Source organism: Malania oleifera, chromosome 8, assembly GCF_029873635.1.
Source record: "Malania oleifera isolate guangnan ecotype guangnan chromosome 8, ASM2987363v1, whole genome shotgun sequence".
Lineage (NCBI taxonomy): Eukaryota > Viridiplantae > Streptophyta > Magnoliopsida > Santalales > Ximeniaceae > Malania > Malania oleifera.
Genome location: NC_080424.1, coordinates 71259414 through 71331502, shown reverse-complemented (window position 1 = coordinate 71331502; position 72089 = coordinate 71259414).

Sequence of the window (72089 nt, the reverse complement as noted above, 5' to 3'; positions counted from 1 at the left end):
TTCCCTTCTAGGATGAAAAGTTGTCACAAGTGGCCCGCCAGCCTCTGGTGCTCAGCCTCTACCTGTTGCCACGTCAGACACTACTGCACAAACTCGGTAATTTCCCTCTTCGTGCCGCTCCACTAGTAAGACTCTCATAGATCCCTATACATTTTAGTACTACCTGGATGAACCGTGTACAAGGACCTCTACGCCTCCTCTAAGATCGTCTTCCTGATGTCCATATCTACAGATACGCACAACCTAGAATGGAACCTCAAGGCCTTGTCATTAGAAATACTGAATTCCTCTCCTTGTCCGTTTTGCACCTTAGCTATCAGCCCTGCTAATTCTGTGTCATCTTTTTTAGCAGTCTTAATCCTTTCTTGTAGGGTAGGCTGCACCACCAAGTTGGAAATAAATGTCTGGTGATAACTCTCCACTAATTCTATGCCGAGCCTCTCCAAGTCCATCATGGTCAGATGCTGAATTATTGTTGCTAATTGAGTTGCATCTCCCAATTTTTTACTCAATGCATCAGCCACCACATTAGCCTTACCTGAGTGGTAGCTGATGATGCAGTCATAGTCTTTGATGAGCTATAACCATCTTCTTTGCTGCATATTCAATTCCTTCTATGTAAAGAAAATACTTTAAACTTTTGTGGTCATAAAGTATTTTACATTTCTCTCCGTACAGATAATGCCTCCAAAATTTTAACGCATGTACCACTGCAGCTAATTCTAGATCGTGAGTGGGGTAGCTCTTTTTATACTCTTACAACTATCGGGAGGCATAAGCTACAACCTTACCATGCTGCATTAATACATAGTTGAGCCCTTTCAAAGACGCATCACTGTAAATTACATAACCATCTCCCCCTAACGAAATGATCAACACTGGTGCAATGACAAGCCCCTATTTCAGTTCCTAGAAGCTCTGCTCGCAATCCTCATCCCATTCAAACCTAACATTCTTCCTGGTCAGACGCATGAGAGGCCTTGATAAAGCTGAAAACCCCTGAACAAATCGACGGTAATAACCTACCAGTCCCAACAAACTCCTAATTTCCTGAACATTCTTCGACCTTACCCAATTCAATACTGCCTCAATCTTCTTGGGATCCACTAAGATACCATCCCCTGAAATAACATGACCTAGAAACGACACTTTCTCTAGTAAAAATTCACATTTACTAAACTTGGCATACAATTTCTTTTCCCTGAGCATTTGAAGTACTAGCCGTAAGTGCGTCTCATGCTCCCCAAAGCTCCTCGAGTAGACCAGTATGTCATCAATGAAAACTGCAATGAACTGGTCTAAATACTGATGAAAGATTCTATTCATCAAATCCATGAATACAACAAGAGCATTCGCCAGACCAAATGACATAATTTGAAATTCATAATGCCTATACCTGGTCCTAAAAGTTGTCTTCGAGACATCTTCTTCTTTTAATTTCACCTGATGATAACCTGACCTAAGATTGATCTTGGAATAGACCCGCGTGCCCTAAAACTGATCAAATAAGTCATCTATGCGAGGTAGAGGATAGCTGTTCTGAATGGTTACCTTGTTTATCTCCTGGAATCAATACACATCCTCATAGACCCGTCTTTCTTCTTTATGAATAACACTGGTGCTCCCCAGGGCAAAACGCTAGGTCTGATAAACCCTTTATTCAATAAATCCTGCAATTGATCCTTTAATTCTCCTAATTCCGCTAGAGCCATTCGATAAGGGACTTTAGAGATTGGTGCTATCCTAGAAAGTTGATCAATAGGGAAATCTACCTCTTGGTCGGGAGGCAACCCAAGTAGATCTTCTGGAAAAACATTTGAAAATTCCTTCACCACTAGTGTACTACCAAGTTTCAACACATTTCCTGACACCTCCTTTACAAAGGCCATAAACCCCTGACAACCGTCTAGGAGTAGTCTTCTCGCTTGCATAGCTGACACTAACTAAAGCAGGGAATTCACCTATGACCCTACAAATCTGAATTCTTGCTTCCCTGGTGGTCTGAAAATCACCTCTTTCATATGATAGTCAATATTAGCGTAGTTAGCTGCCAGCCAATCCATACCCAGTATTACATGGAATCCGTGCATATTAAGCTCAGTAAGGTCAGTTGGTAGTACTCTCCCCTGAATTTCTATCGAATAACCCTTGAGCACCCTACGACATTGCACCACTGACCTTAATGGTGTAGCTACTGATAATTCTACATCTAATAACTGAGTCTAGTTTCCAAACAATTTAATATAGGCCACAGACACAAAGGAGTGGGTGGCACCTGAATCAAATAAAACAATTACTTAATATGATAAAACATTAAAGGTACCTTTCGTGACATCGCTTGCTGTCTCAGCATCTCCAGGCGTCTAAGCATAGACCCTCATCAGAGCTACATTCCTCTGCTGGCCTCCACGGGGCGCTTGATAGCCTCTTCGGTATGATTTGGGAGCAGGAGTTGTACTAGGTGGTGTAGGGCAATATTGCACCAGATGTCCCTGCCTACCGCAGTGATAGCAGATGACTTTTCCCACTCAACACTCTCCTAAGTGTCTCTTTCCACAAGTCTGATAAACAGGGAAATTCTACACTGCCTGAAACTCACGGCCTCTAGTCTTCTGCCTCTATCCTTTGCCATAGTTTCCTCTCCTCCACTGACTCTGCCTAGATCCCTGCTAGAAGCCTGAAGGTGTAGATCCCTTCTTCTATCCCTGCTCTGCATCCATCCACTCACTAGCCTCAGCCAATGCTGCTCTATCGACCAACTCATAAAAATCCTATATCTTCAACACTACTACTTTCTTGTATATTCCACACCTTAATCCTCTTTCAAACTGTCTCGCCTTCTTTATTGGGAACAACATATGAGGTGAAGCGGGACAACTCTACGAACCTCGCTGCATACTGCTAGACTGACTGCTGTCCCTGCTTTAGATTTAGGAACTCTTCCACTTTGGCCTCTTTAATAGTGGCTGAAAAATATCTATCAAAGAATAATTCTTTAAATTGGTTCCATGACATAGCTATCGGCATTGTCCTTTGCTACTCTAGGAGTTTCACAGCAGTGCACCACCTCTCAGCCTCCCTTATCAGTTTCTAGATGGCGAAGAGGAGCCTTAGCTCCTTTGTACACTAAAATACTGCCAACACCTTTTCAATCTCCTGCATCCAACTTTTGGCGACTGTAGGATCAGCACCTCTTGAAAATGTTGGAGGATTCATCTTGGTGAATTTCTCTATCGTGCACCCATGGCCTACAGATGGGCCTCCTTGCTCTATGGAGCTCCTAGTGATCTTAGTCAGAACCCGCTGAGCTACACTGCATAATAGTGCGTCTAAATCAGTCCCGCCTGCACTCAAGGGCCCTACACTGTCACTACCACTTGCATGGGCACTACCTCCACCAGAGTCCATCCTGAAAAGACGATAAACATGACTCAGGGACCCTATTCTATAATTTACCCATCGAACCAAAATCCCCCTATTTGACATTCTTATTTTAATTCAAAATTCAGTCTTAAACTTTAGAAACACAACCCGACAATAGGTTACTATGGCTTTCCTGAAATCGTCACTTCAGAAAAGACATAGAAACCACCATGGAAGCCCTGCCTCCAAACTATAGAACAAAACCTCAAATCCTTTTCCTATACTTTGGTATTGTTTCCGCTGTACTCTAGAGTCTACAGAACCTAACAACCTAGGCTCTGATAACAAACTGTGACGACCTACCTATTTTACCAAATTTTTTTTTTCTAATAAAATTTAATATGATAATCTTGATATCTTATTCAAATGATAACAAAATCAACCTGGACCCATGGGTACCAGGGATATACCTGAAATATAACTTTGATACCTAAGCAATGGAAAACATAAAATCATATACATATCAAATCATTCAACTAACACAATACCAAAATTCTATGTAACCTTTCATTAACATACACACATCCCAAAAAGACCAAAAAGTGCCCAAAAGTCCATCAAACCCTGGCATAACGACTTACCCTTCCGACAGGGTAGAACAGTCAACCACTAATGCTACGGAGCTCTATCTGCTCTACTATCTGGGTTTCCTGAAATGTTTATATAGTTGGGGTGAGACACCTTTCAATAAGGGAAATAAACTAACATCGTGTGTGACAACATGAGTCTTTTCATGTTATACATGTAACAATTCATAAATCATATCTGGTAAAACTGTTTGTATCATATATGAATAAAAATAATTTATCATAACATGGTATAACATACTAAGTTTCTATACATGAAAATTATCTTATAATACTGTACATGAAATAACACCCTAGATGGATAGCTGGTTGGTGTCATGTCTTACCCCCGCAAGACTAAGTTGTGCGGCCTGAAGGCGAGACCTAGTAATGGCTCGCCGACCACACTAGATCAACATAAGTCTGTTAGTACAATGGGTTTGCCCTATTGGTCCAGACTACCAGAGGGACGCCTGCACTACCATAAAACCACATCGACTGTCGTTTTCCCGTAGTCTCTTACGACATGTGGTAGCACTAATATATATATGATCGTGAACATATAGCCATGGTACCGTGCTTTGTGACAGCTTAAACCAAGCCATCCGGGTTTTGATAACATATAGTAAGTTTCATATAATGATACATAGTTGTTTCATAATAATATCTATCATGATAATATTTTCATAAATTTTTGCATAACATTTCATGTAAATCACGGCCCTTATGTCGGTATATTATAACATGTAAAATCACGGCCCTTACGCTGACATAGTATAACTTGTAAAACCACGGGCCTTACGCCGACATAGTATATCATGTAAAACCACGGCCCTTATGCCAGTATAATATATCATATAAAACCACGGCCCTTACGCTAGCATATTTTAACATACATAGTTTTGAAATCCCTGTACTATTTCAATACCATACTTTAAACATAGTTCCCGTATTGTTTTCATGGTTTTCCTGGAAACTAAGAAACGTACTTAATCTGGGAAAATCACAATATTCAGATATAATACAATTTCATGAAAATTATACTCATGCCACACAAATATAAATTATGTTTTTAAGCATAAAACCTGATCTGAAATCATATTTCCTGATAAATAACATTAAATCCATTTTACTATTCAACTGCAGTATTCCCAAACACTGTGCTAATGCATACATAATTTCTAAAAATAAATGTTGTAATGTGGTAAATAATTTCATGAAAAATACTGACTTAGTTTATCCCCTTACATGGCCTTCTAAAAAGTTCACAAATTAACCTATTCTGCACCCGTCATGTTCCCAACTCAACACCCTGAAATTACATTTTCCCCCAACAAAACTTTAGTATCATCTTTCCTAACATATTCTCCTCAGTCCAAAAACACCAAAAACCTAATAAAACTTAAAATAATAAACTTACCCAAATTTTGGGATGGTGCCTAAGTTGGCCTAACTGATGATCTACTCCTGCAGATGTAAAGAGAAACTTCCCAGGAGTAGCGTGGCGGCTTCGGATCGTTGAATCGGCGAATAACGAAGCTAGAATCGAGGAGAGAAGGTGAAAGAGATGTAAGAGAGAGAGAGAGAGAGGGAGGGTTTTCTTGAAAATTTTAACGCTGAATATCCGAAGTAAGTATATTTATAGAATTTAGACTCGTCGACGAGACACGTCACCTCGTCAACAAGTCGCTGAAGATTGCTCGTCAACAAATACTTACTCCTCGTTGATGAGTCTCAAGCCCTGTAAATAGTCTCTTGGTAAGTTCTCATTGAAGAGACTCGCATCCCCATTGACGAGCCCAAGAGCCCTGCTCATCGATGAGCACTTCTACACCCGTCGACGAGACCCTGGTGAAACCCCTTTTTAAAATTCTTTTTTCTCTCCTTTCATTTATTATTTAATTACTATAATTCTTTGGGTCTCTACATGATATATGTCCAAGTCTTTAATGAACAAGTTGTATCTTAAGTAAAAATTGTATTGGCTTAAGATGGCTGAGGGTTTGGATTTGAACCAACACATCAATGTATTCAATCATATTATAAGTGATTTGATGCGGGTTGATATGAAGTTCAAGGAGGAATACAAGGCATTGATGCTATTGAATTTTCTACCTACGTCTCATACATATGAAAATCGAGTTATAACTCTGATGTGGGGAAAAGAAACCCTGAATTTCGAGAAGGTCATGAGCACTTTGTTAGGCTTTCATCAGAAGAAGAAAACTAGCAATGAGATTTCACAAAGGGAATGACTTATGGTAAAGGATAACCATGAACGTGGGAGAAGCAAGTTCCAAAGCATATCAAGTAATTATAAATCTCGGTCCTAGTCCAAGAAGAAGAAGGACATACGGTGTTTTAAGTGTGGCAAAAAGGGGCACATAAAATTGGAGTGTCTGGAAAGGAAGAAAGGGAATGCAAAAAATCAATAGGGTTCTTAAAAATTGGAAAATGTAGTGGAAGAAAGAGACTTAGAGAGCGGTGATGGTGATATTCTTTCTGTTTCATCAGATTTAGCTCGCCTTAAGGATTCTTGGATCGTAGATTCGGCATGCTCTTATCACATGACACCAAATAAATATTGGTTCAGCACCTACAGGTCAGTAAATTATGGTTATTGTTCTAAAGGAAAATGCTGCTGCATACAGAATTGTTGGAATAGGAAATATCATAATTAAAATGTTTAATGGTATTGTGAGAACATTATGTGATGTTAGGCACATACCGAATCTACGGAAGAATTTAATTTCATTGGAAACTTTAGATTGTATTGAGTTTAGTTAAAAGTTTGAAAGTGGGGTAATGATGGTGTGTAAAAGCATCTTAACGATGATGAGGAAACATAAATTAGTGGGAAATATCTATGCACTGCTGGGTACCACAGTTGTAGGTGGTTCTACAGCTACAAATTAAGAATCAGAAAATACTGTTTTGTGGCATATGCGATTAGGGCATATGGGTGAGCGTGGAATGATGAAGCTTCATAAAAGAAATCTTTTGAAGGATGTCAAAACATCCAAGCTGAATTTCTATAGGTATTGTGTTCTTGGGAAATAGAATAGGGTGCAATATAAGACAACCACATACAAAATGGAGGGTATCCTTGATTACATTCATTCAAATGTTTGGGGACCAGTGAGGGTAGCATTACAGGGTAGACATATGAACTGTAAAGACCCGAAAATTAAATAATTAGGAAATATAATGAATAAAGTGGATTAATGGGTAATAAGGGATAAAGGAAGAATTTTTAAGAAAATATCAGGCCTCGTCGACGAATGTCCTGTCCTCATCGATGAGTGTCCTTCTACGCTCGTCGATGAAGTCTATTTCTTGTCGACGAAGGAATCCTGAGAGAGTATATTTTGAAACTCTGAATTTCATCAATGAAGGTATCTTCTTGTCGACGAAGTCTCTATAGTGCCTCGTCGACGAATCCACGTGTCTCATCGACGAATCCCTGTCTATAAATAGGCTTTTTCTTCATTTTCAGCGTAAGAACTTGGGAATTCTCTTCTTCTCTCTCTAAAATACAGTTTTCCAACCTTCTCTCTTCTATTTTGAGCCGGATTTGACTCGGTTTGATGATCCGGAACAGCCACAGGGTTTGTAGGATCGTTCTCTACAAGGCTGTAGGAGCTGATTGTTGGGTTGTGAGGTTTGGGAAACATCTCAAAATTAGGGTAAGTGAGTTATTTTGGGAATTCCTTAATGAATATTGTTGTATGGAGCCTAAGAAGTAGTAAATAAGTATTTTTATTAAGATTTGAGTTAATTGGAATTTATTTAATTAAAATAGGATTTTTGGATTCAGGATCCAAGTGAACGCTGTGGGTATCAGTTCGGGAATCCTGCCAGCGTAGTTCAGGTAAGGGGGAAATTTATGTATTAAATCAGGTTTTTCATGAATTAAAAAGGATTATGTTTATATATATGTTTTTATGTGGGTTTAAAATGCCAATCATGAAATTTATGTTTTCTGAGCCTTAGATTGCTTATATAGCTATGTATATGTGAAATTAAACGAATGAAAGTGAAAGGTATTTTCTAAGGAAGTAAGGAATGAAATGTATTTTTAGCATATAAATGTTAAATGTTGGTTGGCTTATTTTGTAAGGAATGTATATGAATTTTACTGTTAAATTGTGTGGCATGAGATTCTGTGCAAATGTATGTTAAATGTATGAGATGCAGGCTAAGCAAGTAAAGTATTATGAATAAAATATGACATGGACAATGTTGCTTGTGTATGTTAAATGCAACCATGTAAATGTAAGGAAGCTGAAACACAACCATGTTAGCAGATTCTAGCGCATTTCTGTGTGGACTACCTATAGCAGATTCTAGCGCATTTTTATGTGGACTAACTGATGATGGCTAAAGACCACCTGTAGTACGAAGGAATGAAATGAAATGCTATGCAATAAAATGAAAATGGAATGACCATGAAATGAAATGAAAAATGTGAACGATGTAAATGGGAAAGAGTCACTTAAAGTGAAACGAAATGCAAAGTTAAGCTATGAACATGAATGAATATGTATGAATGTATAATGATAGAAATGAATGATGTATTATGATATTAGAAGTATGTATGTACGTAGAACATGTTACCATTGGGCGAGGTAAACTTTTCACTTGAGGGCTTGCTGAGAAAGGCCAGTGCACTAGTAGCTTTGGATGTGGCAGTAGCTGCATAACGTACTAGGGCAGAGGGAACCTATTTATATGGGCGGGTAGATTTCCCTATCCTTAGGGCCTTTGCCATAAACTATTGTTGAATGCACGAGAACGAGATCAAGTTAACACTGAAGGGCTTATTGAGTAAGGTGAGTGACCTGGTATGCTTTAGTCGTGACCTTAGGATTACCTAAGTATCAGAACAGAGGGATGCTACTTGTATGGGCAGGTAATCACCCCTATCCAATCTTGTGGGTTAAATATTTGCATGTAAATGTTTAGGTTCAAAACATGATTTTAGAGGTATGTTAATAATTTGCAAATGTAATTAAAATGATATCTATTTACCTCATGTTGGCCACACGTTGTTTTAATATGTATACTTCTTCCCTTACTGAGATGTGTCTTACCTGAATATGATTGTTTCTTTTTCAAACCATCCTCAAGGTCGGTCTTAGGGAGCTCGAGGGTACTTAGTTTTGAGGAATATTAAGAAATAGAGTATATGTTGATGACATTTTGGATGTAAATATTTATGTTTTATGTTTTATGTCATTATATTTTAAAGATGTTGAAGGATGAACGGTTGTAAAAATACTAAAATGTTTTGGAGATTTTTGTATGTATGGTAATGCCGATGTTGGATGGATATTGTGAAATTTAGATAGGGTTAGTAAACTCTGGTATTATGGAATGTTGGTATTATAGAACTATGTTTATGGACATTATGATTTATGTTTTCCGCTGCGTATGTTATGGATTATGATTTATTAGGATATTATCAGGTATAACGCATCGGACTCAGGTTTAAGGGTGGGTGTTATATTAAATTTGTGACTTTTATCGATGATTACTCACGAAAGGTTTGGGTGTATTTCATGTAACACAAGTTGAAGACGTTTGCCAAGTTTAAATTGTGGAAAGTTGAGGTGGAAAACCAGTCTGGGAGGAGAATTAAATGACTCAGGTCAAACAATAGAACTGAATAAACTGATTGTAGGATCATGGAGTTGTGCAAGCAGCATGACATAAGGAGACATTTTATAGTACACAAGACACCATAACAAAATGGTGTGGTTGAAAGGATGAACCAAACTCTACCTAAAAGGGCTCGATGTCTCAAGTTGAATGCAGGGCTTGTAAAGAACTTCTGAGCTAAGGCAATGAGTATGAAGTGTTTCTTGGTTAACCAATCATCAAGGGCATCACTAGACAAGAAATTTATAGAGGAGGTTTGGACAGGTAATGTGGTAGACTACTCCAATCTGAGAGTGTTTGGATGTCCAGCCTATGTGCACATTTCTAGATGTTGTAAGGTCTAGACGTTGTATTTTTTTGGGGTATCAGAAAGGTGTGAAAGGGTTTAAACTGTGGGATCCAATGGAAAACAAGGTGGTGATCAGTAAAGACATAGTTTTTGATGAGAAAGTCATGTTGTAATGTACCTAGGAGGAAAAGGAAGAGAAATAGGAGCTAGATAACTATAGCAAAAATGAGCATGTGGTGCAAGTGGAGTTAGAGACTTAGGGCATAAATGACAAAATTCAGAATGCAGAAAGTTCTAGCTCGAGAGACCAGCAAGATCACAATATAGCTTTAGGCAGACCCAAACACACTATTAAGCCAGTACTCAGGTATGGATTTGATGATTTGATGTTTTATGCACTCATTACCAGTTGCAAGGATATTACCACTTTTCAAGAGGCAGTGCACAACCAAGAGAAAAGTATATAAATGGGTGTTATGGTGGAGGAGATGGAGTTATTGCATAAGAACCAAATGTGGGAGTTGGTGGAGCCTCTAGTAGGGAAAAGGGCAATAGGATGCAAGTGGGTGTATAGAAAGAAATAAGCAGTATCAGAAAATGAAGGAGAGAAGTTCAAGGCTCGATTAGTAGCAAAGGGTTACTCATAGAGGGAAGGAATTGATTATAATTAGATTTTCTCCCCTATGGTGAGACACACTTCCATTAGGGAAGCATTGGGATTGGCGGCACATTTAGATATGCATTTTGAGCAAATGGGCATAAGGACAACATTTCTCCATAGTAATTTAGAGGAGCTAATTTACATAGTACAACCAAAAGGGTTTAGTCAACCTAGATAGCAGCACTTGATTTCTAAATTTAAGAAATCACTTTACAAGCTGAAGTAGTCTCCGAGGAATGGTACAAACGTTTTGACTCCTATATGATCCGGATTGGCTAAAGAGGGTGTGAGTATGATTGCTATGTTTATGTGAAGAGTCTTGAGGATGGTTCACTCATTTTTCTGTTACTTTATGTTGATGACATGCTGATTGTTGCAAAGGATATGACTGAGGTAAATCAGTTGAAAATTTTTCTGAATAAATAGTTTGGCATGAAAGATTTGGGTGTAGCTAAGAAGATTCTTTAGATGGAGATTCGTAAGGACAAAGCCGTAGGGAAATTGTGGTTATCTCAGGGCAATTATGTGGTGAATGTGTTGGAGAGGTTTAACATGGATAATGAAAAATTGGTAAGTACACCGTACACCATTGGTGAATCATTTTAAATTGTCTACCGCTCAGTGCCCAAGGACGGATGATGATATTCATGACATGTGAAAGGTCCCATGTGCTAGCGCAGTGGGGGTGTTTAATGTATGCTATGGTGATATGTTCCTAAAATGTATTATTTTAGGCCCTCATTTACGTATGTTTTGTTCTTATTTCCCTTATATTTATCCTTTCTTATCATAGTTCAGAGTTATGCGTGGTTTATTCATGTTTCAAGAAATTGGAGCTTAAACTGAGGAGTTAAGCAATGCAAGAAGCTAAGGAAGCAATTAGGAAGCGCAAGGCTCAACCAAGTGCTCGACCAAGTCTCCAAGGCCTCATTCCATCCAAAGCAACACAACCTTGTTCAACCATGTGGTGTGACCAGCAGACACAAGGGGTGACCAGCTAAAAAAATGAAGACTTCAAAGTGCTGACTGAAGCTAAATTACTCAAGCTCTTGACTAAGGACGTGACTAGGAATCTTGAAGGCACGACCAGGTCACCAGTTATTAAGCCCAGCAATCTTCTTTGCAAGATTTCTGCCAAAACTTTCCTGATTTGAAATCAATCAGTTGTAAACCCTTTTGGGTATAAAATTAAACTTTGAACATGCTGCTTAGGGTTCCCCTTTGGCTCCTCTTTGGTTAGTGATAGACCTAGAGTGTCATTGGGTGCCATAAAGATTAGGTTTACTACTTTCTTTCAATTTCATATCTGGTTCGTATTCGATTTCTTCAAAGGCCTATGACAATCTTCAAGTTCCAAGTGTTGTCGCGTAGATTAGATTGGTTCAAATTTGGTTCTTTGAGGGTATGTGACAACCCTGGAGCTCCGATTGGATCCGTAGTGTGAGGCCCCGATTTTTCGTACAAAGTTTTTTTTATAAACAATAATAAATATTCACTCGTCATCAACAATATTCACAAATTGGCCACGTCAACAACCATGTTACCACTCATATAACCCGACCTGCATTGGGTACTAGCTAAAAAGTTATTTCATTTATACAACCTAACAATAAAAGATAGTATATACTCAACAACCAGAATACAAAACTAGAGTATCAACATACATATATATACATTACCATCACATATCTAAAAAAAAACACAACTCTAGGGGAATTACACCCCCCTTAAGTCCGAGAACTCACCCTGTGTGTCAGGGTCTCAGCTCCCTATGGTCCTGGAGCTCTATCACCTGGCCTATCCTTATTCCTTGGAAAAATTTGGATAATCTGGGTGAGACACATCTCAGTAAGAAGGAATAAATTATTTACAGTGTGTGGCAATATGAGTTCAGTTATAACACAGTTTACTTTTCAAATCATCATTTTATCTGAGAAAAATACACTGATAAACATATTTTTATAATCATATAGATATACAACACAAGCTTTTGTAAGCTTTAAAACCATTTCTCAATTTTATCATTCTTTATTTCTCATTTTCCATTATTTCTTTCATTTCTCATTTTAGCCCATTTTATCATTCTTTTACTTTCCGTTTCCATTTCACTATCTGGCTCATGTGTATCCTTGATATCTAGTACCAACATCACATCTCTAACTCATGGCTACCCTAAGGATCTTTCTTTCCACACCATGCTTCCCCCCATGGTCAAGGTTGTGCGGCCTGAAGGTTGGATCTAACAGCGGTTGGTCGACCCGGTTATATCAAAATATCATATCATATATCTCGCATATGTAGTACGACTGGCTAGACTATAGCCTTGATCCGGACTCAAGGGGCACAACAACTCTACTAAACAGCTCAGTCGACTGTCACGCCACACGCTCCAAGAGTCCGTGTGAATGCACTACACCACTAGCAACGATACCGTGCTCAATATTACAACCCATCATTAGGGTTTCCAGATCCATCCATCAGGGTTATCATTACCACATACATGCAATCATTATGCGGTATTAGAATTTCATCAATCATATTTCAATGATCCCATTGCAACAGTCGCACTTTGTAATGTTCACATTTTCCTAGTATTCACAGTCAATATACCCAATTCAATAATCACATTTCAATTCCATATTGCAGTATTCATATTTCCCATTTTCACATTTCAGTATATATGTTTCAAAATTCACGTTCTCATTTTCACGTTTCAATATTTTCATATCAACGTACACCATTAATCTCATATCAATATATCTCAGTTCATCTCATAATAGTATATATCGTGTTTCACATATTTCAATATTTTTCAAAATACCCATATTGGTAATTTACACAATCTCATTTTCATAGAAATCATTTCTATTCACATATAAAAACCATATTTCTTTATTTTCCACTAACATATCAATAATTCTTGTTTCATTATTTTCTCATAAATTACTCATCATTGTATTTCATATTTTTCAATATGCGTTATATGCCACACATTTTTCATCTAATATTCAATATATATTAATTTCATAAGGAAAAATACCATAACTTTATTTTCCAAATATTCATTCAATCAATAATATAAAAACCCTGCTATAATTTATTCCCCTTTCCTAACTTACTGAGAGTCTCATTAAAACCTAGATCCTATGCCCTTGGTGCCTGAAACTTAAATCCTGCAATTCGCGTATTGCCTAGATTAATTAACTCATTTCCCAAAATAATACCCATATAACCTTCCCTAAGCTCCGTATACTCCAAATTAACATTTAAACTAATATTTATCACCCTTACTTGGTTTTTTGAACTATGCCTACAGGGTCCCGAAATTACACTCGCGGCACTCACCCGGGCCCTGAATTCCAAAAAGCCTACTTCAACCTCAGAATGCCCAATATTTTAGCATTTCTAAATCAAAATTAATTAAATAATAATTAGCCCCTTAATAACCCCCTTATCCCAAATTTTGGGGTTATGCCTACGACGACCCCACTTGAAATCCGCTCCACTAGACTTGTAGAGAATTATCCCTAAATTCTCATGGTGGTGTCTGATTGTCAATTGGGCTTAAAATTTACAAGAAATTGAGGTAAAAGTAGAAATTTAGCATACCCCATGAGATATGCCTACACCGCTCCTACAACCAATTTGCTTTGCTAGAAATGACAGCGGCTGAAAATAGAGTAGTTCAACAGTATTTTCTGATTTTCGATTGAGCGAGTATCCATCAAAAAAATGAAAGAGAGAGAGAGAGAGAGAGAGAGAGAGAGAGAGAGAGAGAGAGAGAGAGAGAGAGAGAGAGAGAATGAGGAGAGAGACGAGGGACTTTGGGGGGGCTTTGCGTAGCCTCCTCTTTGAATGTTCAAATCTCAAAAGAAGCTTCAGGTAAGTGATCTTATATATATATATATATATATATATATATATATATATATATAAATATAATATAATATAATATAAGATTTAATTAATAATAAATTATTTAATTAATAAAAATAAAAAAATTAATTATTTTTTAATTAATTAATTATTTTTATTATTTATTTATTTATTTATTTTTGAAATCATCTCACTAATCTCGTATAATCATTTTTTTTGGGGTTATTACACATGGAGTAGTTGGTTCTCAATTGTAATCCCGAATTGCTAGTGATAGACCTTCAAGCTTCAATTGATGCCATTTTCAATACTTGTCAATTTACAATGCTTTGATTTCAATTCTGAAATTTAAATACAATGTCTTTACTTTCTTGCACATTTAATTCTCTAATTGTGATGAAATCCTAGGGGATAGGAAAGCATAGATAAGGATTCAGTCACTTATATGTATTAGGGTACGGTTTCTATAGAGGTTTCCGTGTTCGTTGGATAGGGTATACCCTAGTTTCTGATTGTGCTTCGGACTATTGGCGCACATTTTCTATCGTATGCCACTCGAGTGGGTCACTTGACTATTGAACCTAGTACGGATAGCTAACTAGACATAGTTATTGCAAAAAATAGCCTCAGCTGGATTCATAACCAGAGATCTGCTTTCTAGAAGTAGTTTCAATACAATTTACTTGCTCTTGTAGTTGATAGAAACACCATTAAATCTATCTTTCCATTCTTGCTTCAGTGTGGTAAACTATATTAAAATTGGTGCACTGATGCACTAAAGTCCCTTAGATCGACACCCGACTCACTCCCTATTCTACTAAACTTGGGATTAGTTAGGTTATAAATATTATCTTTCATAGTTAAGGACTCGAGCCTTAGCGAGCCTACCAAATTTTGGCGCCGTTTCCGGGGACTCAGTTACGATAATGATCCAATTCTTAGTGTAGTTTACTACATAATTTTATTTTTCTTTGTTTTCTTTTGTTTTTCTTTTCTTTTGTTTGATACTCAAAGTCTTGATTGTGTGTTGAATTTGTATATACTGGGTTTGTGATCTTTGGATCCCGAGTTAGTGCCTATAGACCTTGAGAATAAGAGATCATGTCAACTAGGAAGTCTACTTCTAGTCTAGAGTTAACTGAGTCCTCCGAACCTAAAATCATGACCGAACCCCGATTGGTTCCCGCTTACCGAAATTCGGAACCTCTTGCTCCCCATCGACCTGTGGCGGAGGAGCAACCCCTTCGGCCCCTGAGCGACTATTTCACACCCAATGCATACATGTTGCCGTCTTACATCTAGTTCCTGAATATCGAGGCGGCGCAATTCGAAATCAAGACCTCCACCATCTCGATACTTCCAAACTTCTTTGGAAATTCGATTGAAAATCCATATAAGGATCTAGATAATTTTCTTGAAATTTTTTCTATCCTCCGTATACCTAACTTTGGTGATGATGCCCTCCATTTAAGGCTATTTCTGTTCTCTCTAAAGGACAAAGCCAAATATTGGCTGAATTCCTTAGGGCCGAACTCGATGACCAATTGGGCCACCATGCAATATGAGCTTTTGAAAAGGTACTTTCCCATTGGGAAGACTAACCAGCTAAGGAAGGATATCACCAATTTCTCCCAATTGGAAGTTAAACAATTTTTTGAGGCATGGAAGCGCTTTAGGAACCTTTTGCGCAAATGCCCACATCACCAAGTCCCTGGATGGCAATTAGTTCAACCCTTCTATGAAGGGTTAGCCGAGCGTGATAGAGCCATGGTAAATGCATCTTGTGGAGGTACTTTCCTTATGAAACGTGAGAATGAAGCTTGGACTCTCTTTGAGACCCTCACTGAGAAGTCTCAGCAGCATACTATTGGTGCTCGTAGACCATCCCAACCTTCTGCTTCCTATCCTAAGGGAGTCTATGAGTTAGCTGCTAGCCAAACCTTGCACCACACTGCACACTATTGTGAATAGACTAGAATAGTTCTTTTCCCTAGGACAACAACCTCATCCAGTGGCGTGTGCAAACGTCTATGACATCTGCTTTGATCCATCTCACACATGCTATAATTGCCCCCATGTGCCTCCCACACCTGAGTTTGTGCAAGAGGAAGTTAAGGCCACCCATAATTGGTATGACATTCTGATTAGTGATCCATATTCTAGCAAGTACAATCCTGGGTCGAGTAAACATCCAAACTTCTCCTAGAGGCCACAAGCTCCGAGTTTTCTAGCTCAAAGACCACAGCAATCACCCATTGCTCCACCATCTCGACCATGTCAAAATCCTCAAAATCCTCCCATGTCTGCTCCTCGATAATCAAATTATCAACAACCATCTCCTCCTTAGCCTCAATACGATAAATATTTTTAGGATACGGTGTTGACAGCCTTTAATGGTATCAAGGCTAATTGTCAAGTTAAACGAAAATTACTCCACTCCCACTCTCAGTCTATCGCCAAGCTAGAAGCCACTATAGGCCAGTTAGCAACATCCTTAAGTTGGAGAGATGAGGGTAAGTTGCCAAGTCAGCCTTTTCTTAACCCTAAAGGCCAATACAGGGTAGAGTGTGGGCGGCTGCTTGTCATACGACATATCATGAGCAAGCTCAGGTTATGACCACCCTTAGGAGTGGGAGGGAGATAGATAATAGGGTCGAGGAGAAGTTAGGCCAAGGTAAGGGTAATAAGAAGATGAGGGTAAAGCCTAGTGTTGAATCATGCATCCCCTCCTCTTTCAATCCGGTGAACAATCCCGAGATTCCCACCTCCTCTGGTGAAGGAGCATTGCCCCATTATATTTCTGTAGTGCCATTACCTACAGATCTTTAGGCATATTCTAAGCCTAAGAAGGAAGAAATTAAAGAGTCCATGATGGACACTTTTAGGCAAGTAAATATCAATCTTCCTCTCTTAGATGCCATCAAACAAGTGTTTGTTTATGCTAATTTACTCAAGGATCTGTGCACCCAAAAGTGCAAATATACGTGTGGACAAAAGAGTTAGATTGACCGAGCATATGAGCTCAATTCTTTTAGGTTCTATTCCTCCAAAACTTAAGGACCCCAGTGCTACCACCATTTCATGTGTAATCAGAAATTATACTCTCTATAGGGCCCTTTTAGATTTGAAGGCAAGTGTGAACCTACTTCCTTACTTGATCTATAAATAATTCAGCTTAGGAGAATTGAAGCTCACCCTAGTTACCTTGATTTTGGCTGACCGATATGTAAAAAAGCCCTAGGGTGTTGTCGAGGATGTCTTAGTGAAGTTCGATAGGTTCTTTTACCCCATTGATTTCATTGTCTTAGACATGGAACCTACCTACCCAACCAAAGATCCAATTCCTGTCCTTCTAGGTCAACCATTACTAGCTACGACTAATGCATGTATTCACTGTAACATTGGGATCATGGATATATCCCTATGCTACATGTAGCTTTAGCTGAATGTATTCCATGCCTCCCAACACCCCATCGTATGATGTCCAATATGTGGACATGGATATAATTAAATGTGTTAAGGAGGTTGTCCTATCGATTCTTTCTAAGTATCCCATTGAGGGTATGCTACAACTTGATCATCCCTCCTTCTTACATTTAGGGGATTCTTATGAGCATATCTTTTCTATCTATGACACAGCCTCTAATCTAGAGAGTAGGATTTAGGCATATAAAAAAGGGGATAGTAAGGGACTAGGGGAGGACCTTCCTATTAATGAACCCGAGTGAGTTCGATATGAGCTTTCATTGTGTCTCACTAAAGACGGTAAACTTAGCACCTTTTGGCGGGCCACCCAATTGTTTTTCTTGTTTTGCTTTTCGTTTGAGTCTTAAGGTTGTACATTGTAGGGATTTTTAGAGTTTTGGGTCCATAGAATATGTCATAAGTTAGGGTTTCAGTGAGGTATGACCAGGTACAACCAGCACTGTCACAGTGCGACCTTGTCAAAACTCTGAATGTTTGTGACTTCTAAATTCTATGGAAGCTCTCCTAGAGCGCGACCAGCACTACACAAGTGTGACCTAGTCAAGGTCTTAAATGTCTATGACTTTCTAAATTCTCGAGGAGCTCGACCAGGGCACGACCAGCTCTTCACTTTGGTGTGACTTAGCCAAGAACCTATTTTTCATCTTACGAGGGGGGTGCGACCAAGGCACAACTAGCATAAAGCTGACATGATCTAGTCGAACCTGTAAAAACTTATTTTAAATCCTCTCTTCCCGCAAAGCCCTAACTCACTTTTCTCCTTATCTCTTCGCACCCCCTCGTCAGACCCATGCTTGACCTGGTCACCCAAGCCTCCCAACCCTTCCAAGCCTCCGATGACCATCTCCGACACCTATCCTAGCTCTGACAACCCTTCTTGGTCCTTGTTCTCCCATTCCTTGCTCACAATTTCCTTTTGGCGTACGAAGGCTCTTCATCCCACCTTGTCGCACCTATGTCCCTTCTCATTCCTCTTCATCTAGAGCATTTGTTTCCCCTCCACCCGACATCCTTTGATGATGCCATGTTGTTCCGATTCTAGGGCTACAGTCATCATGTGCCACCGCCAAATGGAAGCAAGTCGAGGATAAGCTGCATGATGAATCTACATCTGAATCAGATCAAATTCCACCTACTTAGTTGATGACGAGGGTTTGGGCGGTCTAAAGAGAGCATGCACACCTTAACAAGAGACGGAGATTTCAGAGGATGACCCTTGAAGACTATAACTTCCTGCTGATGTATACATTCTGGCTAGATAAGACTCGAGCCCACCCATGGAGGAAATGCTGCATCAAGGTCCTCCAAGAGAGTAAGTTGGATCATTACATGACTCTGCCAATGATGATGATGTATCATCCACAGTTGGTGAGAGAGTTTTACACCAACATGTAGCATGAACCCTCCACCGGCACCTGGACCACTGAGGTTTACGGAATCTTATTTCCACTGAAGGCTGGTTTAATTGACAAAACATGGTCTCATGATGAGGCGAATGTCATCCTATGGCTAGCCATCGACTCAACCGACGTCCATCATATCATCCGCCACATGTTCCATGGTCTATACTATGATGTTAGCAATATGCAAAGGGGGACGTGCATAGTGCAAAATTGGTTTCCAGATTACTTGTTTCTCCTGGACCTCATTCTGCAGCACAACCTTTGCACCTTTGGCCATCACTCAAAGTGATAGTGCATCCATCTCTAGGTATTACATGCTAAACATCAAGGCATGGCAGTTGACATCCCAACATTGATTTTTGAGAAGATGATCACATTCTATAATAGGCACGTAAATAACACCCGTTTGAGGAAGCCACCGCCGAAGCCTATGAGAGGCTAGCCAGTTAGGGAGCCCAAGAGACCCCTTATTCCTTATGCCTAACTGATCATGGGAATTTTGATGAAGAATAAGATAAATTTAGGAGACCCTAACATGCATATCCAGATTGGCGAGGTCACCACTAAGAAGACATGGAGCCAGAGCTTGACACTTGAGCTTGGTGGCCACAACTTGCTGGAAAGTGAATAGGTGGGCTCTATTCAAAGGCGCCACAGGGCTTGAGTTCGAGGTGCCCCAATTTTGCCTCAAACCTAAGGAGCTAGCACATCTTCCCGTGCCTCCACCATGTAGAGCTCCGAAGAAGAAGAGGAGGACAGCTACTGAGCCCTCCACCTTGGCCACTGCACCTTTAGCGAAAACACCTCCTTTTCTTACATCCTCCACTGTGCCTTAGGTAGAGGACAATTTGAGCCATTTGCACCAGGAATTTTAAAACTTTAGGTACAAGGTGTAGCACAAGTTAGCCAAGACTAGAGATGAGGTACGACTAGGATTGAGGGTGATCTTTTAGGCCCTTCGCATCTGTTTCACGCATTCATTAGAGTCATTTGATTTTCCAGGATTTGCAACTTCAGGTGCTACCCCTAGGCCATCGGCATCTCTAGCTTCACCATCACGAGTTATAGCCACTTAGGGGGTTTCTTCTCCACTTGTCCATCTTTTTCTAGCTTCATGGTCTCACACTCCGACATCTCCTATGCAGTCTCGTGCGCTAGTGCCTCATATCAATATCCTGCTCCACACAGTACCCCACTGGCGAGCCTAGTGGTCATGATTGAGATCAAAACATCCAGTGAGATGGAGGCAGTGATTCTAATGGTGGAGGCCCCTGCACAGGCTATTGCTTCTGCAGGTGAGGCTCAGTCCCCTGCGAGTCCTCCTCCCCTTATGATTGTGCCACCCACTATAGTGCTACCCACTCCTGAGCATTCTATTGAGACAGCCATTGTTCTGTCATCCTTTGTTGCAGCCTCAGCGCCTCTAGTGGAGGAAAGTGTCCTTCCAGACCTCCCATTGACATTTTCTATGACGACCGCCATCATTTTGCTAGTAGATGGCTCGTTGCCTCTAGCGCCTCTTTCCATTGTTATACCTCCTACTCTTGGCCTGTAATGCGTGACGACACCTCTCTCGAGAACCATGGCCATTGGCATGGCAGCCTCATCATGTGCTCTCACCACTAAGACATCCTCTATTTGCTCCACTTGTAACTCCTACCTCCGCGCACCACCTCCTATATCCGCTCCACCACCACCTGCTCTTACTACTAGCATGCCACTTGCCACTCTAGCATCGTCAGAGTCAATAACTGTGTCTGGAAGTTTTTTAGAGGATGATATGACTGCTTCAAGCATGCCTTCTAATGTAGCTCGCAGGTCTGATATGAGCACCTCGTCCAATGATTTTGGAGATCTGGGGGCCGACGACTCCGATGATGACACGGGTAGATCTACTGAGGAGGAATACTAATTACTCCGTGGAGTTTTATGTTCACTTATGTTCTGAGCACTTCTTTGTATTTGTAATGTGCGTGAGCACATTGTAGTTTTTCTTCTTTTCTTTGTATTTGCTATTTATTGTGAATCACCATAACTGTTATTTAGTTGTACCATTGCTTATGTTGTATACATTTGTCGTATGTACTACCCAGTTGATTAATGCATATATTGTGATTTGCTTCTTGTCATTTGTGCCTGGTGTACTGATTTTTTTATTTCTAGTATTCTGGTTCTCTACTGGATGTGTACTTGTGCAGGTACACTTGTTTGACCTTTTGTCCCCGTGGGATGCTTCCTCTTTCCTACTCCCAGGTGTTTTCTATCTTTACTTCAATGGGGACACTGAAGTCTTAAGTTGGGGGTTGTAGGGGCTAGGAAAGCACTACCCGTTGCACTTAGGGGCACAAAAATGACATGATTTTTAATTTTTTAGTGAACATTGTATGTCGTATGCCATGATAACACCCTTTATTCCCTTGACATACTTTTATATAGCATTTGTGTTACAATTTCACATTGTATCGTGTAAATCACTTTATTATGCTCACTAATGATGAAGTGAGTTGCTTATGCATAGTTTCAAGAGGTATAGTCAATTTTATTATTTGACAACTCGATGAGAGTCAATTAGGAGTTCATTCATTTTAATTTTTTTGTATAAGATTTGGTATTCATGTGGTATATTAAAAGGCTTGGATGTACTTTCACATGATTTGTTTCACTTAGATTCCCTTGTGAGCACTAGGAGAACAATCGTGGCAAATATGACCCCTTGTGAGGTTTTGTTGAACTTTTCATTTTTTTTTTAGAGTCATTTACATGAACTCTGAGTTCACGAAACTCAACTTTTCTTCTCTAGATATTCTTTACAAGATAGTCTCCTTATTTACATTTGCTAGCTTAGAGGTGATGTCTAATGGGGAGATATAAACCTAATTTTTGTAGCCTGCTCAAGATATGAGTATTAAGCCACCCCTAGTGATAAGCACAATTCATGATTGTCCTAGATGATCATGAATGAAAAATATGTAAAGAAAAGAATGAGCAGAAAAGGAAGAAAAAGAGGAAAAAAAAAAAAATAGGTAGATGCCTACTCCAAATACAAAATGGCCAAGCTAGGGGCACAACATACCAAATTCCTGCATGTATAAAGCTTCTTCGGGTGCTCTAGTGCCTATGATAGATTCACACATTGGTTTATGAATTATCAATCTAGGGTGGTCTTGGTAGGATGTGGCGAGTAGGTGAGAAGGCGCTAGGGTGAAGTACCTAACACCTAGTTAATAGGCTAGATTCCATTCTTATGAGACTAGTTCACTCCATCTTCATCGTTGGTTCTTCGATGTATGTGAGATGTTTGATGATGATGTTTTTCCTCATATACAAGAGTGACCCCATCTTCATGAATATTTTTGAGAGTATACCGATGAGGCTGAGTCAAGACAACCATTATGTAGGTGTCCAAGGAGGGCCCGAGTGAGATAAATCATTCACTTTACACATGTTTGGTAGCTATGATTGTTTATACTTAGATTTATATGATGATATTAACTCTGAATATGAATTACTGATTGAATCTCTAAGGGTTATGATGTTTTTGATGACTATATCCTATTGAGACATGCATGAGTGATTTGCTTCGAAGTTGTCTTTATAATGGAATTATTTGTAGAAAAGCACGATTGTAATGATGTTATTTATTTGTATGTAAAATGGAATGATTTTGTTACTTGTTGATTCTAATTGAGGTTCAATGGAATAGGTGTTTGTGGTTAATGCCTTGGAAACCCTCACGAGACTATAACTCGTCCACTAGGCCTACCTGGTGGTTTAAATCCTTGTTGTATAAGTTAAGTGCAATCGTGTTTCCCACGAAAGAGGAGGTAGATAGGAATTTTTTAATCTTTTGTAGGTTTCTTAGTTTTTCTTTGCTCGAGGACTAGCAAAGTGTAAGTTGGGGATTGTGATGTGTTCCTAAAATGTATTATCTTAGGCCCCCATTTACCTATGTTTTGTTCTCATTTCCCTTGTATTTATCCTTTCTTATCATAGTTCAAAGTTATGCATGATTTGTTGATGTTTCAAGAATTTGGAGCTTAAACTGAGGAGTTAAGCAATGCAAGAAGCTAAGGAAGTAATTGGGAAGTGCAATGCTCAACCAAGTCTCCAAGGCTTCATTCCATCCAAAGCAACACAACCTTGTTATACCATGTGGTGCAACCAGTAGACACAAGAGGCGACCAGGTAATAAAATAAAGACTCCAAAGTGCTAATTGAAGCTAATTTACTGAGGCTCTCGACTAAAGGCATGACCAGGAACCATGAAGGTGCAACCAGGTTGAAAGAACACAAGCCTAATTGAAGATTTTTCCCGAGAGTCTCAACTAGGGTGCGACTAGGTCGCTAGTTATCGAGGCTAACAATCTTCTTCACGAGATTTCTACCAAAACTTTCCTAATTTGAAATCAATCGATTGTAAACCTTTTTGGGTATAAAATTGAACTTCAAACATATTGATTCGGGTTCCCATGTGGCCCCTATTTGGTTAGTGATAAACCTAAAGTGTCGTTGGGTGCCATTTAGATTAGATTTACCGTTTTCTTTCAATTTCATGTCTGGTTCGTCTTTGGTTTCTTCGAAGGCTCGTGATAACCTTCAGGTTATGAGTGCTGCCACATAGATTAGATTGGTTTCGATTTCATTCTTTGAGGGCTTGTGATACCCCTGGAGCTTTGATTGGATCTGTATAGTAGTTGATTCTCAATTGTAATCCTGAATTTCTAGTGACAGGCATTTGAGCTTTATTTGATGCCATTTTCAATACTTGTCAATTTACAATGCTTTGACTTCAATTCTGAAATTTAAATATCATGTCTTTACTTTCTTGTACATTTAGTTCTATGATTGTGATGAAACCCTAGGGGATAGGAAAGCATAGCTAGGGATTCAATCACTTATACGTAATAAGGTACGATTTCTATAGAGGGTTGCATGTTCACTGGATAGGTGATGGGGATTAGCATGCATTGCCCCTATCATTTTCAAATGTTATGACACATGGATGACTTCCAAATGTCCACATGTCCTTCACCGACATGTTAACACATGGACGACCTCTGGATGCCCCTTTTGTTCATAACTACTTCATAGGAATACATGGAGTATCTATAAGACGTTTCAGTGTGAGAAAGACATGAGTTAAGATGCCTAAGCAAATCCGAGATAAAGACCCATGTGGGTCCCCACATGATATTATGGGCCTCACACGGCTCCATTGGGCCCACACAGCTTGGGCCACCCTTTAACTTATATTTTTCTTTTGTATTATTGCAAGACAACCAAGCTTGAAAGTGTGTGCTTATTATTTATTGTGTCTAGAAAATAGGAGTCTTTAATGTGTTAGAAAGTTGTGAGTCATGTAAGTTGGAGTGTTGAGAAATGTGTTGTATTTATTTTGTCTCCCATGCTTGTATGAGAATTGTTAGTGTGTTTAGTCTTTGTCCCCCCATGCTAGCTTAGCTAGTTATTGTTGTGTCTTTCCCCTTCCCCTTGTTAAGTCTATAGGTATGTCATGTATCATTGTAAGAAGGAAAAAAAAACTAGAGAGAATATATTGATATTGAATTAAAAGATTTTGTCTTTTTTGAAGCTTGTTTAAGTTCTGTCCAGATCCTTATGGTTGAGTGGTGAGAGGCTACAATCGTTCTCCCTGGAGATTGGTGGTGTGAGACCACTAGTTATCCAACGACTCCATTCTTATCCAACTTTCACGACCTCCATCCATCATCCACAAGGCCACCACCAAGTTACTCCATACGGCCAATAATCCACCATTTCATTTGCTGCGTACATATCCATGAAAGTGTGCTCGAAGGATTTCAAATGAGTTCTAACTTGTGTAAAATATTGTCAAATCATCCATAATTGTGATTGTAAAAATCAGCATTCAGTTGGAATATTCATACCTATAGCAATTTGCTATCTCATTGTACTTCAGCTTGATTAAGGAATTCTATGGTGTGTTCTGAGTTTGTGTTGAATCAAACTAAGTCATCCAATGATTTACTTTGGTAAGATTGTTATTTTCTTAACCCTAAAACTGATTGTGAATTCTTACTTGAAGCCCATTAGCCTTGGATAAGAAATTGCTCTGAATCCTTGCATTTTATTTCAAATATGTACGGATCAGGTGACTGGCATTAATAGATCAGTCGGCTGACCTTCTACTTATAACAACCCAAAAATTACACCATTTTTTTTAATAGATCAGTCGATTGACCTTCTACTTATAAACAAATACTATAGTTTACTGATATTACTTCTGAATTTACTAGCATAACATATTTCCCTTACCTAACTGGTTAGGAGGCTCGCCTCCAACTTTATCCTTACGCTCACGGCATACTATCCCCAAAATCCTGAAATAATACATACATACATATTTCCAATAAATCAACTATATTTCTCTAAACCTACATACTCGTAATTTTCTGAATTATAATTTAGCTGGGCTCCTAGAAATATTCACTTGGGTCCTCAACCAATGTCTACAAAGGTCCCAAAAACACCCTAGTCCTGAAATCATAACATCCTAATTTATTCCACAAAACACCAATATATTTTCATATAACACAAAATCTAAACTTAGGTAATCCTGGTAATACTGAAAATACCCCAATAATCTACTTACCCTAGTTTTGGGATGGTGCCCAAGTTGGCCAAACCAACAATTTGTTCCGGCAAAATTGTAGAGAATCTCCCCAAGATCAATGTGGCGGCTTCTAATCATCAAAACAGGGAGAAACGGGGTGAGATTGTAGAAAGAAGGAGAGAAAACCGAGTTAGAGAGAGAAAGAAAAGAGAGAAATTAATTTCTCTGGCTAAAACCCGATTTTCTACTATTTATATACCTTTTGCCATATGGCCTCGTCGACGAGCCACGTTGCCTCGTCGATGAGTTCAAGAAGGAAGTTCGTTGACGAACACCTAACCCTCGTCAACGAGTTTTAGGCCCCCAAAAATAGCCCCTCGGTAAACTCTTATTGACGAGACTTGCGTCTACATCGACGAGACCAAGAAGACTGTTTGTCAACGAACGTGGAGCTTTCATTGACGAGGCCCCTGTTGCGTCCCCCTTTAAAATTATTTTTCCCTCTCTTTCTTTATTATTTAATTCCCATAATTATTCGGGTTACTACACCACTACTTTAATATTTTTCTCTAAATCTCAGACAATCGACTGAGGTCATTGGCTCAATCGACTGACAAGCTACTGTCCCTCTGGAAATCTATTGACTGACCCTTAACTCCAGTCGACTAAAGTCACCCTGAACAGCCATAACTCACCTTGTTTGAATTATTATTTGATTTTATGTCAACCTTTGATTGAGAATATGAACTTCTACATTTGACTAGCATATTGGAAGCCATAAGATTACAATATTGGAACTTGCTAGCTTTAAATCAATTTTGGTAATATTGTTGTGTTAATCATAGGACTTTATTCTTGAAATATTGAAGTAGCATCTTTCCACATTTTAACTTAATACCTTTGTGAACGAACTCGTGGGACTTATTTATGAACAACATCTTACACTTGTTCAAAATTCCATAACATGTGAAATGAAGCTTGATTTTCTGTGTTTATGTTGATTAATTAAATTCTTAATATAAAGTGTCTTGAGTGTATATGTTTGCTTGTGAGGGTTGAACCCTAGGACTACACCACCCTTACCTGTCATGTTGGCCTTACAAGGCTTAACATCTTGTTTTGATGCTAACAAACAAGTAGAACTTAACATGCTTTGTTTAAGTGATGTATTTTCAGGACTCAATGATGAATGCAAGGTTAAAGAATTCATAAAAGCTTGTACTTCAAAGAAGGATGATTATATCAAGCTTGAGGCACGGATTAAAACTTGAAGATGATGAGAGCATTGATATAAAAGCTTCAAGAATGGAAGCCCAAGTGATCAACATAGAAAGCTCAAAGAAAGATGAAGCAAGCATATAGACCTCAAGGAATTCAAGAATTGAAAATTTGAAAGAGTTTATAGGAAATGTCATGTAAGTACTTCAAAGAATTTCAATATGGATGCATGAAGCTCTTAGGTTAATTTCTTGGACCTAGATACCTTTGAAGATACTTGGAAAATATTTTTATAAGTTCAAAGTTTGTTTCAAAAAGATTAGAATCATTTTTGGAATGAAAAGCACAAAAAAGAGGATTTCTCAAATGTTGTCAATTTTTCTACATACGCATTAATGTACATTTTTATCTATTAAAAATGCTTTATTTTAAAATGTGTTCAACATTAAAGTTTCAGGATTTTCTCTTATATTTCTTTTGACACCAAGAATGTCAATTTTGGACTTACACAGAAAACGTTATGATCAAACAACTGAAGGGTGCTCGAAGTTGACAGTTTTACAGACGACTGTCAAGAACTGGACAACCGACTGCTAGTGCACTTTGAGGCATCTGTTTGTGTTTGGACAGCCGACTACCACCTTACTTTCCCTTTGGTTTAATTGGGCAGATGACTGCCAAAAAAGGATAGTCATTTGTCATGCGACCATTTCGATTTTTTTCATAACAGTCAAATTTTAAATGAGATTGCTTGGGGCTGAAAATTTGTGCAAACTTGGGGAATACTCCAAGTCACTAGGGGATCAAGTTACATAACTTTTAAAGTCTATAAATAGGCCTCAAATATCATTGAATCAATGGCATTGAGAATTCAATTCAGCAAAAATTCAAAATCTCTCTCAATTGCTCTCAAATTCTCAAGGCTCTCTCTTGCTCTCAACTCGCACGAATTCAACTTAGATTTTGTTTATCTTCTTCCACCGAAATTGTGCTACAAATTCTAAATCTTTCAATCATTGAAAGAATTAATCGGTGATATACTTCATTGAGCTTCAAGTTAATTTTCATATTATTATTTTCTTTGAAGTATATAGTTCTGAATTGTTGTACTAATAAGCTATTTGAGGAGCAAATTATTTGTACACAAATATTTGATTTATTTCTTGTAGATTGACGATTCCAATGATTGTTTGGATCATTGGCTAAGCAAGGGAATATTTCTTAGAGAGGCGGGCTCTAACTTAGTTAAGGAGTGACCAGACGAGGGGATATCGTTTGGAGAAGGAGGGCTCTAGCCTTAACCAAGGAATGTTGTAAAGGTATTGTTCCGCCCATTAAAGGAACATGTTTAGTGAATCCTTTGGTGGTTTGCCAATGGCAAGGCTGTAGGCTGGGTATAAGACGAATCTCGTAAAAATCCCCGTCTCACTCTTTCTTTCCTTACTCTTTATTTTCAGTACATATTTAAATTGCGTGGATGGTTTAAATTGAAAATCATATATACTACGTATATTTGGGAATCAAGTAAACTTAAAATTTAATTTTGATTTGGGTTGCGTAAACCAAAAGGGAGTACGTTGGTTAAACCATATCTTGCGGAAACCATACGGGAGTACGTTACTTGGTTAACATCCCAAAGATACATTAACTGAGAGTTTATTTGAATTCTAAATATTGGGAAGAGTGTGGATATTGTGTTGATTGGATTTTATATTACACATCATATTAAAGAAGCAAATCCATTACTACAGGGCTTGATTCAAATTTATAACCAGGGTTGGCAAGAAAAACTGAAAGTTGAATTTAATATATTGATATATTGTGGTTGAATGGTTTAAAGTTTGAATGTGTTTATATTCCAAAGAGTGTTGAATCTTGCATACTTTCATTAATCTAATAGTGTTGTAGTTAACTCAAACTTGGCAAATAAATTGGTTGTTTGGTTTGGAGATTGTGTTTAATTGATTGGTTGTTTAATTGTGTTGTTGATTGGATAAAGGAAACCAAGTTCTTGTGTGATTGACAAATTAAACAAACAAGTCAAGAATTGGTTAAAAGAAATAAAAGAAGTCTAAAGGATTCTTAAAAGGATTTAAAAGAAAATTTTAAAATCCAAATTACCCCCTCCTCTTGGGACTACACCTTGTTTTTCAATTGGTATCAGAGAGGGGTTATAGAAAATCTTGATTAGTAGCTATAAAAAGATCTAAATGGCTCAATTAGGCGTAGCTCCCTTTGGAGAGTGAATATCTTCAACTAGGCCACCAATCTTTTTTGCACAACTATACATTTTGGAAAAAGAGAATGCAAATATACCTTCAAACCATGGATTGGAAAGCTTGGGAGGTTGTCACGGATGGTGATCTAATTCCTACCACATTAGTAGATGGAAAAAAAATACCTACGGAAAAGAAAGACATGACTGAAAGATATTATAAAATGTTGCAAACAAACTCTAGTGCTATGAATGCTCTATATTGTGTTTTAGATGCCAATGAATTTAATAGAGTAATGGCTTGCAAATTAGCTAAAGAGATATGGGACAAGCTAGAAGTAACAAATGAAGGCACTATAGATGTTAGGGATAATAAGATCGATATGCTCACAAGTGAATATGAAGCTTTTAAGATGAACCCGGATGAATCCATAACTAATATATTTACTAGGTTCACTCACATAATAAATTCCCTAAATGCACTAGGAAAAACCTACACTACTTATGAAATGATAAGGAAAATTCTTTAAGGACTACCAAGCATATGGGAACCAAAAGCCACTGCTATAACGGAAGGAAGAAATCTGAAAACCACTTCCTTAGGTGAGCTTATAGGTTCTTTACTCACATATGAAATGGCAATGAATGAAAGGAGTAGAAAAACTGAAACTCAAGAATCAATAGCCTTTAAAGTCTTAAAAGAAAACTCAAGTAGTGAAGTGGATGAAGATGAAGAAGCCTTCATATCTAAAATGCTAGCAAGGATACTAAGAAGGAAAAACAAATTCAAAAGAAGAAACCATGATTCCGAATAAGAAGAAGAAGATATTAGCAAAAAGAATCAAAGAATAAAACTCCTACATGTTATAATTGCAACAAAGCTGGACATATAAAACCAGAATGTCCTCTACTTAACAAAGAGTTTAAGAAGAAAAGGAAAAAGGTCATGAAAGCCACTACTTGGGACATAATGAGTACAAGTAGTTCGGAATATGAATCAAGTGACCAAGAGGTTGCTTATACTTGCTTTATGGCTTGGGACAATGAGCAAAGCTCCTCATCTAAATCTTCAAATAATTCTAGTAGTAATGAATCCAATGATGAGTGTATGCCATCTTATGAAGAACTTCAAAATGACTTATTTAAAGTACATAAGATGCTGATCAAAGTAACCAAACTAAACTCATCATTGAAAAGCAAGAATGAAGGAATGATGAAAGAGTTAGAATCACTTAAAACTGCTGAAAGGGAAAAGGATTCAAGAATCAAGAAAATAGAAAGTAACATCTATGACAAATGAGCTAGAATCTAAAAATCTTACTGAAAATAAAAAAGACTTGAAAATTAAAGAATTAGAAAGTAAGAATGAAAAGATGATAGAAGACTTTCGATCCCTATCCTCTGTAGAATATAAGAAATATATATATATATATATATATATATATTTTCTGAATCAGAGGATAAAATCAGAAAATTATATCTAGAATTAGAGAAATCACAAAAGAAGGTTGATGACAAGAAAGATAAAGAGATAAATGATCTCAAGAAACAAATTGAAGATAAAGAAAGGATTATTTATAACTTTACAAAAAGAAAAAACAAACTTTGACAAAATGGTAGGCTCCCAAAGAATGTCTCTAAACAAAATAGGCATTAGATTTAATGGAATTAAAATAAAAAGAAAAGGAATCTTTACATGGGTTATTTCTCAAAAGCCTCCAAAGATAATGCAAGCACATCCTTTAATGCTTACACTAACACTATATGCTATCAATGTAAGAAAAAGGAGCATATAAAGTTTGAATGTCCATTTAAGAGAAAATGAGTGAAAACTAAACAAATATGGATAGTTAAAGAAACGTCCTTTATGAAACCAACCGGACCCAAGAAAGTATGGGTACCAAGATGAAAGACTAGTTCATAAATGAAAAACTCCATGGATTAAGTCATTCCCCTTTAAAAATTGAGAAAGTAACTTAATTCATGATCAAAAAATGAGTTTAAAAGCTTATCATAACAAATTAAAAAATGGCATTGTTGGCAAAATCATAGGATGATTTTTTTTTACAAAGCTTAACTTAAGAAAATATCAAATTGAGTTATTACATAAGTACTTCAAGTTGATTCAAGTATGATTTTTTATTTTGAAGCTCACTAGGCAAAGAGACTTAGAGACCTTAGTTTTAAGTCTTGGAACTTATTTTTCAAAGAAGAATAAACTGAGATTTTAAGTCTAAATAAACAAAGAAGAGATAAATAAAAAATTTCTTGAAAAGAGGAACAACTGGTTGACAAATGACTGCCTGTCATAGACAGTCAACTGACAAATTAAAGGACCTTAATTATGTAGATAGAAGCATGGCAGAAGACTGTCAAGTTGTTGACAGACGACTGTTAGTGACAATTGAGGCGATTGGGTAGGTTTTGCCAGACGTCTGTCACCCTTCTGTTCATTTTTAAAAACCTAGTTGTTTAGTGACAAACGACTGCCCCCTGTTGACAGGTGACTGTATAATTTTCTTTTAAAAGATATTTGAGAATGAAATGCTATATGCTACATTCTTACATGCCTATATGTTATGCTATATGCTACATGTGTATGACTTGACTTGACTTATATTGATAATTTATGGCTCACTATTTCAGCATAAGTTTATTGAGCAAAGCAAGAATTTTGACATGAGATTAATTCTTGACCATGCATGCTAATAATAAATCAAGTGGATAAATTTGTCTCATGCTGTTCTTTATATCTATGAGCTATGAAAGATATAATAAGTTATATTTGTATCCATAAGCTATACATAATGTGATAATGACTTTGATATCTATAAACTATGCATGAATCGAGAGTAACTTTGGTATCTATAAAGTATTTTTGGTATCACATTTTTAAAAATTTTTTTGGTATCAAAATTTAAAAGCTCACTTGGTATCAAAATCTAGAAGTTCAATTTGTCTTTTAGGTATGACAAGTATGATTATATCTATGAGCATAGTATGACATTGATGATATTAGCATGATATTGATATTTGATACATGATGTGAATTAATGTTTTGAAACATGGGATGATGAAGAAATAATTGGTAAAAAAAAATTAAATGTATTGAATTCAGGGGGAGTGTTATGACTTATTGCTTATATTATGATCGTTTCCCTATTAATCAATTGATATCATGAATTAAATTTTAAATTGGTATCACATATTTTTCAGTTGGTATCACATATTTTGTTAAATTGGTATCATAAAATCAAAAATTGGTATCTTGAATAATGTCAAAGGAAGAAAAAGCTATGAGTAAATATATGACTATTAAAACACACTACACATGCTATATTGAAAAATAATAAATTAAGTGTGTACATATGTTGATATGCATGTTTGATGATATGCTCAACATGTGATTTTACTTGAACTTAATCATTTCTTTTCCTTTTTGATGGATGTCAAAAAGGGGAGAATTTTTAAAGCAAAAATTGAGCATAATATTGCAAATTGCAAAAACTGAGCATGAAGATAACATATATCAAAAGGAGAAGCATTTGATAGTGATGAGCATGATTGTAAAAGAGGTTTTGAAATTGATATTGATCTTGAAAATATTGTTAAGATGATTCTTATTGAAAGGGGGAGTCATTTTAAGACTCACTCCAAGTTTTGAAATTGATATTGATCTTGCAAATATTGTTAAGATGTTACTTATTGAAAGGGGGAGTCTTTTTAAGACTCACTCCAATTTTTGCTTCTTGTTTGTCATCATAAAAAAGGGGGAGATTGTTGGCCTTACAAGACTTAACATCTTATTTTGATGCTAACAAACAAGTAGAACTTAACATGCTTTGTTTAAGTGATGTATTTTCAAGACTCAATGATGAATGCAAGGTTAAATAATTCATGAAAGCTTGTACTTCAAAGAAGGATGATTATATCAAGCTTGAGGCATGGATTAAAACTTGAAGATCATGAGAGCATCGATATAAAAGAAAAACCTTTAAGAATGAAAGCCCGAGTGAGTAACATGGAAAACTCAAAGAAATATGAAGCAAGCATAAAGACCTCAAGGAATTCAAGAATTGAAAATTTGAAAGAGTCTATAGGAAATGTCATGTAAGTACTTCAAAGAATTTCAATATGGATGCATGAAACTCTTAGGTTAATTTCTTAGACCTAGATATCTTTGAACATACTTGGAAAATATTTTTATAAGGTCAAAGATTGTTTCAAAAAGATTAGAATCATTTTTGGAATGAAAAGCACCAAAAAGAGGATTTCTCAAATGCTGTCAATTTTTCTACATCCGCATTGATGTATATTTCTATCCATTAAGAATTATTTATTTTAAAATGTTTTCAACATGAAGTTTTATAATTTTCTCTTATCTTTCTTTTGACACCAAGAATGTTAATTTTGGAGTTACACAAAAATTTATGATCAAACGATTGAAGGATGCTCGAAGCTGACAGCCTGACAGACGACTGTCAAGAACTGGAAAGCCGACTGCTAGTGCACTTTGAGGTGTCTATTCATGTTTCGACAACCAACTTCCACCTTACTGTCCCTTTGGCTTAACTGGACAGATGACTACCAAAAATGGATAGTCATCTGTCATACGGTTGTTTTGAATTTTTTCATAACGATCAAATTTTTAAATGAGGTTGCTTAGGGCTCAAAATTTTTGAAAACTTGGGGAATACTCCAAGTCACTTGGGAATCAAGTTACATACCTTTTAAATTCTAAAAATAGGCCTCAAATATCATTGAATCCATGGCACCAAGAATTCAATTCAGCAAAAATTCAAAATCTCTCTCAATTACTCTCAAATTCTTAAGGTTCTCTCTTGCTCTCAACTTGCACGAATTCAACTGAGTTTTTCCTTATCTTCTTCCACTGGAATTGTGTTACAAATTTTAAATCTTTCAATCATTGAAAGAATTAATCAATGATATACTTCATTGAGCTTCAAGTTAATTTCCATAGTGCTATTTACTTTGAAGTATATAGTTATGAATTGTATTACTAATCAGCTCTTTGAGGAGCAAATTATTTGTACACAAATATTTGATTTATATCTTGTAGATTGGCGATTCCAAGGATTATTTGGATCGTTGGCTAAGCAAGAGGATATTGCTTAGAGAGGCGGGCTCTAGCCTAGTTAAGGAGTGACCGGACAAGGAGATATCGTTTGGAGAAGGCAGGCTCTAGCCTTAACCAAGGAGTGTTGTTAAGGTATTGTTCCGCCCGTTAAAGAAATAGGTTTAGTGAATCCTTTGGTGGTTTTTCAAAGGCAAGGACGTAGGCTGGGTATAAGCTGAACCTCGTAAAAATCCTCGTCTCACTCTTTCTTTTCCTACTCTTTATTTTCAGTACATATTTAAATTGCATGGATGGTTTAAATTGAAAATCATATATACTACATATATTTGGGAATCAAGTAAACTTAAAGTTTAATTTTGATTTGGGTTTCAGAAACCGAAAGGGAGTACGTTGGTTAAACCATATCTTGCGGAAACCATATGAGAGTACGTTACTTGGTTAACATCTCGAAGATAAATTAACTGATAGTTTATTTAAATTCTAAATATTGGGAAGAGTGTGGATATTGTGTTGATTGGATTTTATATTACACATCATATGAAAGAAGCAAATCCATTACTACAGGGCTTGATTCAAATTGATTCAAATTTATAACCAGAGCTGACAACACATGCTGAAAGTTGAATTTAATATATTGATATATTGTGGTTGAATGGTTTAAAGTTTGAATGTGTTTATATTCCAAAGAGTATTGAATCTTGCATACTTTCATTAATCTAATAGTGCTACAGTTAACTCAAACTTGGCAAATAAAATGGTTGTTTGGTTTGGAGATTGTGTTTAATTGATTAGTTGTTTAATTGTGTTGTTGATTGGATAAAGGAAACTAAGTTCTTGTGTGATTGACAAATTAAACAAACAAGTCAAGAATTGGTTAAAAGATATAAAAGAAGTCTAAAGGATTCTTAAAATGAATTAAAATAAAATTTTAAAATCCAATTCACCCCCCTCTTAGGACTACACCTTGCTTTTCATGTCCTATATCAATAGGGTATATCCGAGTTCTCGATCATGCTTCAGGCGATCGGTGCACCTTTGCTACCCTATGCAAGTCGAGCGGTTCACTTGACCGTTGAACCTAGTAGGGATAGCTAACCGGAACGATGGCTTAAACTAGATTCATAACCAGAGACCCACTTTCTAGAAGAAGTTTCAATACAATTTACTTGCTTTTGTAGTTGATAGAAACACCATTAAATCTATCTTTCCACTCTTGCATCATTGTGGTAAACTATGCTGGCCTTAGTGGCTACATAATCATATTTAATGTGTTTTGATGATATTAACTTATTTACTGTTCCAAGTGTATCTTATCTTTGCAGATCAAGTTAGTACACGTAAAAGTGACAAATAAATGAATTACTGAATCAAAGGCAAAATCGAACTGAGTAGATATTCAAATAGGAAAGATTGAAAGGGCACTCACTTGGAAGAACTCAAGCACATCCAAGGAAGCTAATGTAGAATCATATGTAATGGGGAGTGTTTGAGGTAGTTTTCGTTGTAACTCTAGCAGTTTTGTTTCACGCATGATTTCTGAGCAAGAGTTAAGTAAAATGCACATGTATACTAGCACACAAGAGTATATAGGACTTCACTAAGTCACAAACTCAACACTCATGGTTTTCAAAGATAAAACAAAAAGTTTGACAAAACTCTCCTATACTCAAATAAGTTTTCATAAGGGACAAGTTTTTAATATATTAGTATTATGAACATTTATATACTTGATCTCGATTTAGTCAAAACTATTCTTATGCCCTAAAGATTCAAAGAAATCAAGTATATTTTCATAAGGACAAGTTTTAAATCATATTAGTGTTATAATCTTTTACAAACTTGGTCCTGGTTGGGTTTAAAACCTCAATTATGCACCTATCAAATTTCTTGACTACCCTTCTATATTTGGGGCATAACTTTTGCTAGAAAAGTCCAAAAATGACAATCATTGTATCTATGGAAGACTAAGAAAAAATCCCATAACTTTTATTGTTGGCCTTACAAGGCTTAAAATCTTGTTATCTTGTTTTGATGCTAACAAACAAGTGAAATCTAATGTATTTGTGTGAGTAATGATATTTTAGGGCTTATATATGAGAAAGCAAAGGTCAAAGTGTTCAAGAGGATCAAATGAAGCTTAAAAGAGTCCAAGCATGAATTTAAAGATGATATATTAAATCCTGAAGAATATGAAGACATGAATGAGTTGTTGAAAGCCAAGGAATACTAAAAGTTCCAAAGAAAGGCAAAGTGATAAAGCTCAAAGAATATGAAAGCTTGAAGAAAATATGGAAGCTTGAAGAAACAAAACATGAAGACTTAAGAATGAGAAAAGTTTTAGAAGTTTTCATGTAAGTACTTTAAATGTTTAAAATATCGTTTGCAATATTTTGAAGCTCTTAGGTTAACTTCTTGGACCTAAATACCTTTTAAAATATCTATAAAATAATTTTATAAAGTCAAAAATTATTTTAAAAGGGTTAGAATCATTTTTGGAATAAAAAGCACCAAAAAGGGTTTTTCTATTTGCTGTTAGTTTTTATACAGCCATATTTAGGTGTATTTTTCACTATCAAAAGTTCATTATTTTAAACAGTGATGAACATAAAAGTTTTAGGATTTTCTCTTATCTTTCTTTTGAAACCAAGAACACCTAATTTGTAGTTATACATAAAAATTTATGGCTAAAACACTAAAACAGGGTCACTACTGTCAGTCAGCTGAACACTGTTCACGGGAGGGACTTCAGATGACTGAACAATTGACTTCAGTCAACTGAAGAATAAGTTCAGTTGACTGAAGTATTTCTAGAACAGGCAGAAAGTTGCAGCAATGAGTTCAGTCGACTGTACTTGTGACATCAGTCAACTGAACCCTACTTCAGATGACTAACCCTGTATCCAGCTCTATTTTAAAGGGGTTTAAGGAACTTCAATTGACTGACCACGAACCTTCAGTCAACTGAACTCTGTTCAACGGGAAAATTTTTCAAATTCTAATATTTTAAAATATAGCCGTTTGAGCTCCAAACTTTCTATAATATTGGGAAACACTTAAAGGAAACTTTTGCAACATGGAAACAAGTTTGAAAGCCTATAAATACATGGTTTTGCAAATCAAAACTTATCCAAGAATTGAAAAATCTTCTTGTAAAGCTGAAAGCACTCTTGTTTTTCCAAAAGCTCTCTTGCTCACTCATTGCAAATCTATTTTGCTGAGAAATTCTGAAGTGCTAATTCTTCCTCCTTTGAATTTCTATTTCTAATCCTTATCTAAGAAGGATATTGGTGAATTCTACACTTGAGCTTCATTGTATTTCATATTGGTATTTTACATTCAAAGTATATAGTGCTGAAATTGTACTAACTTGCTCTTTGAGAGAGTATACTTGTACGCAGATTATATCTTGTTTCTTATTATTCTTTGACGTTCCAAGGGTTGTTTGGATCATTGGCTAAGCAAGGAAATATTGCTTAGAAAGGCGGGCACTAGCCTATGTAAGGAGTGACCGAACGAGAGAATATCATTTGGAGAAGGCGGGCTCTAGCCTTAACCAAGGAGTGTTGTAATCGGTATTGTTCCACCTGTCAACGGAACTGAACTAGTGAATCCTTTGGTGGGGCGAGGACATAGGCTGGGTATAAGCTGAACCTCGTAAAAATCTCCGTCTCATTCTCTTTTTCCCTTACTCTTTATTTTCAGCATATTTAAAATTGCGGGGATGGTTTAAATTTAAAAATCATATAAACTACATATATTTGGAAAGCAAACAAACTTAAGGTTAAATTTTGATTTGGGTTGCGGAAACCGGAAGGGAGTACATTGGTTCACCATATCTTGCGGAAACCTAATGGAGTACGTTACTTGGTTAACATCCTAAAGATAAATTTACCAAGAGTTTATTTAAGTTCTAAATATTTGGAAAGGGTGATTTGATTCATCTATACAGGGCTTTACATCAGCAAGCATAAATTCTCATTCAACTACAGGGCTTACAAATTCATAATCACGGGGCTTATATAAACAAACAAACTATCTCAAGATCTTATATTACCAAAGTGCTGAATACTTTAATTTGGTTGTTTGTTGTTTGACTTGTACTTGGAAAATAAATTGATTGTTTGGTTTGAAGATTGTGTTTAATTGATTGGTTGTTTGATTAAGTTGTTGTGTGATTGGTGAAATTAAACAAACAAGTTAAAGAATTGGTTAAAGAAATTAAAGAAGTTAAGGATTCTTAAAAGAAGTTAAAAGAAAGTTTTAAAAGCCAATTCACCCCACCCCCTCTTGGGAAGCTATTCCTAATTTCATTTATGTTGATGACTTTCTATAATTTGAGGTAATCGTTAATGATTTAGAGTAATTTGTTGATGATTTTGGGCAGAATGTGGCCCAGATAAAACAATCGATGGATTGGGTTAATTAGTCAACAAATTGGGTCAAGTAGTCGATGATTTGGGTCAAATAGTTGATGATTTGCATAGGGTTTTAGTCCCCAACGAATATAAATGGCTAGTTTTCAATTTAAACATATAATATATCATCCCAACAACCATAAAACGACTACTAGCCCATTTTACCTATAAATACAAGTCCAAAGACTTGTTTAAACATTGATTTTAGTCATTATACATCATTCCCAACCACAGTTCATTTAATTTCATTATCCTTATGCTCAATATCTCTCTTGCTCTTTATTTTAGTTGTGATTCATTACTTTAAGAGAGTTGTGAGACTTTTATTGTATCAAATATCATCTCATTCGAGGAGTATTTTTGTTATATTACATATTCATCTTATAAGGGTTCTTTGTGAACCAAGTGGTGAGGGATTGGTTCCCTTGGAAAGGCTCTTGGTGAGCATAAAGGGATTTATTCCTACGTGAAGGCTCTTAGTGAGCGATAGGGATTTTTTCCCGTTTGTAAAGGCTTCTCCACCGATGAAGGAGACTTATAGTGGATTGTGGAATCCTTGAGTGTGTCTCAAGGCATGGACATAGGCTAGGTGCCTGTTTGCGTTACACGGCTTAATCACATTTTGATGATAACAAATAAAGGGTGTACTTAACATGTTTGTTTAAGTATCTATCAGGACTTCAACAAGAGCTTATGAGATTGATTTCGTGTGTCTGAAGAAAATGAATGAAGTTTATACTCAAAGCAATAAAGCTATGATGGATGTTAAAGCATATTGAAGGAAGAAGTTCAAGTTGGACATAGCATGAAAGTTGAACCATGAAGACTTAGTGTTTAAGATAGTTTTATCATATACAAGTCTCATGTAAGTACTTCAATAATTCAATATTGATGCATGAAGCTCTTAGGCAATATCTTTGACTTAGAGACCTTATTTCAAAATCATGAAAAATGTTCTTAAAGTCTTACATACATTTTTCTAAGATCAAAGTTAAGAATTGAAATCAAATTTATGAAAATATAAAAAGCTGAAAGTAGGACAGACTAATGTAATATCATCAGGCACCTGACATTTTTATGTGTTTCTTTCAGAAGCAAACAGAACCGAGACAGGCGACTGACTCATTAAAGTACAGTCGATCGACCCAATACTGTGTTTCAAAATACGTTGAACTTATAAAGCTCAAGAGACTAACCCTTGTGTCACAGTCGACTAACGTTCGTGTTTTAACTTTTAAAGAACGTTTGAAAAGTTTCCAAATTTGATTTCTTGGGCTCCAAACTTTGAAAATACTTGGAAAATACTTGCAAGAAACTTTGGAAAAACGTCAAGTAACTTTACTACTTTATAAATACTTGTTAATTTCACAAAATTATACACAATAATCAAGTACATACAAATTACAAATTCAAAGTTCTCCTGCTGAAATATATTCTGAAGTAAAGTTGTGTGCTGGCCTTACAAGGCTTAAAAGCTTATTTTGATGATAACAAATCAAGGGAATTTAATATGCTTTTAAAGTGGTGATGTTTCAGGAATCAAATAATCACAAGAGTACATTGTGCACCTACAAACAAGTGATTCAAAGAAAGCTTAGATCAAAGTTTGACAAATCTTATGAAAGCTCAAAGTTTGACAAATCTTATGAAAGATCAAATTTTGACAAATATCATGGAAGCTCAAACAATGTTGAAGCTCAAGAAAAGATGGACTCTAAGCAAGGACATATATGAAGACTTCAAGAATTTAATTATTTAGGGTCTTAAGAAAGTCTTATGTAAGTACTTCAAGTAAAAGTCAATATAAATGCATTGAAGCTCCTTAGGGACAATCAAAGACCTAGAAACCATTTTTTAAAGACCTTGAAATATAATTTCCAAAGTTATAAATTATAAAGGTCCCAAGAGAAAAGAGTTTTAAAATAAAAATCTTGAAAAACAAGTGTTTTAAAATGATCAGGCGCCTAACCTAAAACCGACAAGCGACTGACCTTTTTATGCTTTTTAAGATTTGCAAACAGAATGGCGACAGGCGCCTCAACTTAGCCAGACAGGCGCTTGCCCTTGTCAACTGAGACAACTGACCTCATTTGGACAAGAGCCTGCCAATACACTGACTTTTAAAATTGAACTACAACATGCACTTGACCCCTTTAAGACAGGCGACTGCCACTCGAAAGCCTTTAAAAAAATACAATACGGGAAAGTTTCAAATTTTGGTTTCTTGGGCTCCAAATTTCGTGCAAACTTGAGAAACACTCCAAGTAAACTTGGGGAACAAGGAATTCACTTTTTAAAATCCATATATATATATATATATATATATATATATCCCTTAAGGCAAAGATTTTTATAACAAGAAATATTTTCAGCAATCGGCATACTCTCAAGTGCTCTCAATTCTCAAAGGCTATCTTGCTCACATCTTCTTCATCTTTCAACTGAGTTTTTGGTGAACTTCTCACACCGAAATTGAGCATCAAGTCTGAATCTTTCAATCATAGAAAGATTATACCGGTGATAGATTTACATTGAGCTTCAATTTCATTATATTGAGATTTACGTTAAAGTATATTTTGTGCTTACACTTGTACTAACTTGCTCTATTTGAGAGTGATTCTTGTACACAAACTCTTCTTCTTGTTTCTTGTTTCTTGACGGTTCAAGGCTATTGGATCATTGTAACGGAGCATAGGGTATCGCTTGGAGAAGGAGCTCCACCCTATTTGAAGGAGAGTTTGTAAAGGTGTGTTCCACCTGTAAAGGAACGTGTTAGTGGAATCCTTAGGTTGTTGCCTAAGGAGAGGACATAGGTTGGGTATAAGCCGAACCTTATAAAAAACTCGGTCTCACTCTCTTTCCCTTACTCTTTAATTTTATGCATACTTATTTACTGCGTGGTTGATTTAAATTTCTTGATCATAAATACTACGTAGATTGGACTTTAAATAAACTAAAGATTAATTTGTTTTTGGGACTTGTAGAAATTGAAAGGAAGTATGTTAGTTGATCAATATAAATTGCAGAAACCATAAAAGAGTATGTTGATTGGTTAACACCCAAAACCTATTAAATGAAGGTTTATTTTAAATCTGAATTTTGAAAAGAGTGTTGGATGTTATATTGCTTATCATCTTGAAAGACCAATTCCATTTATATAGAGCTTAATCTCTACAAGCATTCATATTCAAAATTTGCTATTTAATCACTAAATCTTTATAGTGCTGTAGTTCATACATTAACTTGTGTTTGGTAAATCAATTGATCAATTTTCATTAAGAATCATTACTTTGTGTTGATATGAAATCAATTCATTAATTGAGTGTGATTTGTGAGTGGCCTACACAAGCATTGAAAGAAAAATAAGTTGCTAAACATAAAATAAGTTGGGAATTTATAAAAGGAATTAAAAGAAAAATTTTATAAACCCAATTCACCCCCCTCTTGGGACTACACCTCAGTTTTTCAATTGGTATCAGAGCGAGGTTATAGAAAATATTAATTAGATGCTATATAAAGATTTAAATGGCACACCTAGTTGTAACTCCCTTTGCCTAGGGTCAATCCTCAACTAGGTCTCCTATCTTTTATGGATTCAACTATACTTTTTGGAAACAACGAATGAGGATATACCTGCAAACCATGGATTGGAAAGCTTGGAAAGTTGTCATGCATGGTGACCTTGTCCCTACCAAAAACATAGATAATAAAGAAATACCTAAATAGGAAAAAGAGATGACCGACAATGACCATAAGATGTTGCAAGTAAATTCAAGTGCTATGAATGCTTTATATTGTGCTCTTGATGTAAATGAATCAATAGGGTCATGACATGTAAATCAACTAAAGAAATATGGGATAAACTAGAGGTAACCTATGAAGGAACGATTGATGTTAAAGATAATAGAATCAACATGCTCACAAGCGAGTATAAGGCCCTTTAGGATGAAGCCGGATGAAACCATCACTAGTATGTCTACTAGGTTCACCCATATAATAAACTCCATTAATGTTGTAGGAAAGAATTACTCAAATTATGAAATGATCTGAAAAATCCTTAGAGGACTTTCACTGATTTGAGAACCTAAGGCCACTGCAATAACTGAAGGAAGAAATTTGAAAAACACCTCCTTAGATGAATTAATAGGTTCTTTACTCACTTATGAGATGACAATAAATGAAAGAAGTGGAAAATATAAAAACAAGGAATCCATTGCATTTAAAGCCTTAAGTGAAAGCTTTATCGATGAAGATGAAGAGGTAATGGATAATAACAATATTACCCTCATAACCAAGAGACTCGCAAAAATCCTTAGAAAGAAGAATAAAAGAAAATTCCGAGACTCAAAATTAGATGATAAAGAAACTAATAAGAAAGAAACAAAGAAAGAACCTCCTACATGTTATAATTGCAAGAAAGTTGGACACATAAAACTAAATTGTCCACAGCATAAGAGGAATTCTAAGAAGATAAAGAAAAAGGCAATGAAGGCAACTACATGGGACAATATAAGTTCCAATAGTTCAGAAAGTGAATCAAGTGACCAGGAAGTTGCTTATACTTGTTTTATGGCATGGGACGATGACGAAGAATAAAGTTCCTCATCCAAATCATTTAATGATTATAGTGATGAATCCAATGATGAGAGTATGACATCTTATGAAGAACTACAAAGTAAATTATTCAAAGCTTATAGGATTTTAGTTAAATTTACTAAACGATATACTTCATTGAAAAATAAGAATGAAGTTGTGATAAAAGAATTAGAATCTAAAAATCTTGATGAAAGAGAAAAGGATCTAAAAATCAAGAGATTAGAAGGCAAGAATGAAAAGGTGATAAAAGAATTAGAAGATCTAAGACCCCAAACTTCCATTGATAATGAGAAAGATCTATATATTTATGAATTAGAAAAAAAAAATTAGCAAGTTGTCTCAAGATCAAGTAAAGCTGCAAGAAAATGGTAAAAATATACAAAACTCTGAAATCTATGATCTTAAGAGAAAAATTGAGGATCAAACCAAAATCATCTACAACTTCACTAAAGGAAAAGAAAATCTTGATAAAATGATTGGCGCACAAAGAATATCTTTAAATAATGAAGGCATATGATTCAATGGAGTTGAGAATACAAGGAAAAAGAACCTCTATATGGGATACTTTGCAAAAGTTTCCAAAGATTATGTTAGCACCTCCTCAAATGCTTACACACATACCTCATGTTTTCTATGTAAGGAGAAAGGACACATTAAGTTTGAATGTCCATTAAAAAGAAAATGTTCAAAAATTAGACAAGTTTGGAGAATAAAAGAATCAACTCTTGGTAAACCATCCAGACCCAATAAAGTACAGATACGTAGATAAAGAGCCTAGTTCACAAACTAAGGACTCCAAAAGATATTAGGATTAGTCATTCTCTTTATAGAAATTAAGAAAGCTAAATCTATACTAAAATGAAAAGGGATGCCTCCATAGCCTACTAGATTCGAGATAGCCATTTCAAATATAAGAAGAAAATTTCTCCTTGTTCAATATATGGAAAGTTACTTAATCCAATTTAATACAAGGATATTGAACAAGTTGAAATGGAAAATTTTAAAGAAGAGTTTGTGAGATTATTGACAACTATAATATTGAAACAAATAAATACAATAATGGCATTGTTGGCCACAAATCAAGAAAGCTTGGATTATACAAGGCTTAACTTAGAAAGTATTAAGATTTGAAAAGTCATATAAATTTTGATATTCATATGCAAAAGAATTATGTTAAAATTGAAGAAAGAAAATCTGAAGCAAATTGAGCTTATTGCATAAGAATTTAAAATAAGGAATAAGGATAAGTGTTTAAAGAAAGCATGAGCATGAGCATACAAATCTAATGGTAATGCAAGATACATATATATTCTGTAAAATTAAACACTACGTTGGGTTGAAATATTATTTTGTTATGCTTACTTCTTTTATTTGTTTTTCTCTTGACCATCTTAAGTTCACATGCTGACATTGTGTTGACCTTATAGGTCACAACTGCTTTTGATTATGACAAATACTCATTATAGCTAATGGGTATTTGATGTTATGTGCAAGAATCTAAATTGTCAAGATCATAATACGCATGCACATGGAGCAAATGATGAATGAAGACCAACTTATATTCAGTGTTGTAATATATTTCATTTGTGAAAATTGGTCTGTAATAGTAATTAGGGCCCTAATTTGTAATAAGCTCACACACATCACATGCATGATTTATTATGTAAGCTCAAACCAAAATGCAACCTAAAATGACCTTAGAATGACCTAAGGTTCAGTCGATCGACACCGGATTTTCTCGGTGTCTTCAAAATTGGACCCAAAGTGACCTTAGGACACTCACCTTTGCACTTGCATGTATTAGGAACTTGAATAGGGTGAATGTGTATTGACACGGGACCGAAATGCACACTTTGTGCACTTTCGGTCAACCTGCCAAGGCAGTTCATTCTGCCCTGGTCGACGGAAACAAGCCTAGGTCAACAGTTGACCAAGGCCCTGGTTGACCAAACTAGTATAGTTCAAAAAACCTGGTCAACCGAAACCCCCTGAGGTCAACAAATTAACCATCTAGTCGATCGAGCCAAATTTGTATACCAACTACCTGGTCGATCGAGGGTCCTCAAGAGAAATCCTAACCGTATGATCGACCGAACCAGTCAGTTCAAAATGCCCCGGTCGATTGAACCTCGGAGAAATGGGAAACCGCCCACTTTCAGTCAACCGAGTCTTCAGTTCAAAAACCTTCTGGTCAACTGAACCATATGAACTCTGGTCAACCAAAACTGTTCTGGTCAACCAGACCTCTCAGGTTGTCCTGATTTTTACAGCGGTTAAACATTTTTTAAACAAGGTTAAAATATTTGAAATGTCATTAAACTTTCCTAATAATTCCTAATAGGTCCCCAACGGTCAAAAATCGTGGGGTGTCTATATATACCCTTTCATTTGGGAAAATTAGTAACTTGATTAGCAATTAAAATCCAAATATTTTCTCTCAAGCAAAACTCTCACTACTATTCTCAAAAACCACTCATACTTGCCCCTTTCTATTGCCTACATCATTTTGTAAGTTGATTGAGTGAATGCATTGATAGGTTTGCTCTCATTGTTTGAGTGTTTGAATCGATTTTTTCGAGAGCATTACCTAAGTGTTCTTAGGGGGCTTATCTCATAAGCCTACCCTAAGAAGACTTTGTTGAACTTCCAAGTGTTGCATTCTCATTGCAATAACTTAGGAAGTTTTGTATTTGTTTTTGGCTTGCAAAAATATTTTCAAACTTACTCAAATATCTTGTGGAATCTTTATTGGTGTATTTGTGAAAAAATATTTGTGTTTGTTACATTAATCTTTGTAGCAATATTTATTCAAGTCTATATCATTTGCTGAATATAAAGATTGCATAGCTTTTGCAAACCAAGCATATACACTATATTCGTGATTGAGACATACTATTGATTGACATACTTGAAACTTGCTTGATATTCTGTGTGAACACGTTTGACTGAATATTTTGTGATACACAGATTGTTATTGACACTCTCACGTACTCACTACACTGATAGAAAATACATTTGAGAGTTGAACTATTTAGACCACACTGAGCTTACATATTAAATCATTTGTGGTGTATGTGATTGAATGCATTTGGGTACAAATCTGCTTTACGTGAAAGCACGTTCATATTGTACCATTTGATTGTAATCTGAGTGATTCTAGGCGTGGCCTGAGGGGGCGGTAATCCAGCCCGGTAAGGATTGTTGTAAAGGTTGAGGTCAGCCCTGTGCTAATTGACCTAGTTTGTATAGGTGTCGCTCCACCCGGTTAAGTGAGCAAGTGATAGTGATAATCCTTGTGCTTGTTAGCCAAGGCAAGGACGTTGGCAATTGACCGAACCTCGATAACATATCTGCGTGTCACCCTCTCTTTACTGCTTTCTGGTGTATGTGTGGTTGATTAAATTGCTTTATTTACTTTCTAGTGTACATTTACTTTACTTGCACTAGATTGACCATAGGGTTGTGAATATACTAGTGTTAGCTGGAATACCTAGGGGTTAAATTTTAAAAATACCAATTCACCCCCCTTCTTGGGATCACGGTAAAGCTAACTCATTGGATTATGTTATATAATTTTTGGCATGATGAATAATGGATGACCATGTTGTGATTAAAATATATGCTGACTTATGGACCTTGTTATTGTGATCTCAATGCGGATTTTTTTTAGTCCTTAGTACTTTCGCATAATACTTCTTTCAGCTTATTTTTTTTATATAAAAATGGGAAGAAAATTTAGCAAAACTAAATGTAAGCAAACTGAGCATGAGAATGGTGTTTACATTGGTGTATTCCCAAGAAGGGGGGGGGCTGAATTGAAATTTTAAAAAACTTTTCCTAGCTTATGTTCAAATCCACAAGCAGTATACCGCAACATAGGGTTTTTCTAAACTTTCCCAATATCACAGAAAAACTACTGAGAAAATATTTAAATAGATAAACCAATCTCAGTATTTCCCAGCCATTCAAACCATGTATGTAAAATAATCAAGACAGTAAATCATAGCATACATGTACGAAATTGAAGTGCAAAAGTAAGGGAACACACGATATGATATCGGGGTTCGGCCAATACTGCCTACGTCCCCACCTCTAGCTCACAAGCAAGAGGATTCAACTATGTTGCTCACTTGCGGGTGGAGCAACACTGTTTACAACACCTTACCAGAATGGTACACCTAGTTCTCTTAACCGGGTCTGAACCAATCTGGTGCTCTCATAACCAGGTCTGAGCAAGTTAGGGAAATTTCACAGGACAAATCTCCCTCTTCCGATCATACGTCGGGAATACAACAAATATAAGAATTTGAGCACAATGAACATATACAAATAAGTGCTTCTAATACAAGCATATTTATACACTATGCACAATAAACTAATGCACTCACATATGATATGAAGTAAGCTCAAGCGAGATTTTCACAAAAAATAATTTTCTCAATCTTTGAGTGAGATGTATATGATAAGTACCTCAAAGATTTAAACCCTTAATAGCTATTTCTCCAAAAATGTTTTCCAACGAAAATATAGGAGAACTTAGGGTTCATGCTTTTCAAATGATCTTTCACAAACAATAATATGAGCGTTTGAAATCTATGTGCAAAAAGGTTTCCAAATCAAAAAGTGTTTCTCCAAAGATTATTTACCAAGGAAATATGTGGAGAAACTTATATACTGACTTTCGAAAAGGTTTTCAACAAATAAACACAAGTGAGAGTATAATGCTTTACAAAACTGAATGCCCAAAAATAAATGTTCCTATTCAACAACCTTCAAATGCAAAGAACTTGCAAGTGAAAGAAGTAAAGGAATGAATAAAACTCTCTCTGCAAAAAAATTTTCAAATAAAAGAGTATAAGAGAATATGTACAATAAAGCTTTTGAATATAAAAAATTTTGGGAGAATTTTCCTCGCTAATCTGATTGTTAAAAATGAGTAATGGAGGGCGTATATATGGACTCCTTAGAAAATATGAGTGTTAGGGATATATTAGGAATTTTTAGAAATATTTAATAAAAAAATTATCCTAATTATCGCGGTTAAAATAAGGCAACCCAAGAGATTCGGTTGCTCGGATCTTAGACTTGGTTGCCTGAACACTCACAACAGGAAAAGGCAATTTTGAAATTCGGGTGCCCGGTGAGAACTTCGGATGGCTGAACCAAGGCGATTTCCAAATTGCTCAAGGTTCGTTTGCTCAGTCCTAAGTTCAGTCTGCCAGAATTCAACATTCGATCGCTCAAGGTGAAAATGAACTACAAGTTCAGGCGCCGGGGAAAGATGTGAAAAGTTACTTTAGGAGTTCAATCTACTGAGAACGTTTAGTTCATTTCGATTCAGTCACCTGACCCAAGTCAACTTTTTTGACTTGTCAACCATTCAGTTGACTATGGCATTTTTGACACACAAGTTTGGTCGCCCGAAGCCCTTAAAATTTTAGCACTTAAGTCCTGTTTTTACCCCTGATTACATAAATGATAATGGGGACTTTCCTAAATGCTTGTGCAAGGACCTAGGGTTTTTTCTAAGGCCAAGGCTTTTTTAACTTAACCTTAAGAACCTGGCGTTTGTCTAAGGTCATTTGAGCTCATTCATATCATGCATGCAGATGCAAATATTACAGACCAAATAATGAAACAAAATGCATTATACAAAATAAACAATAAGTCTTCTTCTTCTTCTTTGTTCTTCTAAAGCTTCATAGAAAATGCCATGAAATATATGCGCTTAACGTCCATTCTGGCTTCCATTTACTTGCCTTATGTGTGTGTTTGAATTAGAGCCTTGTTCAAGTACTGAGTGCACACATGAGTATCTTGCAATTTGTCATTATCAAAACCAGGGATTGGACTCAAAAGGTCAACACATGGCATGATAAATTCAAAAGCATGATTGATAATCCGGACACCTTCATGAATACATAGTTTATACTTCATGAATGAAATTATAAATTTATTGAATATGAAATACATTTCATCTTGGGGGAGTTAGATTTGTTGTGTAATGATATCATGACTTAGGGAAATTATTGAAAAACCTAATATAAAATAGTTTGTATTTTATCATGTTAGTTTGGGGACTTATTGTCTATCCTTTTTTATGCATGATGAATGCAAAGTTTCTATTTTGTGTCTTCATTTGATATATACTTTTTGTTATGGTTGTTCTTTGGTTTAGCATTTATATGTTTTTCTTGATATTGACTCACTTGAAAAATGAGCAGCTCGGAAGTTATCCCAAGTATAGGAGTTTAGTCGTGTAATAATTAGCCTAAGGGCTAGATCGTCTCCTTAAGGAATATAGTTTAATTCCAAATTTTATGTAATTCCAATCAGAAAATAAGAAACAAAATGGTCACTAAACACAGTTCAGATTTGGGTTTTCCAATTTGTTGAGATTTTTTTTTTGACGAATCAAAAGAACACGCAATTTAAATTCTAAATCCTAACATGCATTAAATTCAACAACGAAAAAAGAAAATCCTACACATAATCAGGCAAGAATTGAAACACGCATTTGAATTTCGGAATAAAAACTAAAGACGATAACTTTCCTATTTGATTTAAGCACACAATTAAAATAAACGCATTCAAACACAAATTCAACAATAACCAAATTTCTAAATCATTTAAGAACTCAAACCAAAATTAGAACTTTAACAAATAAACAATAACTAAACACGGAAAAAAAAATCGGACTTTAATAAAACTAAACTTAAGCTAAATTGAACTCAACAAAATTTAAATTTTTAAGAAAACAACTAATCTAAACCCTAGAGAATATATATATATATATATATATATATATATATATATATATTGTATTTAGGAGATTAAAACAAACTTAAAAATAATATTCAACCAAACACTAACTAAATACAAAGAAAAGGAGAAGAAATTAAATTTATTAAAAATACCCAAAAGAAGATAAAAAGTTGAAACTTTAATTAAAATTCTACGAGAAAACAAAAATATAACAAGTATTCAATTATTTAAAAGTAAGAACAAAAAACCTAAAGGAAAAGAGAAGAAAGAAAAAGAGAGAGAGACAGAGAGAGAGGGAGAGAGAGAGAGAGAGAGAGAGAGAGAGAGAGAGATGGATCTGGCCGTAGGGATGAAGCCGCAGCAGGTAAGGAGGTCTCGGCAACAACTAGCAACACCAACAAGCAATTTGGGTTCGTCGGCACACAAGAGGGCCTTCGGGTCTTCAGCAGCCTCGGGTTGGGTAGCAGAGCAAGAGATAGCAAAGCTCAAGTTGCTGTAGTAGTAGCCAGGAGAGGCTCTCGGCTAGCAAGACAGCAGCAAGGGGCTCGGGTTCTCCTTCTTCAGCGGCAGCAACTATGGAGGCTAGAGGGAGACAACAACAGGGAGAGAGAAGAGGGGAGAGGGAAGAGAGAAAGGAGGAAGAAGAAGATGCAGAAGGAGGCTCGGGTGAGGAGAGTTTAGAGAGGAGAGAAGTGAGATCAAGAGAGTAAGGAGAAGAGAAGAGGGAAAGTGGAGAGTTCAGAGGGTGAGAAAGAGGGGCTATGAAGAGAGAGCGAGAGAAGGAAGAGGGGGGAGAGTCGGCTCTGCTGTGAAGAGAAAAAAAGTATATAAAGAGGGAAAGACCAAAAGCAAGACCTACCCAACGTAGAGTAAAGGGGACCCGGCTGCATGGTACGGTCAAATCAAGGTAGGTTGTATATATATATTCATTCTTTTTCTTGTTTCTTCTTTTCTTCTTTTTCTATTTCCCAAAGAGCAAACCCATTTTGACCCTCCGGGAGCCTATATCTCTTAAAGCTTGAAACATAAAAGTTGTAGATAATTTCCTTAGATTTCCATAACATTTTGAATCGTCTTCATTGGAGCTCGAATGAGAAAGTTACGCACATATTATGAAGTGGTACCAATTTTAGCTTCCTATAATTGCCCTGCAATAAAAAAATACCAAAAATTCATAAATTACTCAATGAAACCCAACTATTATAAATAGGATATAATGTTAAAGTATTGAGATTAATTAGGTATTTAATTAAAAATATATGTCCTAATGCATGAATTAAAACACCTAATTACACAATTTAAGCATGTGAATACACCCCTCCAACAAACATTTTGCTAGTGTCTAGTAAATAACATGAATGAATTCTAGGGCAATACCCACAAATACTAACTCCTACAAACATGAAATGAATGCACATGCGACCTAAGCATTCCAATTCACACACAGGAATATAACCAAATTTCACACAAGCTCATCATATACAATGCATGCAACTCCAAAGTAAGTCATTCATGCAAGTTTCATCGTTATATAGTCATTAAGAACAGTATACTCACATGAATTTAACTAGCGATACAATTTAGAGTTAATGTAGTTATATCAATTCGAGTATAAACAAGAGAAATCTCGAGGTATGTGTAATGTATATGACTCATTACACCCAGGATACCAGTGGACACCTATAGAACGGTCGTTTTGACTCAGCCTCACTGGTATACCCTTAAAAATACTCAAAAAAGATAAGTTCGCTCATCATATGTGAGGAGGAGTGTCGCGATCAAACATCCCACATATTGCAAGGAAAAAATACTAAATGTATGGAGTAGACTAGTTTGAAAAGGATCTAGCCTATTTGTGGGGTGTCGGGTCCTTCATCCTGACATCTTCTCACTTACTCGCCATATCCAACCAAGGCCACCCTAGATCAACTTATTCACAAACCAAGGGTGAATACATCTGAGGCATTAAGCAGTTGAAGAGTCTTCATAGGTGGAGAACATGTGTCGTGTCCATGACTTTTTATGCATTTCTATGGAGCAGGTATTAACCTCTCATTTCATGCACATTTCTATTTTCTTTATTATTTCTTCTGCTCATTCTTCAATTTCTATATTTTCATTGTCAATTAGGACAATCATTACACTTCTTTTATTGCATCTATACTACCAATGGGAATTAAGCTCGAACAGTAGTCCATGAACTAAGTCTATCTCTAGGGGTGGCTTAGCATTCACATCTTGAGTAGGCTACAAGACCTAGGTTTCTATCTTCCCAATAGATGCCATCTTTAGGCTAGCAAGTCAAAAACAGAGACTAGTGTACAAAGAATCATCCAGAAGAAAAGAGAACTGAGTTTCATGAACTCTAATTTGATGTTAACGCTCAAAAGGACGATAAATAGCTTAAGGATACCTCACAAAGTGTCATAGTCGCCACGAGTGTTCTCTCAGTGTTCACACGGAATCCTAAGTGCAATGAATCATGTGGATGTGTTTTTTCAACCTCATGAGATACCATGTAAATACCAGAGTTTATATAGCCAAATTAACATGAGTGTACTACTAATCAATTCTTCATGGAGTTACAAAGTCATATAAAGAGAAACAACATATAAATGACTCAAGCGTATAATTCTTAGGTTATATGCAAGTATGTTAAGGGTATAAGTCAGTGTTAATCATGGCATAATCGTCTATCCTCAATATTCTTTCTTTTTTTCTTCCTTTTTTTTTATTGACACAAAACTCAGCAAGTAGACGTGCACAATGTCACATGAAAATCCTCACCCTCCCCTCCCAACTAAAGTGGAACATTGTCCTTAATGTGAAAACATAGGAGAAATAGAAAAACTGTGCACTGGTGAAACAAGGTAATAGAAAAAAACATAGAAAATTACTACCAACTAATGCAACAGAAAAAGAAAAGAAAAATGAAAATAAAGAAACAAATAAAACAAAAATAAAAAGAAAAGTAGTAAGATAGAAGGGTCAGGAAAGTCCCTTAGGGTCTTGCAGAAGCAAGACCTCTTTATTTGAGTCGAATGGAGTCATGAAAGGTTTAAGTCATTATCCATTGACTGTGAAACTGTTGTCATGCTTTAGGTCCACAATCTCCATTACGCCATGATGATGAACATGTTTAACGATGTACGAGCCACCCCATCAGGACTTCAGCTTCCTAGGAACAGATGTAACTAGGAGTCGTAAAGGAGAACTTGCTAATTCAAGAAAAGGTGCTTGTCCTTTATTTTCTTATCATGCAGCAGCTTCATGCATTCCTTCGCTAAACGAACATTGTCGTCGGCTTCTCTCCTTTATTCTTTAAGCTCACAAACCTGCAACTTTCTCAAACCTTTGGCATCATCAAGGGAAGAGTTAATTTGTTTAATAGCCCATAATGCGTGATGTTGAATTTCAATGGGTAAATGGCGTGCCTTTCCGTAAACTAACCTGTAGGGAGACATCCTTAAATTCATCTTGAATGCAGTTCAATAGGCCCAGAGTGTATCAACCAGCTTTTCTAACCAATCTTTTCGATTAAGATGAACCGTTTTCTCAAGTATGATCTTGATTTCTTTGTTGGCTAGTTCGGCTTGACCATTAGTTTGAGGATGGTATGGAGCAGAGACCTTATAGGGAACTCCATAATTTTTGCATTAATTTTTCAAATGGTTTGCTACAAAAGTGCATCCCGCCATGACTAATGATTGCCTTGGGCATGCCAAAACGTACGAATAATTCCTTGAGAAATCGGATGACAACCCTGTGGTCATTTGTCCTACAAGGTATAGCTTCTACCCATTTTGAAACATGATCCACAACAACTAGAATATAAGAATTTCCAAAAGAGTTTGGGAAGGGTCCCATAAAGTCAACTCCCCAACAACCAAAGATTTCAAGAGTCAAAATAGGAGACATAGGCATTTTATATTTTTGATGTGATTTTCCCCAGTTTTTGACATGTCTCACAAGTTTTACAAAAATTCTCAATATATTTGAACATAGTAGGCCGGTAGAGTCCACTTTGAAAAATTTTTGAAACGGTTTTCTTTACAGCAAAGTGACCTCCACATGCACCACTATGACAAAAATGCAGCACAGAGGTGAATTGATCATCAGGCACACATCTACGAACCAACTGATTAGAGCAGCATTTAAATAGGTATGGATTGTCAAAATAGTAATGTCGTACCTCCGCAAGGAACTTACCCTTATCCTGAGTTAACCAATATTCTGGCATTCAGTCAATGACAAGGTAGTTCACAATATCCGCAAACCATAGAGTAGGTGACACTGCAAAAAGATGCTCATCGGGAAAATCATCATTTAAGGGAGAAGGAGACACAGACACATCAGGTAGCTACAAACGAGAGAGATGGTAAGCTACAACATTTTCCACACTCATTTTGTCTTGAATGGTGATGACGAATTCTTGAAGAAGTAGAATCCATCTGTTCAACCTAGGTTTAGCATCTTTCTTTGCTAACAAATATTTCAAAGTGGAGTGATCAGTAAAAATAATGACAAGCGATCCAATGACATAAGAACGAAATTTTTCTAAGGCAAATAGAACACTTAACAATTCCTTCTCAATAGTGATATAATTTTTTTCAGCATCATTGAAAGTTTGACTTGCATAATAAATGACAAATGACTTGTTATCAATTCTCTGGCCCTGAACGGCACCAAGGGCATAGTCACTAGCATCAATCATGATTTAAATGGCAAGTACCACCGAGGAGGTTGCATGATATGTGTAATAGTCAAATGTTTCTTTATTGTTTCAAAATCCTGTTGGCATTCATCAGTCCATAAGAATTCATTCTAATTCTACAATAAAGTATATAATGGTTTAGCAATATTACTAAAGCCCTGAATGAAACACCTATAAAAGCCGACATGACCAAGGAAAGAATGGATATCCCTAATTGTCCTAGGGACAGGTAACTGGGAAATCAGCTCTACCTTGGCCTTGTCAACCTTTATACCATGCTCAGAAACTAAATGAGCAATTACTAAACCACTACTTACCATAAATTGACATTTTTCCCAATTCAAAAGTAAATTCTTTTCCTCACATCTTTTCAAAATAGTAGTCAAAATTTTCAAACAAATATCAAAAGACTTACCAAACACAGAAAAATCATCTATGAAAATTTCACACATATCATCAAACATATAAGAGAAAACACTCATCATGCAGCACTGGAAAGTAGTAGGTGCATTACATAGACCGAATGGCATTCTGCGAAAGGCTAAAGTACCAAAGGGACAAGTGAAGGTAGTCTTCTCTTGATCCTCAGGTGCTACAGCAATTTGATAATAACCTAAAAATCCATCCAAGAAACAGTAAAAGGAATTACCAGCTACTTTTTCAAGTATCTGATCTAGGAAAGATAACAGGAAATGATCTTTTCGTCTAATTGAATACAATTTACAATAGTCAATGCACAATCTGCAACTCGTTACTTTCCTAGATGGGATCAACTCTCCATTAACATTTTCAATGACAGTCAAACCATATTTTTTTGGAACTACCTGTGTCAGGCTGACCCATTTGTTGTCGGAGATCGAATAGATGATATTAGCAGCTAATAATTTCAGCACTTCGTTCCTTACCACCTCCTTCATGGTTGGATTCAGCCTCCATTGCGCATCACAAACTGGTTTAGTGTCTCCTTCCAGGAAGATGTTATGAGTACAAATCAAAGGGTCGATACCCTTGATGTGTGTAATGGTTCATCCTATCGCTCCTAAATGCTTCCTTAGTACATGCAATAACTTAGTTTCTTGTTTAAGAGTAAGGTGAGAAGAAATTACCACAGGGAAGGTTCCTTCTGTTGGACCTAGGAAAACATACTTTAGCTCTTCAGGCAATGATTCAGCTTAAGTGTTAGAATTTCTTCTTCTGATGACTTCATAATTTTGGGCAAGTCAATAGCCTCAAATGTTGGCTTACACCAACTACTTGTGTAACTTACATCCACTAAGTGAGGGGAAGCATCTATCTTTGGAAACTGCCACTCTAATTCCAGAAATTTTTCATCAAATACCTCAACTTGTTCAGAAAAGTCATTTCCAAACGCGTCATCAACATCAAGTACTGACAATGGCTTTGAAATATCCAAATCATCTATTACATCATCTGCATGTGTTTTTGCATCATCGCACCCACTTGACATCTTGTGAGCATTGAATATGTTCATCTCCAATGTCATATTTCCAAACGTGAGCTTAAGTAAGCCATTTCGAAAATTAATCAAGGCATTAGAAGTAGCAAGGAATGGTCGCCCAAGAATACAGGGGCCTGATATATAGTGGAGACAGGCTGCTGCATGTCCAGAACAACGAAGTCCACTGGGTAGTAAAATTTATCAACTTGAACCAATACATCCTCAATAATGCCTCGTGGAGCTTTCACGGATCTTTCTGCCAACAATAGCATCATAGTAGTTTTCTTTAGCTCACCTAAACCCAACTGCTCATATATTGAATATGGGTGGAAGTTCACACCACTCCCCAAATCACGTAAAGCTGTTCTGATATGAGATTCACCAATCATGATAGAAATAGTAGAGGAACCAGGGTCTCTGAGTTTCTGAGGAGTCTGACTCAATATCAACACACTAACTTGTTCGGTTAAGAAAGCTTTCTTTTTCATGTTCAATTTCCTTTTTATTATGCACAGATCCTTTAGAAATTTTGCATATGCAGGAACTTACTCTATGGCATCCAGAAGTGGAATGTTGATCTTTACCTATTTGAATATTTCTTGAATCTTAGTGTGATACTTATTCTTTTTACCAGATGTTAATCTCTGAGGATACGGTACCACAAGTTGATACTCCTTAACAATCTCATCCTCCTTATTATCTGACTTCTTTGAATTTGAGCTCGCTTCATCTGATTTTTCTTTTCCCTTATCTATCTCAATTGCCACTTCAGATGTTAAAGCAACTGTTTGTTGATCAACAGGCATTTCAAAATGACAAACTTATTTTTCGCTCCTCAAAGTAATGATGGCCTTAGCTAACTCAAAAGCATCCTATGAAACATTGTGCACCAGTTGCTATTGCTGTCAATATACGTAGGGATTAGGCTGAGGCTGTGCAGGAAATTTTTTTTTTTCTAAGGTATTGAGCTATGTACGTATCTTATTCATGGTGTTTCTGAGTTCATTGATGGCTTGAGTATTCTGATTTTTGGTCGTGACATAAAGCTGCATGAATTATTGAAACATATTTGCCATCTGAGTCATGTTATCATCAAAAGATTTTTTTGATGGAATAGGAACTAAATTTGGTTGAAATCTCAGCGGTGCGTAGCTTTGAGAGATTTATTGCGGCCGATACTACAACTGCTGTGGAGGAGCTGCAGCTGGATGATATAGTGGTTGCGGAGGTGGTGCATAAGATTGAGGAACTTGCTAATACTATGAGGAAGATGGACCAGATTGATTGTTCCTCCATGATAGGTTTAGGTGATTTCTCCATCCAAGATTATAAGTGTTTAAGAATGGCTGATTTTGAGATTTGTTGACCCAATTCATTGATTGCATCCGATTAGATCTACTCTCCTGCCATACTAGTAGCAATAGACAATCCTGAATTCTATGGTCTGAGGTCTCACAAATAGAGCATTCCTCCACTGATTTCACAACGCAGCAACAAGACAATGTAGATTAGTTTCCTTTTTGACCTCGTATCTACCGCCACCACTGATCGCTTTGAGAGGTTGTGCTGCCATTGGTGCCCATTCATGTCATGTGTTCCATTGTTAGGCACTCTCAGCTAAATAATCAAAGAATCATAGAGCCTCATCTGGTTCCTTGCTGAAGAACTCCCTGTTGCACATAGTCTAGACAAACTGTTTACATTCAAGGGTAAGAGCAGTATAGAAATAATTGACAAGTGACACAAACTCTTCTTCTTGTTTCTTGACGGTTCAGGGCTATTAGAACGTTGTAACCGAGTGTGGGGTATCGCTTAGAGAAGGAGCTCCACCCTATTTGAAGGAAGGTTTATAATGGTGTATTCCGCCCGTAAAGGAACATATTAGTGGAATCCTTAGGTTGTTGCCTAAGGCGATGACATAGACTAGGTATAAGCTGAACCTTATAAAAAACTCGGTCTTACTCTCTTTCGCTTACTCTTTAATTTTCTACATACTTATTTACTGTGTGGTTGATTTAAATTTCTTAATCATAAACACTATGTAGATTGGACTTTAAATAAACTAAAGATTAATTTGCTTTTAGGACTTGCGAAAATCGAAAGGAAGTACATTGGTTGATCCATATAAATTGTGGAAACCATAAGGGAGTACGTTGATTGGTTAACACCCAAAACCTATTAACTGAAGGTTTATTTCAAATCTGAATTTTGGAAAGAGTGTTGGATCTTATATTGATTATCATCTTGAAAGATCAATTCCATTAATACAAGGCTTAATCTCTACAAGCATTCATATTCAAAATTTGCTATCTAATCACTAAATCTTGATAGTACTACTATTCATACATTAACTTGTGTTTGGTAAATCAATTGATTGATTTTCATTAAGAATTGTTACTTTGTGTTGATATTAAATCAATTCATTAATTGAGTGTGATTTGTAATTGGCCTATACAAGCATTGAATATCAAATTATTCTTGAGTGATTGCTAAATATAAAATAAGTTGGGAATTTATAAAAATAATGAAAAGAAAATTTTCATAAACCTAATTCACCCCCCTCTTGAGACTACACATTAATTTTTCACTGTGTTGTTGCTAAAATATCCCATGGTTTTCTTATCTTTTCTACTGAGTTTCACTCTTCTGTATTGTTTATTGCTGAAGTATATTGTTTATCAATTGTAAAAATCTGCTCTAACTAAGAGTTTTACTTGTATAAACAAAAGTTGCTCTTTGTTTCTTGTTTTCTTGGCGATTCATGATTGTTGGATTGTTGCCTAGTGAGAGGGGATTCTTGTTAGAGAGACGAACTCCACCTTTAAGGGAGAGAGGCTGTAACTTCACTTGGTAACGAAGTTGGGAAACACTACAAAAAAACTGGATTTTAGTGACGAATCTATTTGTGACGGATTCAATTTCGTCACTAATAGTAGGATATTAGTGACAGTTTTATAAACCGTTACTAATACGACACTATTAGTGATGAAATTAAATCCGTCACTAATAGTTCGTCACAAAAAACCCAAAAAAATCGCGCGAAAATATTTTGGTGCAAAATTTATCCTAGGAAAATATTAGTAACGATTTTTGTAGTATTAGTGACGAATTAAATCCGTCACTAAAAGGTAAACTTTAGTGACGGTTAAATAACCATGACTACTATTATTTTTATTTTTTTTTTAATTTACTTCAGAGTAGTAGTGATGAATTTATAAATTCGTTACTACTAGCCCATTATTAGTGACGGATTGTGTAACCGTCACTAATACTTCTACTTTGTTTTAAAAAAATAAAAAAATTTCACTTCACAGTATTAGTGACGAATGTTTAAATTCGTCACCATTCCCCTGTTATTAGTGACGAATTTCACAATCGTCACTAATACTTCAATTTTTTAAAAAAAATAAGAAATGTTTACTTTATAGTATTAGTGACGAATTTACATATTCGTCACTATTGGCCGGTTATTAGTGACGGATTTGGACCGTCACTAATGTTTTGTTATTTATATAAAAAAAAAACGAAGAGTAGTAGTGACGGTTTTGAAACCGTCACTAATGCCCAAAAACCCTTTTATGTCCGCGCGTGGGATCTTTTCCCTCCTCCTGCTTCTTCCCCTTCCCCGCCGCCTGCTCCCACTTGATCTCCCTCTGCTCTCCGCCACCAGCCACCGCGCCAGCTCCTTCTGCTTCTTCCCCTTCCCCCCCACTTGCTCCCACCTGATCTCCCTTTGCTCTCCGCCGCCAGCCACCGCGCCAGCTTCTCCTGCTTCTTCCCCTTCCCCGCTGCCTACTCCCACCTGATCTCCCTCTGCTGTCCACCACCAGCCAGCACACGAGCTCCTCCTCTCTCCTAGTCTCCCCTTGCTCTCGGTCGAAAGCCTAGGTATTTCTTTCCCTTTATCTTTTTAATTACTTTGAAGCATATACTGAATATTTAAAAAAAAATTTGAATTTACTGAATATTGAAAAAAAAGATAATAAACATATTAGGGGCTAATTTTTAAAACTGGAAGTTCTCCTAAAAAAAATTTCAAATAACCAAATTTTTATTAAAGGACTTCACAAGGACCCATAAATACCAATTAAACTATTTTGTATGATTTGACTCCAACACTCAATTGTAGCACATGCTCCATGGACTGAATTAAAGAATTAAGGGCTAAATTTAAACAAACTACCCCACACTTAGATCATGAATTGAACTCATTTGACTCGGGACTATCACTTGTTCAAAATGGAAGATTTGACCTCATGTATTTCAACGATTAGATAGATGAAAATTAGGATGTCTACAGTAATATCAGCAAAAAGAGCTCTACGCATTCAAATAGGACATGAGCTTTAGTATGGACTAGATGTTGTAGTTCTTGATGCATCAACATCAAACTCCTCTGCTGCCTCTAATGCAATTGACTTGTTGTTTTTATTTATGTTTTTTTTCTTTGCCTTGGATTTGTATAAACACCCATGATATATATGTGTTTTGATAGAATATTTGTAAACATTTCTAATGGTTTTGTGTCATCTTGACACAATATATTGTTTTTGGTGTATTTTTTGACTTAGTCTTATATTTGGCATGAAGTACTTGTTTATGGTTGTTTTTGGATTTTGGACTAAATGACATTATGATGATATTTTGGATGTCTGGAATTTGTGCTAAACATGGTGATTATGAAATTTACTAGATGATATCTTGTGCAAATGGATTATTATTTATGGTAGTGGATTCATGATGGTTGCTTGTCCTCGGACTAAATGGAGATATTGATATGGACTTATGGTTGTGTTTCGAAAATGAATTAAAGTTTTGCAAAAATGAATTCATGTTTGTGGAATATGATTTTGGACTTATTCTGTGTAGCTATTGATAATCATATTTTACCAAATAAATCTTAGCCCAAGTGAAGATATTAATATTTGATAAAAAAAATAAAAGAAAATAAATTTTCTAATTGGCAATCGACCAAACACTTATAGGTGGTTGACTGCTCCCTTTCTTCCTTGTTTTTTTTTTTTTTAATACATATGCAAATTACTTTTGGCGCCAACTATAGGTGGAATCCCCTAGGGCATTCAACTAACCTAATAGAAATTTAAAATTTGAATTTTTTTTTTCATTGGTTGATCATTTTGGAAGGGCCACGTAAGTGTTGCCATGTATTAGGTTGTGAATAAGGATGTCAGTAGGTGGTTGTTAGTCAGTTTGTTTGTTTGAATTATGAATTTTCAAAATTCAAAGATATTTCTCTCCATTTTGCATGATCTATTAAAGTCTCATTCATTTTTTAAATTTGACACATTAATATCGTTTGTCATAACCTCCCAAATAAAAGTATAGGGCAGATGAAGTTAGGAGTGTAGGGTTGGAACGCTTATTCTGATATAATAAACATGGGTATATGGAATTAAATCATATTTAATTTGAATAAATAAATTTTTATTTGTTTTCCTAGGTCAAAATTTGCAGTATAGACACATGGACCGAGGTTTGCAAAAGGTTGGTTGAATATTTGAGTGAGCCCAATTAGGAGAGAGTGGGCCTGAATAGTAGCATGGATAATACATAAGCTTCAAACTTGGGTTTTTGAAAGGAGACAAATTTACCTTTAGACAGTGGCATGATACATGCAAGTTGAATTCTTTTCTTCTTTATTTTTTTTTTATTTTATGCATTATTATTAACTATACAAACTAAGCTATGTTGCTTCCAATCATCTAAGGACAAAATAAAGATTATGCAAAAGAAAATAATTTATTCTTTGAAAATTTGAACTATAACTTCATTCTCATACTAAAATAAACACCACTTAAAGAAAGGAAAAACAAACATAAATTTAGGATCAAACACTTGTGTGAATAAATTACAAATTACACAAATATGCATTTAGATTGTTAGAAAATAGTGTGGATTATTTTATATAATAAATAAAGCATAAAACAGTCAAAAAAGGACAAAAATTGTTTAACTATTTCCAAATTTTACCACGGGAATACCTCATCTAGTTGGAATGATAAAGAATAAACAAATAACTATTAACTTTATTTCTAAATTTTTCATTGTATTCCATCTCATTTCTAAGAATTAACTAGTTTGCAAACCCAAAAATAACCTTAAAAGTCAGTCCTAGCCAAAAGACCAATAAGCCATCCATAAGCTTCGAAAGCAGAGATTTGCTAGCTCCACTCCACCTGTCTAGAATGTCATGTGAATATTTTCTCGTAATTTTTTTGTTACGTTTGCCCCTCTAGAAAAACAAATTGAACTTAAATCATAGGATTTCCTCTTTACTGGCTAATGCCTCCGTAAATGGAGCCTTAGGCAGCCTCAAAGCGGCAAAGGGTTCAGGACTCGCCAAGGGGAGAGTCTTCTTCCAAGGGTCGAGTTGTACTAAGTGAGCATGAAAGGATTTCAGATGAGGCGAGAGCACCAAGGGTGACTCTTGAGGATGTGCAGTTACCCCCGACAGTTCTACTACGGCACCCATTAAAGAGCAGTCCTCGAATGTTACCCCAGGGATTACAGAGGACATTCCCACTCATTCGATGTTGTTTCGTACGATTAGGCCGACCATGTTGTATGATTACGATAATCCACCTCCGGTGGACATTCTTGACCTATTACTGCCTCGGGCCCTCAGGCCATGCCCATATAAGGAACCACCACCCTCCCCTCGTACCCTTAAAATGCGTCGTCTTCTGGAGGAAATGGCACGAGACCGAGATGCTGCTAGAGCAGTAGCCTCATCTTGTTGCTCATGCTGTTCCGATTCTGATTTAGACTCTGATTAGGATAGACTAGATGCTTGGGATATTTTTATGCACTTTCTCTTTTTCTTATGTACCATGCAGCCTTGTGCTGTTATTTTATTTCTTCCTATGTTATTTGCTTTTTATTGAATTCTGTTTTGCCATGCTTTTGAATGGCTGTACGCATGCTTCGATGTGTCTATCTACATTGTATTGCCTCTAAAAGTAATGAAAATACATGGAGCTTTTGATTTCTACCTGTCTTTTGGGAGATACTAAAACTGTATTACTTCTGTTGTTAGGACTTGATTTATCTTTTCTGCAATTTCATAAATGCATAGACATTAAGGTAAGAACAATTATCTGAAGTGTACAGTGAAAGGTCAAGAAGTAAATGTCATATGAAGTAAAATGCCAAATTAATTACTACCATTTCATGTATTCATTGAAGCTTAGACCCGTCCAAGAACGGTTACTATACATTCATTCCTAATCGTACATGTGAGACAAATCAATTGTTATATTTCAATTGATTATTAGTCATACTATGTTGACTAATAATCACTTGAACATGTTAATTATTTTTTTCACTTACGATTAGTAATGTGAGTATTTCAACCATTCTTGGATTGTCCAATGTGGATAGTTCAGGAAGTTGTATTTACATTGTTGTCATCGTTCACACTTTGTCAATTGTCATTATATATTTCGAGCGCATCTCTACTTGTGTTCTCTGGGTGCATAGTGGGGTGTCGTGACAATTTGTTAGTGATGGAAGACTAGCCAAATTTTCACAACCCCATATCGTGTACTTGGAGAGCCATGGGGAGATGTTGCCGAAATTTATAACGACTACAACGAAGGAATTTGAGCGATTGATCGCAATGTAAATGCAACATTCCTGAATGGGATAGGATTTGTACCCTTTAGAGTATCCTGGTTGATTATAGGATTCACGATGCATGCATGATAAACAGTATGAGAATATAATGAACACCATTTACTTGAACAAATTATAGGGTAATTAATGAACATGGATAAGAGCTGGATGAACGCTCGGGGTAGGTTTTTGCCAGAATACGTGAAAGGGGTACATGATTTCATAGAGTTCGCGCGTCCCCGTGCAGACATAGCCAATAGAATAAGGTGTCCTTGTAAGAAATGACAATAGGGTTTGATTTTGGGAGGATGCTTAGCCTGGTTACAATCGTTCAAATTGATGATACTTCATCTTCTTAAGATTTCCACTCTTCACAATGCACATATCATCTCTTTCTTTTCTTTGAAGAGGAACTCTCTTTCTTGAGATTTTCATTTTATAGTGAATCTTATACCAACTGTGTCTACTCTCTATGAAGTATTGTTTATGGAGATATTCCACTATATTTTGATATATGTGTTTTATAGGACGCACAAATACGTTACATTATTTAATGCTTATTATATAAAGTTCTTGTGCACTCACAAAATTAATTACTAGTTGAATTATTGTGAACTGTTTATCGTAAACACCTAGGTTTGGAGTATTTCTATGGAAAATGTCATATTTACAGGAGAAATGCCGCCAAAATTTTTCAAAAAGCATATACTAATTTTTTTAACTTTCTTAATTAATTTGTAGGGTTTGCAACTGTGACAACGTCAGGATGATGTCATGCACTATGGACGCAGCTAAAAACTTTCTTTGTTATCTGAACAGATTAAATGTATTTGAATTTGAATTTATATAATGTATTTGTATTTAAATTTGAATTTGTATAACATATTTGTAATTTAATTTGAATTAGAATTTTTAATAATTTATGAATTCTATTGCAATTATGAATGTATAAGAAAATATAATTTAATTACAAATTTTTACAGAAATTAATAATTGGAAACAAAATTAATTTCACTAATAATTATCCAATTTAAGTATTAGTGACGGTTTCAAAATCGTCACTAATACCCCTTTTAAAAAGTTTTAGTGAAGGAATTCAAATCGTCACTAATAATGTCTATGCAAAGCAATAGTGATGATTCTAAAACCGTCACTAATACTAGAGCATTACTGACGGCTTAACAATCATCACTGATAGAGTAATAGTGACGGTTTTAAAACCGTCACTAATAATAGAGCAATAGTGACGGTTCTAAAACCGTTACTAATAATAGAGCATTAGTGATGGTTTCATGACCGTCCCTAATAATGGAGCAATAGTAACGATTTTGAAATCGTCACTAATACTATGGCTTTAGTGACGATTCTTGGTCGATCCGGTGTAGAAACTATAGTGACAGACTTAGGTTTTTAGTGATGGTTTTAATCTGTCACTAATACTTTACTATTAGTGACGGTTTGGAATATTTGTCACTAATAATTATTAGTAACGGCTAGTATAGCAACTATTATAAATCTGTCACTAATAATCGTAAAACCATCACTAATACTATTAGTGACGATTTTGTGAGTATTAGTGACGGTTTAAATCCTTCACTAATAATCTTTTTTTTTTTTTTTGTAGTGAAAGGAAAATCTTCACAGCGTGTTTTTTGGGGTAAGGATGTAGGCTTCTAACCGAACCTTGTAAAAAATATGGTCTTCAGCTTTACTTCCCTAATATCTTTATTTTATTGCAAGTTTATAATTTGTGTGTATGTTTATTGAGAACTTGCTGCATATTAGAAGTTGCTGAAATACTGATTTTGGTTCTTACTTGAAATCAAGAAACTATATTGTTTATCATTGATTGGTTTAACAAACTAAGCGTAAAATTGAATATTGATTTCTGAATATCACAGCTAAGGTTAATTTGTTAAATTAAGTATTCCAATGAAGGAAAGTTGCAGACTTTATAAAATCAAATCTCTGAAATTATTTTTAATATTGTTAATATTCATTGTTGAAGAACAATTATCATTCTGAATGTTGAAGTTCTGAGATTGATATTTGTTATTCGAATTTAAGAGCTAGTATTTAATATCATTAATTTATAATAGATTGAATTTGGATTGAACAAAGGATTGTTAACTGAACTTGTGAGGTTGCTGATTGTGTGGTTATTGGAAATAAAATTAAAAAGGATAATACTTAAAGGTATTTACAAACCTAAGTTACAAAGAAATTTTAAAAACCCAATTCACCCACCCTCTTGGGAGTAGACCTAAATTCTCAAATGGTATTAGAGCCCTAGGTTGGTGTAAATGTTAAACTAGAAGTTACATAAAGATCCCTGTGGCACACCTAGATGTATCTCTTTTTGACGAGGGCCAATCCTAATCTTGACCACCTATCTTCTACGGTGTTAATCATACCTTTTGGAAACAGCGAATGAGAATCTAAATGCAAACCATAGATTGCAAAGCTTGGAAAGTAGTCAATCATGGTGACTTCATCCCCACTAAAAACATAGATAACAAAGAAATACCTAAGGATGAAAAAGAGATGACTGACAATGATCTAAAGATGCTACAAATAAATTCTAGTGCAATGAATGCACTATATTGTGCCCTAGATGTTAACGAATTCAATAGGATCATGGGATGTAAATCAGCTAAAGAAATATAAGATAAGCTTGAAGTAACTTATGAAGGAACGGTTGACGTAATGGATAGTAGAATTGACATGCTCATTAGCGAGTATAAGGCATTTAGGATGAACCCTGAAGAAACCATCATTAGGTTTACCCATATAATAAACTCTCTTAATGCATTAGGGAAAAACTACTCTACTTATGAAATGATTCAAACAATCCTTAAAGGATTTACATCGATTTGGGAACCTAAGGCCACTGCCATAATGGAAGGAAGAAATTTGAAAAATACCTCCCTAGATGAGTTAATACGTTCGCTCCTCATATACGAAATGGCAATAAATGAAAGAAATTATGAAGGTAGCAAACACAAGAAATCAATAGCTCTTAAGGCAAAGAAAGTTCTGGTGAAGAAGAAGACAACAAACTAGATGACGATGATATAGCCTTAATTATTAGAAAACTTGGAAAACTCTTCAAAAAGAACAAGAAATTTACTCAAAAATTCAGAGGCTCAAAATATGATAAAGGAGAAACTCAAAAAAAAAAAAAAAAAAACAAAGAATGAACCTCCTACATGCTATAATTGCAAGAAAGTTTGACATATAAAACCTGATTGTTCATAGCTCAAGAAATACGCCAAGAAGAAAAAAAGAAGGCGATAAAAGCTACCATGTGGGATGATTCAAGCTTAAGTGAATCAAAAATTGAATCAAATGATCAAGATGCGGCAAACCTATGCTTCATGGCAAAAGAAGACAAGGTAAATTCCTACTCTAACTCACAAAAAGAAGAATCTAGTGATGAATCATGTAGTGACTCATGCGAGAGCATGCCCTCGCATAGAGAAATGCAAGCTGAACTATTTTATTTACATAATAAGTTTATAAAAGTAACCAAAAGAAATATAGCATTGAAAGAACAAAATGAAAAGTTAAAGAACCAACTAGAGACTTCAAAATAAGCTAAAAAAGAAAAGGACTCAGTTATTGATGAACTTATGAGTAAAATAAACAAGATATCTCAAGACTTAGTAATCTTCAAGTAAATGGAGAAAATATAAAGGACTCAGAAATATGTGATCTTAAAAGTAAAATTGAAGATAAAGACAAAATCATCTACAACTTTACCAGAGAAAAAGAAAATTTCGATAAATTGGTTGGATTACAAAGAATGTCTTTGGCTAAAGAAGGAAATGTATTCAATGGAGTTGAAAACAAAAATAAAAAGAACCTCTACATGGGGTACTTTGTAAAAGCCTCAAAACACATTGCAAGCACGTCTTCCACAAATGCATATGAACATACTATTTGTTTACTGTGTAAGAAAAAGGGGCACATAAAGTTTGAATGTCCATTTAAAATAAAATAAAAAATGTTAAAGTCAAGAAAGAATGGAGAGTCCAAACTGAATCAAAAAGACCTAAAAAGGTTTGGGTACTAGAAGTAACACCTTAAAACCCTTCTTATAGATATGTTTTAGGTCCACCCCATCAAAAGAAAAATGGTACTTGGATAGTGGATGTACAAGACATATGGCTGGAGACAAGTCCAAATCCACCATATTAATACAAAAGGATGGTGGACATGTCACCTTCAGAGACAATGCTAAAGATAGAATAATCAATAACAGAAAAGTAGGTAAATGTTGGCTTTTGAGTCTGATCCCTGTTTTGATACTAACAAACCACCAGTATCTTGTGTGTGCATTTAGTGTGTTAATAGGTTTTCATTTCAACACGAACATAAGATACCAGAAAATGGAAGCTAAGATGGGACTTAAAGCGTACACACAGCTTGGCGTATCCCAAGAGGAAAGAGCAAAAGACAAAGACATTTATTGTATTTGTATTGCATTTAATTTTTTATCTTTGGTTTGTAATAATGCATGCATCTGCATAATATGGATTGTATGCTCAAATGGCCATAGAATGACCTTAGGGATCACTTTTGGTCGACCGATGCCAAAATTTTTGGGTTAACTCAAAACGACCTTAGAAAGACCCTAGGTCCTTCCAGAAGCTCTTAGAATAAGTCCCCATTATCATATATGCAATCAAGGGAAATATATATTTAAAAATAGGACTTAGAACCTAAAATGATAGAACTTCAGGTGACAAAACCTTGGCATTGAAAATGCCTCGGTCAACCAAACGAGTGGAAAGTCAAATTGTTGATCTGTCTTCGGGCAACCAAACCAAAATGAACTGAGTGTTTTCGGTCGACCAAACTTTTAATGCTTACTTTTCCACCTGCCCCGGGTGCCCGAACTTCACATTCAAATTCACCTTGGGCAACCGAATGTTGAATTTTAGCAGACTCAATTTCTAATGAGGCGACCAAACCTTGAGCAGGTTGGAAAATCACCTAGCTCAGCCACTCGAACCTGTCCACGAGCACCCAAATATGAAAAATACACTTTTCTTCATGTGTCTGTTCGGGCGACCAAATCTCTCGGGTTGCCATACTTTTATCCCCGGTAATTAAGGGTAATTGGGGTTAAAAATTGATTAAACATTTTAAATAATATCCAGCATGTCCCAACGGTCATATTTTTCAAAAAAAAACTATATATATACCCCTTCATTTGCCAAAATTAGTAACTTTGATTATCACATTTTTTTCTCTCTAATTTTATCATAATCAAAGTTCTCCCAAAACATATTTCTATTGCAAAATCTTTTTGGGGTTATATTTTATACTCTCCATTATCTTCCATTCATTATTTTGAAAATCTTTTTGAAGAGAACATTTTATTTTAGGCATTTATTTCTTGCATTCATAAGCATTTACTCTCATATACTCTTTCATTTCTGAAAATCATTTTGAGAGTAAACTTAAAGGTTTCTCGTAATTAGATATTTTTGGAGAAATTTTTTCTTGTGTGTGTGAACATTTTTCCACATCATTTTCAAACCAAAAATCATGCATGCTCATTTGTGCAAAAATCTCTTTAGGAGCAAAACCCTAAGTTCTCTAATTACACCTTGATAAAATATTTTTGGGAAAATCTTATTAGGGTTTAAATATTTGAAGCATTTATTATATACATTATCTTTCAAAGATCATAAATTTATTTTAAGAAAAACACCCCTTCTCTACTGGGCATTATTTCATATCTTTAGTGACTACATCTTTTATGAGGTTAATGTATACATCCATGCTTGTATTTTCAGAAGCACTATTATGTACAAAAATGATTTTAGTGTAGCGATTGGGTTTAGCTCAGAATTGAATTGGGGAGTCTTAGCCCGTAAGTGAGACCGGTTGGGTTCAGCCCAAAATTAAACTGGGGAGTCTCAGCCCTGTAAGTGAGAATGGTTCAGTTCATCCCAAAAATTGAACTAGGGTTTTCCTCATCCCGTAAGGAGAGGATGTAAACGGCTTCTGCTCCGCCCATTTAAGTAAGCAGGGTTAGTGTAATCATTGGGCCCAAGGCGAGGACGTAGGCAGTATTGGCTGAACCTCGTTAACAAATGTGTGTGTCATTATCTCTCTATCTTATTTAATTTCTTGCACTTTAAATATCGCATGTGTATGAATGTTTATTTAATGTCATAATTATTTGCATGCACACATTTGACTTAAATAAGATATAATGCACACGTGAATGTTTTCTTTATTGTTAATTATTTTACATACACGCGTGTATATTGAATGGGATATGAACTGTTATAAATCGGTAAATATTTAAATTTAATTAAAATATTTTAAAACCTAATTCACCGCCTTTTGGGATCACATCAATTCCAACAGTAAAGAACCCTCATTAACTATTGATGATGTTTTATTGGTAGATGGGTTGAAACATAATCTACTTAGCATTAGTCAATTAAGTGACAAAAGCTTTGATATAATATTTAAAAAAGACAAGACCGTGGTTGAAAATAGAGAAAAGCATGATATCTTGTCCATTGTCAGTAGGGTTGATAATGTGTATTGCATAAATTTTGAAAATCTAATATCTCAAGAAGTTACATGCTTAACAGCCATGAATGAAGCCAGTTGGCTGTGGCATAAGAGATTAGGACACGCTAGTATGGACTCGTTACCCAAATGAGCTAAAAAGAACTTAGTCAAAGGTCGACCTAGCACTAAGTTCATAAAAGACAAAATTTGTGATGCTTGCCAACTTGGGAAACAAACTAAAATAAGTTTTTTTAATAAAAAAAAAAAAAGCCCATTTCCACTAATAGGCTCTTGGAACTTATTCATTTAGATTCTATAACACAAAGTCTAGGAGGAAAGCAATATGCTTTCGTCATTGTTGATGATTACTCCAGGTTTACTTGGGTACTCTTCTTTGCCTCCAAAGACAAAGTATGCAAGATATTAATCAACTTATGCAAGAAGCTCCAAAACAAAAAAAGGATACGAAGTTCTAAACATTAGAAGTGATCGTGGAAAAGAATTCAAAAATAAAGACATTGAAAAACTTTGTGATGACTATGGAATAGCTCACAACTTTTCGGCACCTGATACTCCTCAACAAAATGGAGTTATTGAAAGGAAGAATATGCTGCTTCAAGAAATGGGTAGGATTATGTTAAATGAGCATAATTTACATAAGTACTTTTAGGATGAAGCAGTAAATACTGCATGTTATGTGATGAATAGAGTCTCTCTTAGATCAAGCCTAAAGAAGACCCTCTATGAACATTGGAAAGGAAGAAGACCAAACATATCTTATTTCCATGTATTTGGATGTAAGTTTTTCGTATTGAATGATAAAGAGGACTTAGGAAATTTGATGCAAAATCAGACGAAGGAATTTTCTTGGGATATGCATTGAATAGTAAATCCTTTAAAGTCTATAACAAAAGGACCCTCACAATTATAGAATCAATTCATGTAGCTTTTGATGAGGCAAATCCATTATCTAAACCATATGATATTGAGGAAGCTGGAACAAAGCAAAATCTACAAGACTTAGAAATTCAAGAAGTAAAATATGAGAATAAGAAATCAAGCTCAAATGATAGACCTCCAGATCAATCTGAACTACCTAAAAAATGGAAGTTTGTAAGAAATCACCCAAAGGATCAAATCATTGGTGAATCTTCACGGGGAGTATCTACTAGATCCTCTTTAAAGATTATGTGTAGTTATTACGCGTTCCTATCTCAGAAGGAACCCAAGAACATAGATGATGCATTAAGTGATGACTCTTTGATAGTATCTATGCAAGAAGAGTTAAATCAATTTGAAAGAAATAAAGTTTGGAAATTAGTTCCTAGATCCACTGATCATCCAGTAATTGGAACCAAATGGGTGTTTAGGAATAAGAAGGATGAAAAAGGCATTGTAGTGCGTAACAAGGCTAGACTCGTAGCTCATGGATATAATCAAGAAGAAGGAATAGACTATGATGAGACCTTTGCTCCCA